The sequence below is a fragment of the Nymphaea colorata genome, chromosome 13 (genome assembly GCF_008831285.2).
Source record: "Nymphaea colorata isolate Beijing-Zhang1983 chromosome 13, ASM883128v2, whole genome shotgun sequence".
Taxonomy (NCBI): domain Eukaryota; kingdom Viridiplantae; phylum Streptophyta; class Magnoliopsida; order Nymphaeales; family Nymphaeaceae; genus Nymphaea; species Nymphaea colorata.
Genome location: NC_045150.1, coordinates 12,922,873 through 12,994,961, shown reverse-complemented (window position 1 = coordinate 12,994,961; position 72,089 = coordinate 12,922,873). Strand labels below are relative to the sequence as shown.

The 72,089-nt window shown below is 42.3% G+C and overlaps 2 protein-coding genes and 1 pseudogene across 2 annotated transcripts; 2 read left to right on the top strand and 1 right to left on the bottom strand.

The window, feature by feature from the left end:
• Positions 1 to 20,626: 20,626 nt before the first annotated feature.
• On the top strand, positions 20,627 to 29,089 carry LOC116266692 (ras-related protein Rab11D-like; annotated as a pseudogene).
• A 2,937-nt stretch (positions 29,090 to 32,026) lies between these two features.
• Positions 32,027 to 33,046, bottom strand: LOC126410701 (uncharacterized). The gene is made up of 2 exons (XM_050081309.1): positions 32,607 to 33,046; positions 32,027 to 32,195 (listed from the first exon to the last, which is right to left on the bottom strand). Exons 1-2 carry the CDS (start codon positions 32,979 to 32,981, stop codon positions 32,175 to 32,177), a joined length of 396 nt encoding a protein of 131 aa, XP_049937266.1. The 5' UTR covers positions 32,982 to 33,046; the 3' UTR covers positions 32,027 to 32,174.
• Positions 33,047 to 59,848: 26,802 nt separating this feature from the next.
• LOC126410699 (uncharacterized) lies at positions 59,849 to 64,838 on the top strand. Its single transcript, XM_050081283.1, has 2 exons — positions 59,849 to 60,829; positions 64,699 to 64,838. Exons 1-2 carry the CDS (start codon positions 60,454 to 60,456, stop codon positions 64,710 to 64,712), a joined length of 390 nt encoding a protein of 129 aa, XP_049937240.1. The 5' UTR covers positions 59,849 to 60,453; the 3' UTR covers positions 64,713 to 64,838.
• Positions 64,839 to 72,089: the final 7,251 nt, after the last annotated feature.

Here is a 72,089-nt window from a genome sequence, read left to right as displayed (position 1 = left end):
GGTTGCGAATATCAGATCTGAGCCAAACCTCTCCATATCCAAGGTAGAATTGAAGATCAACCATGTCGAAATTCAAAAAATCTGCTGCAAAGTTTCCATAGATCCCATATTCAAGAGCCTTTCTTTCGAAGAACAAGTTCTTGGATAGGCACATCCATTGAGTCCAAGTAGGTCCAAAACAAATGGAAATGTAAGTCCAAAAGCAAAAGATGTAGAGGCCCCGAGCCACTTTGCTGGAGACTTGGGAGAGAACGAACGAGCTTGTTTGCATCAGAGTGAGCGGAGAAGTACTATTTCGTTTCACTGTCCATGTGAAAGCCGAAACTCCCCTGCCCCCAAGGTCTAAGGCTGTGTCGCGACCTATCAAGGTATTCGTTGATTTAAAGATCTACCAGAGGTCGCGATCTCAGTTTCTTCTATTCAAAACCTTGGGTCTAAGGGGAATGAATGGGAGGGACAGATCATAAGTTATGTAGTGGTGGTGCCTTACACTTCAAGCTTAGCTCTGAACCTTTTGGGAATTGCATCTAAGTGAAAGTTGAGGGTGACCAGTCCCATAGTTACAGAAAATGCATTTTTTTGAAAAAAATGTGAGAAAATTAAATGACCATTTAAACCTTTAAAAAATGTGTTTTTTGAAAAAAAAATGTTAAAAATGGTTTTTTCGCTTTTTTAATTTTTCAGTTTTTTTAATGCCAAACAGTTTTTTTATTTTTTATTTTAATTTGTTGCAAATCTACTTACCTTGTGATGTTTGTGTTATTAGATTTTCACTTTTTTATTTTTGTATTTTTAGTTTTTTTAAATTTTTAAAAATTTTCTGTGTTTTTCTCTTTTTTTTTTTCAAACGCACCGTATTATACCCAAGAAAAACCTAGTCGTTCGAAACGTTATTTGTAACTATGATTTGGTTTCCTTCTGTAATAATCTAAACTAAATTAACTCAAGCCTTAGGTCTGATAGTATTAAGAGGTGCACCATAGGTAGTCGGGCTAGTGGAGAATGGAATTAATTATACTCTCTTCTATCCTACGGAGGTAGAGAATGGAATTCAAGAGTTCAAGATATGTGTTTGTTCCTAGGCATTGATGTAGGAAAAGCACCACTCCGGGTAACCTCAAGCAGCATTGGGCTGGCTTCCCGGTACTCGACGATACCTTATTTTATTTTTAAATATTATATTTTATTATAATTAATTATATTTATATATTATATTATTTTTTATTTTAATTGAGCTGGAATGGACGGAGTTCAAAGCCAGGCTGTGGGCACAACTTGCGGTCCAGTTTGAGTCTGACTTCTTACCGAGCTGGGCCAGCCGACCCAATGCCCAACCATACCTCCAGCACATCTTTTTTTTTTCAATCTTGACATTAATACTTTCTATATCACATAGTGCACCGTTTGAAAGATAGTTCAAATCATCAACGTTTACAAACCTATTACTTTAAAGATTTAAACCACTGATATTTGGTACGGTTAAAACTCACTAGTAATAATTAATATAAGTATTAGGAAATATTGATACGTTTCTAATAGTTTTATGCTGTTTTGTCATTTATCCTTTAATTTTCTTTTTTTTGGTTTTGGATAGATATATTGTATACTTTGTATGATTCAACATGTTTTAAGTTTTCTAATTTTAACAGCTAACCTAAATAGTTGAATTATTAATTTTAATATCAAATAAAAAGTTTTTTTTTAAATACATAACAATATTTAATACAAATATTGTTTAAAACTTTTTCCTTTAAGTGGTTTACACGAGCCAATATAAGTCGATGCATATCAGGTGACCGATCCATGCTTCACGTCTGATATTTGTTTTATAAATATTTTAAAATATTTATTGATTGAATTCAACAAGAAAAATAAGGCTGATATTGAGACACATATTGTTCTTAATTTACACCCACTTCATCAAACAGCAAACCAGTCATCAAAAGTTGGCACGGATACAGGTGACATATGTAATATTAGAGGCTGATGGAGGGGTCCCAGCCTAGGCCATAGCTCGATTCCAAATTAACTGAAAAAACAAAAATTGTTATTTGCCTAAGGTACTTTTTGAATTCAGATTTAGTTTGGTTATATACCTTAAGACATGCGTCTGCCCCATCCATACCAAACGGTAGTCACTTGTACAAGACTATACGGAAACGGGTACCTTGGAAGGTGACGTCGATCCTTCGGTAAGGGTACCCCTTCCCATCTCTTACCATGACTCATTTCCCTTTATCATCCTCCAACTTCAGAGAGATGAAAGCTTCACTGCGGAACCTGAGGTCGATCCATATCACCTCTTCTGGTTCAGTCTGTGCCTCACCACTTTCTGCCCCTTCAAAGATTGTCGTAGAACTATCATGCCTCTCAGGATAATAAAGAACCACTTGACTCGTATCATGCCTCATCACTTTCTGCCCCTTCAAAGATTATCAATATTGTTTCTCTTAATGTTTCATCAATAATATTATTTCAACTTATATAGTGAAAATTTCATCTTACATTTTGCTTTTTCTTTGAGTGAGTATTGCAAAAGGGAAAAAGAGAATCAACATGGGCAATCTTATATAAAGAGTGAAAGAAAAAAAGAAATAAGGTAGAGAAAGTGGTTCCCACTCCAAAAGAAAAGCTTGGCAAGGGAAAAGACAAATGAATCAATTGAGTCCAATGTTGCTCGTATCGGAATTCTCACCGCACAATGCATTTGGCCGATACATCATAAACAATAATAATAATAATAAGTTTACATGCACTGGAGCTTGCACGGAAATTTGGTGCACAAGGGTCGAAATGACCAAAATACATCTATTAAAATAATAAAAAGAAAATTTTGAAAGGGTAAAAAAGGATTTAAAAGGTGAAAATGTCTAAAATATCAACTTCTTTTATAAAAAATTTCAAAAATGCCTTTACCCATGTTTATTGCCTCCACACAATTCAATCTGGTCTTAATCATCGCATGACAGAATATGGTGTCATTGTCTTCCTTATTTAAACGTTTTATTTGAGATTTTTTATGAATGATAGAGAAACACAGAATGGTCACAACTAGCTTGGGTCTTGAATTTAACATATATTTATGAAGCACCAATCTAGCTTATATTGAACTGAGTTCGCTTATTTTCTATTATTGGACCACATTTAGACAAAACCAGGTTTTGTGAAAGGAAATACAAAACATAACCTCTTGAGGTTATTCTAAAAAACCAGGTTTTAAGTATGCTGCCCAAATAAACAAATCAAGTTCTCAAAATTCATTAAAAATTTGGTTTTAATAGATTAAAGCCTTCACAAAACGACGAGGTTGTCATCGAAACATACCCTTTGGAGGTATTTGGGTGACACTTCAAAACCAACCAGGTTTTGAGTGTGTCACTTAAACAAACCAACCAAGTTTTAAAAACTCATTAAAAAAAGCTTAATTTTCATAAAACCAAGTTTTACAAAATTGGGTTAGATGAGGATGTCATCTAAACACACCCTAACTTATTGTTCCTTATTCATTGAAAAGTAAGAACATATTTTTTTTTATATATATTAATTACTTTCTAATAATTGACGTGCATGTGATGAATAAGATGGTCACTAATTTCCGGGAGGATGCTGGGAACTGGGAAGGACGGCCAATGATATAAAGAACCGGTGGAACTCTCATTTGAACAAACAAATTAAGGTGGACCGTCAGCGCGAAAAAGAAGGGCCACCAATCCCTTCCGTCGTCGTTGTCAAGCCACAAGTTCACCGGCCAACTGTGAAAACACCCTACTGGTTCTTCAAGGCACACGAGGCGCAGACAGCAGAAGCGCCAGCAGACAGTTTTATAGAAGAACAGTTCTGCTTTTCGAGCTGGTTCGACCCAAAGGGCATTCAAGGAGGGGGAGGAGGAGGAGAACTCGAGGTATCCCATCAAACTCGAGAAGAATCAATATTGCTTCCTGAAAGATTGCTCGATTCAGATGGCACGCGGCCCTCAACAACAACTCCAGTGCTGCCTGGACGGCGCACATTGGAGTGGGAATAATCAATCGACTGTCCAGAAAGGCTGACAGCTCTGCAATGTTCGAACTTGGCCTCTTGGCCTCCTGTTTACGTGCACATTTAAAAGAAGATCAGAACTTTTCACTCTACTTTATTGTGAACGATAAAACAGAATGCAGGCCGACTAGAAGTATATGAAAACGATACTGATATATATATGTGTAAAGAAGTTACCTTGATCATGTCATTCATGTCTAGTGCTTCACAGGCGTCCAGTTTCAGGGACTCTAGGCATCTCAGTTTGCTAAGGCCAGGAACATCCATCAGCCGGTAGCAATTGCTCAGACGTAAACGCCGCAGGGCTTGCAAATTTGAAATGTCTGGGATGGTCTTCAAATCCGCGCAAAGGATCTCTTTCAGCTCCTGCAGGTTTGTCAACCGGCCAACAGACTCCGGAATCTTTTGCATATGCCCTTCGGCTAATTGGAGCACCCTTAAAGACGTCAACCTGCCAATCTCTTCTGGGAGTTCCCGTAGTGACCCAAGGACGACCTTCTCCAAAGAACTTAGGCGACATGCTATTAGGTATTTTCTTTAGAGAACGAGAGTCCCAAGTTCAAGCACACCAACTTCTTGTGGAGATCGCCAATCGATTCATGGACTCGACCCAACTTGGTGCACCCTTCAAATACCAATTTGGTTGCATTTGGAATCAGCCTAAAATCGGGTGCTCTTGAGGTTCTTGCAATACATGAGAAAAAGGACTTTCAAATGGCTGAACGTCCGCGAGTAGTTCACATCCTGGGGGTGAAAGCAACGAAAAGGCCTCATGCTAGTCACGCTTGGATGTAGAAACTCCTCTATGATTATCCCTGTCAGGTCGAGCACTACAATGTTCATAACATCAAAGTCGATGATCGGCAATGATTTCAATCGACACTGCCACCACCTCAGGAACTTCAACGATTTAGGTAGATCCTGATACAAGCCCTCCATCCTGACGAAGATTGTATCAAGTATTCTCAGCTCATCCATGTTTCTAAAAGACATCGTGTTCAAAGGTGGAATATTATGCTGCAGTCACGGTGGAAAATAATGGCTTCAACCTCATCTGTTCCCTGGGATAGGAAAGATCACCAGAAAGAAAGAAAAAAAATGAGCTCCTTGATAAAATGAAAACGTGGAAGCACTGCAAGTGATGTCGTATTATTTCTGCAAAAGCTTTCCACCAAAAGAAGACACAATTTAGATTTAGAGCTTTATGCAAACTATCATAAGAAATAGGAGATCAGCTATTGGACTCTACAATTTTTCAGTTCCACATGGTTATGCTCAAGAAAAAGTAAAATTAGAAGTTGGAGGTTTGAGCCTTCTAAAATCAAGTTTTGAGAGGATAATTTTCAGAAAGCAAAGGCAACATAATTATAAGATTAGAAGTTGCTCCAGATTCGACTTCCATTCTTCAATGGATTCAAAGTCAGAGAAGAGTCTCCCACATACTAGGAGGCAAGAGGTATCCCACCAGCAATTGACACAACTTTCTTCGACTCTGATTTTGGTTTGGGTTGCTCAAACGCATGCTGACTGAAAAGTTCAAGCGATTGGGTAGGATCCAATTCCGGAACCTTATATATGACCTTCTGTCGTGCATTAAAGATGCTTTCATCTCTAGAAGTGACAATGATTATGCTTTGGCCTCTAAACCAACCTGACCGGATGCTGACCTTCATCACCAACATCATCGAGAACTACAAGCACTTTCATGTTTTGAATTTTTTTTCTGATCTTGGTGATGATGTCGTCCTTTGCGTTTATTATCACTTCTCTTCAAAAGACATAACGAAGCAGCTGCTTTTGCAAGCCAACGATTCCATTGTACTGCTTCGATACTTCGCGAACATTTGCAAGGAAGCTGCAGTTCTCGAAGCTGGAACAGTTCTTGAGGACATTGTGTTGCTTTAATAATCTGTTGTAGACTGCTTTGGCAAGGGTTGTCTTCCCGATGCCACCCATCCTACATATGCCAACCATTCTAACTTTCCCATCCAACTGTTTGATCACCTCATTTACGCAAGAATCAAGATCTGTAGGATAGTCGCAGATGAACCGGTATTTAGGGTTCACTTCCTGCATAATCCTTTTCAAAATGCGAGCTTTAAGATCTGCTTCGTCCCTACAATGAATTAATAAGCCACCAATAATTAGTGAAAGAAAGCTTCATCCATACAAGACCCATTTGAATGAAGCTAAATATTGAAATAATTTAGCAAGGAAAGAACAACATCATAAGGGAGAGAGAAAGAGAGTATTTCCAGCTTTATTACAATCCACAAGGGATAAATCAACCCAAATCAGAATTAATATCACAAGTAGAGACAGAGTAGGTGCAAAAGTTAGATGTGAGATACATCTGAAACAATCATAGCCATTGATCTGTCTAGACAAATGGTTGAGCAAAATTCAATATGCATTTTTCTCCATCTTTTTCTTAATTCCATGATTGAATTATCCAACACCAACTTGTCTAGCACATGCTTCTCTCTCTCTCTCTCTATATATATATATATATATATATATATATATATATGTATTATATATATATATATATATATATATATATATATATACAGAGAGAGGGAGAGAGAGAGAGAGAGCTTGAATAAGCAGTGCATGGGTTTATGAAAAAGTTAAGAACATAAACAACATTTTGAGAAAATTAATTAGATTCTTAATTTTCCGGTGCATCCCTCGCGTCATTTACACATGGATTGCTTACTAAATTTATTCCGATGCTTCCTTACATAACAAGTCCTATACACAAACCCACCTACGCACAGCAATTAAAGGTGATCAATTTAATTCAATGTGAAAAAGTTGGCCCTCTCTTTTCATTTTTTACCATTTCAACAAGGACATAAATATCAATTTAACATGACTCCATGATTGTTTAGAATGTTGGGGTGTGCCGAGCACTAAATCTGCGTTGAGGAAAAATGTGTCTATATGAATCAAACACCATAACAACACTGCCTTTAGCCCATTGTGAGATCTGACTGTAAAACCTACATTAAATCATTGGCAAAAGTTTTGTCCACCATGCAAGCTCTCAATTCAAGAAGATCATTGGTCAGACAAATCGTTCAAGCCCCATCGAGAAATAGAACTGACTAATCCTAAGTCAAAGTCTTTTTAGCAACAAGTAGGAGATTCTCTGGAAGAAATATGGAGTTCTCAGAGTGGCTCAGTCATCAAGAGGCCTCTCCTTATTCATTCTATAGGGCGGGCCTTCCATTTCCATTCAATCAGTTCCTTTCCTTGAAGTCAGGGTCCTTCCTTACCATTTTGTTGATGGAAAATGGCATCCATTGCATTTATCTATCTCAGAAGCCATTTATCGAGTTGACCCTCCCTTCCTTTTCTTCCACTGAATTTCCTATTCCTAATGATTTTGATGGCTCTCATCTTGAATAGCTACCTGGCCTCTCGACCCTCAAAAACAAGTACGGATAAGGCATCAAAAGGGAGCCTCAGAGGTCAACGTTATCTATGAAAGTAGAGATGCCCCTCGTTACCAAGGCATCATAAAGATGGGCAATGAATCCCTTGCAAGTGTCGGGACCTCTTAAAACTTAAGAAAACATCATATTTCTGCACATCGTCTCCTTGGGAAGTCTTTCAAGGATGCCTCAGTTCCATCGACACCACAACAAGGAGAGCAGACGCCCTTCTCCTCGATAGGTCCTTCCATTGCATCCAATTGGACAATAGATTAGAATGTTCCCAAAGAAACAATGAGACCGCCTCAAAGGGTTTTCCGCCCAGCAATGGTTACGACTAGAGAGATTTGGTTAGTTTTCATATTTAATCTAATAACTGCAAGTGGGCCCTCTTGCAGTTACAGAATGTAAATACGGGGCTCAAGGCCACTATCCAACAACCTCCACTGGGTCATGAAACTGTGAGATTGTTTCCACTATTTGTGGGTTTCCTTGATATTTAGTTACGCAGCTTTCCATATTGGTTTGTCCATCGTAACTTGAATTTTGTTCAAAGTTTGTAGCGAAGTTTTCCTTTCATTTCATCACAACCTTTCAAATATTCAATATATTTCACATTTGTTACGAGGTTTTCTTCATGCACAAGTATTTCCATCGTAACATGTTAAAACTTAGTCTCATGTGAACCACAAGCTTTACATAAAAATCAACAAGAATTCTCTTGATAATAATACTAGCAATCATATAAGCATTTAAAACTTAGTCTCATGTGAACACAAGCTAAACCATCTTCTTATTCAATGATGAGGTCTGCTTAGATATTTTTCAATGACCTCACAAAGAGGCAAACCCAGATGTTCTTAGCCTCATACGGGCTACATGCTTGGCTAATAAATCATTAGCAATTCTTTTTGCTAAAAATGCTAGCAATTAGATGAATATATTTTTTTTTATTTTTGTCACTGTGGAAAATCAAATAACAGTTGTAGAATCGGCTGCCTCTGCTCCGTGTGGGAGAAGGTAGCTGAGCCTTCTCCTCTCAGGCAAAAAGAGGAAAAATTAAAAGAAAACAAAATGTGGAACAAGGAGGCCGCATGTTGATGAAACAACTTTGGGATGAAGATATCCTTCTTTTTTTTTGACATATTTTTCAATAAAATTATATAATGGCAAAGAGAAAATATTGCTTCTACAATATGATTATTTCTAGCAGAATGTGAGATTTTAGAAGATTATTCTATCTATAAAAGATGCCAAATGTTGATATTTAAGGACATAGTAGATGTGACAATTTAATTTGAATACCAATCTACAACGGGATACAACATGAGAGGATACTTTTAAGACAACACCACGCACATGAGATTGTAAACAATTAGAGACATTATCATATATCCATATATTTTTTTAGAATAATTTTTTTTAAGTATCCTAATACACATATAAAAATATTATAATATATATATATATATATATATATATATATATATATATTCAATGACAAGAGGAAACCAACTCTAACTATTAGGCAACTTATTGAAACTCCAAATTTTTTCCAACTTAAAGAAGCAACCCACAAAGTATGGAGTCGCTGTGACCATAAATGTTTGAGAATTTGTCCTTCAACAATTAAAACTATTCAAGACTAGATATCTCATAGGCCAACACATATGTAGACTCACACTAATGGTCAATCACCAGTTAGGGTCGAAAATATGTATGTATGTGGATTCACACTATGCACTATGTAACATAAACAAGAGGGTTGTTGCACAGTGGAATTGGAGTTCAGGTAGGGGCTAGGGTTAGGGTTGGGAAGGAGCCAATGCATGAGAGGAAGAGAGAGAGAAGGAGAGAACGGTCTGATCGGCAGAGGAAGGAGAGAGATGAAGGGGGCAGTGCCAACAAACCCTCGCTGATGAACCTCCTTACCATATACTCCGCATGGGTGCCCACGCGGAGTACATGGTAAGGAGGTTCATCGGCGAGGGTTTGTTGGCACGTCGCTTTTCATCTCTCTCCTTCCTCTGCCGATAAGACCATTCTCGCCTTCTCTCTCTCTTCCCTCTCATGCATTGGCTCCTTCCCAACCCTAACCCCTACCGAACTCCAATTCCACTGCGCAACAACCCTCCTGTTTATGTTACATAGTGTGAAGGCAAGCAAAAGTCCTCTTCTCTCCATAGAAGCACCAAACTGAGTCACAATACTTTTAAGATCATCACCGCACATTAACACGACGAACCAAGTGGTAGTATTCTGTAGATCATCACATTAGCATGAAAAGAGATCCTAGAGTTAAACAATCGAGTGCATTTTTTGCCTTAAAGGCAAGAAAGCAAGGTGTCAGCCTTATTAAAGCAACAAGATACCTCCTAATAACTTCGACCAATACACAGAGAGGGAGAGGGAGAGAGAGAAAAGAGGGAGAGAGTCTATTCTGCATGAAAACCTAGCCACAACAACCACAAGAGCGAAAACTCTGCACTGCCACAGATCATAGCAGCACAACATGAGGGCTGGTGTTGGTAGTTGCCTACCCAGCCACTCAAATTTTCTTCATTTTAATATTAATGCTTTCAATTATTTTGTTGTCCATATGTATTGGTGCCCGTAAAAGTATGAGAGCTTTTGAATTAGATCTTCAATCCAAAGTTTTTCAGCTCTGCCACTATCACCACAAACTTTCCTGTAGTATCAACCTTCTGAGCTTTTTTTTTCTGTTTTTCTTGATACTTTAACATTTAACAGAAACTGATCAATTCTTTTTGTTAGCTTGTTTTTGTCTGTAAGCGTTTGTGTGCGTGCCTACATAAATCAGCTAGACATGTACCCATATAAATCAAAACTCCGCATTCAACAGAAACCAAAAAAAAAACATTTTATCGGCACAGACACATAGATTTCTTTCATTAGAGAAGTCAAACTATGACTTCAAAATTTTAATATGAACAAAATATAAATTTTCCAAATTTTTATGTCGGTGAAATAAACAAAATTTAAAAATTACTTATGATTTTAAAAAAATGAAGGGAAGACCAGGGCATGGCCCCTACCAGCCCCCTTTAGTTCCGCAAAAATTAAAGTAGTGTCAAGATCGTGTGTGACTCTCTATTGCATGCACATCTCTCATAAGGGCTTGTGTATAAAATACAGCATGAATGTCATAAAAGGCTGCCCTTTTCTTACTTTAACAATGTAAACTGTCGCTAATACCATTCATTTTTAGCCTTTTTTAAAAAAAATGTTTAGTGAAACCACCTTTGGCATGAATCCCCAAAGCTCATTTTTAGTTTATTATATACAATAACAATAAGGCATATAAATTTTGCTCTCATGTATTAGTTATTGTTGGACCAAATGCGGGACCATCTTTTTGCTTTCTTATCTTTGTCTTCAGTGAAAATGTTAGAAATCTAAACCGACGTTTCTTCTACAACATTGAAGAAAACACTTATTCCTGACATCAATATGAATCCTGTTCTTCAAAAGGGTCTGCAGAATTTGGAGATTATGTTTGGTCCAAAATGCAGAGGGCTCTTTGACAGGCAGAACAAAAAACCCAAATTAATCGAAAACCCCATGAGAACCCGGTCATCGGAAAACAAAATTTAAATTTCTTTATAAAAAAAGCATATTAGAAAGGGAAAAAAAGGACTATCAAATAAGGGTCATCCATCTCACTTGATGTCTCCAGATGTATCGATTTAAATATGCAGACAACATAGCTCAGAAACAAAAACAAACAAAAAAAAATAATAAAAATGTGCTTTAGTAAATAATCCCCTGAGAGCTACAAAAGACATCGTAAAAGAAAGCACACCAAGAAAGAAAAGAGGAATGATATAGAGAGGTTCGGTGAAAAAATCACAGGCTTCTTCTTACTCTCCCGATGTCATCTATCACATTATTTATACATAGTGGACGGCTGCCTTATATAAAAATATATGTCAGTTTTATGGAAGGAGGGCTCAATCCCAATACAAACATTTGAATATGGTACCACCTGCACACCACTAGATTTGGTATTGATAATTTTTATTAGTGCTTGCCTATTTTGGTCTTCATTTTTCATTTTCTTTGATTTGCTGTTGATTTCTCTCCTTACAACTTGTTCTATTTTGCGACCTACAGCTATTACTTTCCTTTTCTTTAGGCAGCCGAAACTGCCACATATCTTGTTTTTTTTTTCTTTCATCAAATATTATTTGTGCATCCTCTCCCCTATAGCCTCATAATCTTAAATTCAAGGCTGCATGAAAAGATGTGTTTTGGAACATCTTCGGCATGAACTTCAAATGATGCTACATGTTAAAAAAACCATGGATTTAAAATCAGATGGAGGGGAGATCCAATCTTAAATTCATGGATTTGAGATCCTATGAATCTCAGATCACCACGAATCTTAAATCTATGGTGAAACAAACACAACCTTAAGGACGTTGAGTTGGATTTCAACACTTCAAGTGGGCCCTCTTGAAAGTGATTTGGTAAGTACATCAGAAGCTGTTGAGGTGAGGATAAATGCCAAACTTGAAGTTGATTTGTAGTTATCCTATCTCTCTAAACATAATGAACATCAAGTTCCATGTGCTTACTTCTTTTGAATATGGGCAAAAATTATCTCACCTTAACATAAGAAGTAGTTTATTTGGATATCGAGTTCATTTAAGAAATATTGAATCTAACCAGTTCAACAGAAGAATTGGCAATGGATATGTACTTTGTTTCTAAACTGGACCGGTTATAGTGCATTGTTTTTGGAGCTCCAAGACATTATGTTGGGTCCAAGGTAGACGACTGCTGGGTACAAGGGTTCAGAAGAAAGCCCGATAGACTTGATATTGCACAAAGCAAACTACACAAAACCACCAAAGCGGTGGAACTCCGTAGTAGCTTTTGGGGTGGTGAGGAATTTCTCCCAAGAGTGAAGGGTGGCTCAAAAAGAAAATTAAAATTCAAAAGCAAAAGCGAGTATGTGAAAAACTAAGTAAAAGGAGAGAAAAAAGCACTTGCCAATGGTCTAGAAGGCATCAAGAGCTAAGTTCTCCAAGCATCAAATGCAAAAACTTTCACAATTGCAAATTTTTTCAACCAACATTAATTCCTCTACAAAGTCTCCAGTGAGATAGAGGAAAATTTTCTTATTTCAGGTCTGCGCCTATCATTTCCCTAGAGTGAGGATGGTTCAACATCACTTGAAAAATGGATTTGTCAATTTCAATTTGCAAAAATTTGGTGCGTAAATCTTTGCTATTAAGCAAATTCTTCAACTTGCTTAACAGCAAAGAGTTAACACCCCAAATTTTTCCACATCAACATTGAAGCAATGTGAAAATTTCATAAAAGAATTGTGAAATTTTGCAATTGCAAAGCCAATTTCGAACCTAAACGCAATTTAGATTCGAATCACAAATTTTACCCGTGACACGAATCTCAATGCAAGATTACGAGTCCAAACTATGTTCAAATTAAGATTTGACATCCAAATCCAATTACAGATGTCATTTGACATCCAAATCCAATTACAGATGTCATTTGACATCCAAATCCAATTATAGATGTCATTTGAAATCCAAATCCAATTGCAAAATTCAAATTTTGAGTTAGATCCAAGAATTGGATCTAATTCAATCTAGAATGCTACGTGGGACCCACTTGCGGGCCCCACCTAGCCTGTGTGGTCAAGAGCCCCCCGGGGTCACACCCCCATTTAAATAAATAAATAAATAAATGTTTTCTTCCAATTAAATGAAAAAAATCATTTTCAAGGAGAAATGAATGATATTATAACTAAAAACCTAGGAAAAGAGAAACATTTATGCATCTCTCTCTTCTTTAACTAGGTCCTCTTTAAAGAATTTTCAATTTTCGAAAAGCAATAACTAGGCTGGTCAAACCCACTTAATCCAAGTAGGTTCGACCCTAGTGCACCCAAATCTTAGCTAGGCTCAGTCAATATGAGCTCAGCTTGGTCAAAAAGTTGGTCTGTCTCACGATTCTATTAATGGACGAAAATAGAATTTGACCGAACCAAACCCACTTTGACTAAACTCAGTCAAAGTACAATTCAGCTCCATTAAGAGCTTTCTTAGCTCAAATTTATCAAATTACCTCACACAAAGTCAAACTACCGCAATTAAGCTTTGACTTTGGTCAATTTGTCGAAATAGACCAATGTGGACAATTTTGCCCCTTTATGATCAAATTGAGATTACAGGGCCTAAATTGGCTTATGAAAGGCAAATAAATATTTGGATTTGTCAAATAGATAAATCAAATACCAAATTAAAATTCAATTTTTTAAACGAAAGTTTGATTCAGTTGAAATCCATCTCCAATCAAATTATGGATGAAAATACCCTTTTCGATCCAAATTTGATAGAATTTTCAAATTTTATTCAAATTTAAATTAAATTATCATAATTCAATGGCATTTGGAGCTTAGGAACTAGGTTTTAACTTAACAAGCTCGATTCCAAACAAAAAAAAATAAACAAAGAGCACAAAATAAGGAAAAACCTATGCAAGGGCATTTTCATCCAAATTTTTGGTCAAAGTTGATCAGGTAGGTCTGAACCAAGTTGACCAAACCTAACCCAGCTCACCTAGCTTGTGTAATTGAGATAAGGATGAGTAAATAGAGTCATTAAAACTCATTTAATCCATTTTTCATCCCCCTAAGCCTTGATTAATCTTCCAAGGCAAATTTAAGGAGGTGGTTGAACCCACCTCCTCCTCTATATAAACCTCCCTTGGCCACAAGGGGGGGGGGGGACGAATTTTGGAGCATTCTATCAAGTTGCTGCAGCCAAGGAGCTAGGAGGGAGAAGCCAAGGAAGAGATGAGAGATTCGTCCATGTACTCTTCCCCCTTTTCTCTTACTTTCTTCTTCATTTTCTTCTATTCTCTCTATTGATTTTGCTAAGTTAGGGTGTTTAAGTGAACCCTTACTTAGGATTTTCGTGGTGAGAAGCCTTCTTTCCTACTACAAATTCCAGCAAGCAAGCTATTCTACTTCTAACTTTGTTAAGCTCGAATCCAAGCTTGGATTCTTGCTTAGGATTGCTCGATTTAAAAAACAAGTGAAGGCGAAGATCAAGTACAAGACCGACCGCAAGGTAGGAGATTTTAACAATTTCTCATCTATTTTGGCTTCTCATTAGTTCATTTTAATTCCAGCAATTCGTGGGAGGGTTTATTTTCATTTGTTTCATGGCTGGAATGATGTCCAGCTAGGGGAAACCTATGATTAAATGTACATGTTAATGCATAATGCATGCAACGTCAGTTTTCTTAAAGATAAAACCCATGTATCAAATTTTGAAAAGGGCCCCAAGGCCACGTCCCTTTCAAAACAACCAGCTTAAAACCATTTGAACTCCCCACCATGAGAGAATCCCATGGTGAAAGAGTGATTTTGTTGCAATATATATATGACGAAAAAAGCCTATTAAGGATGGATGCATTCTCATGAATGTAATCCACCTTTGCATGGCGAAATTAAGGATGAACTAGCTTGAGCATTCATTTATCCCTTTCTATTTAAAGTTATTTTGTTTCATGCTTTATTAATTGATCAAGGGTAGTAGGGGAGATTTGAAACAAGTTTTCAATCTTCCCACGTAAAAGAACCCAGCCATGAATCTTCATGATTCGTGAGTTATGTGGTCCCTCATGAAATTTTAGTTTGAAGGGTAAAGTATGTATATGTATACATTGTTATATATATACATATATGTGTTCAATCTCTTGTTAAAAATTGTTTTCCTCTCTTAAAATCAGATTGGAACACGTTTTCAAACTGGTTTTAAGAAGATAGTTCATTTTGATTTTCATAGTATCAAGTTATGAAATCATTTTCATTTCATTTTAAAATTTACTTAATTTCAGCAATCCATACGTAAGATGTATGTATGTTGTTGAAATCAGACCATGTTTATAGGAATTGGTTTAAGAATGTCAAATTTGAAATGCCAACTATCCTAGAACTATCTAAAGAAATTGACGATTTCATGAGTACGAAATCTGAAATTTGATGGACTTCTCATTTCTATCTAAGAAACAAGCCCTTTATTGGAATCAATGTCCATAATTTTCAGCTATCTAAATAAATCAACATAAGGTCTGATTTTTTAGCTATCTTGAGACAAAAGTGGATGTCATCCACGTCTCCCATCTATTTCAAAAAAAAAAAATTGATTTTGACATCATTTGCATATTTTTCATCATTTTGATAGTTTTATGTCAAGTCTCAAGCTTATGGACTACATCTCTAATTCATGTGCTTAATCATATAATAAGCATATTTAGAGAAAGTCCTACATGTTAATTAAAATCAATCTTTATGTATAGATTGTATGATATGTAATTACAATGAATGGACTTTGAGAGATTATGAAAGAGTAAAGAATGTATGTTTCATATGAATAAATCTTGAGAGATTATGAGAGAGAGAAGAATGAATGTTCCATATAGTTTCCCTTCTCGTTTCATGCATTCACTGTCACCCAAAATCAATAGCACCACATGCACATTCTCAAGAAGTTAAGTGATTCGAATTTGAGTTGCAAAAATGACCAAGTCATATTGCAACAAGAATTTGTAAACTTCTCTTAACTTCAAAAGAAAACACAAGCAATGCATTCTTAATCTTGGCCAAAGTGTGTTTGGAAAACAACATGTTTTCTAACAATTTGGAACCTATGTTTCATAAAGAGAATGAACCCTACCATACCAAATCACATGATTTGGCAAAAGAAGCATTCAAAAATCAATTTCCTTTGCTAAGGAAACTTAGCTATTTTCTAAAGTTGATCATAATTTCAACTCATGAATAATCTAGAGTTCACAACAAAGAACTCAATTTCAATCTTCAAAATCCTCAAGATTATGTATTTCAAATCGAATGGCACAAAAACAAAGGTTTTGAACCAATTTGAAAATCCTCCAATCTTCAAAATGAGTTCAAATCACTTATTCAAAATGAATTTTGGTCCTTGAATCCAAAACCTCAATGCACAAGCATATAGGATTTGCATCAATAACTTGTACATGATCCAAATGATCCTAGTCCTTGGTCCAATTACCCCTGTTAAAGGTGGCAGGAACGGTTGGACCTCGTACCGATGGGCGGATCCCTTTCTCTTGAAAATTTTTCCTCAAAACCTCAAATTTAAAAGAATTTTGCTGACTTGCATTTTGACCCCCTTTGAAAGAGGGGTGGTGTGCGAACAACAACACATGCCAATAGAGATCAGACTGCATTGACACAAAAAACATGTACGGGTATTATACGGCGAGGAAAAAGATGGGTATAATACGACAAACTTGTATATCTCAGGAATAACACGAAAACTCTCAACAAATTTTTAAAAAATTAAAACATTTAATAAATCCTAAAAATTATAAAAAAATAAAAAATCATAAAAAATATGAAAAAACAAAAAATACGGGTATAATATGTGTTTTTTCACGTTTTTTACTTTTAATGTTTATCTAAAAAAGACACGTTTTGTATAGGTATTTTACCTTTGACTACGTTTTGTTGTCTTTTTCAATAAGACATGTTTTCTGTGACAGTGGATCGAAGAAAGCATTGACAATGAAGTGCGATTAAGTGTGTATTTGAAGTCTAAAATTTACATTGATTTGTGTACTTAAGCATGCAACCCTGGCTATTGAATTTGTATCTCCAAAGGGACACATAATTTAGTTATGTAAAAGTAAGAAAAAATATTTTAAGGTTGCCTATATAAGGAGTGAAAAATCTTTACCATAGAGCAGGAATCCAATGTTTCATTTCATTTGGGAAATGCATAGTCACAAATAACGTTTTGAAGTTTTAAACAGCGAGTTTTTTCTCTGGTACAATACAGCGGGCTTAAAAAATACGGAAAAAAAATGAAGAAAAAGTGGTATTTAAAGAAAAATAAAAAAAAAACTAAAAATGGGGGGAAGTAAAATAATTGAGAAAATAATAACACAAACTGTAAATTTGCAATAAATAAAAAATAGAAGATGAAAAAAGAAACTGTTTAGCATTAAAAAAAAAAAAAAAAACACGTTAAAACACGGTTTTTTGTTTTAAACGTTTTTTTAAAAAAAAAAGTGCTTTTTTAAGTTTTAAATGACATTTCATTTTCTCACATTTTTTTCGCATTTTTTTCAAAAATGACACGATTTTTGTGACGATGGGGAAATGTCATCTCTGTCTCAACAATGCTTTTATCGTTTGATTCAACAGCATTCCATTATTAGACAGAAATTGACAGTGATCTCAATAAATTTCCAATAAAAAGTGGACTTTGTCAAGAAATAGAATTTGAAAAAAATTAAAAACAAAATATCCACTAAAACGGGAATCAATCTCTCATAGTTGCTGTGAGCACACATTTAATGTAACAGACCATTTTGCACCGATATCAGATTCATACTTATCTCCCCTAAAAATTGGAAGCAGATTCATGTAACACTATGTTGCATGGTTCTATGAATCCAAACGGTCTCTAAATGAAATAAAGTCAGTACTCCCATGTAGGCACAGGATTTATGTTTGGATTTGAGTCCAAATCAAGTTTGGGTGGCGTAAAAATCTGATATTTAATTACATTCAGTTTTGCTTTCTAGTCAGATCTGAGATCCGGCTAGGAATACACAATCAGACCGATCATCGAAGGTAGAGTCATATATTTTCACTTGGGATCCAAATTTGTGATGCATGGTAAATGTGGTCCACTGACATGTTAATTATAATCAGTGTCTTCACTAATGATCAAAGATGTGTTGCGTATCCACATGTCTATATATATAAAAAGAAATATAGTGAATTTGAAGTCAGGCAGCCAATATCTATTGCCATAGGAGTTTTTTTTTAAGAATTTGCAATGCTAAAAATGCATTCCGTGGTTAGAAACTAGGGCCAATGATATACCATTTTTAAATAGACCTTTTGCGATAGTTTTTAGCAATGGGCATTGGAATTCGAAATAAGGATCTGATTATATGAAAACGGGTTTGAGTCGGATCCACTAATGCCGAGCCTTATGACCCAAATCTGTAAAAATTGATGCTTGAGCACTTTGAAAGAGACAAAGTCGAACAAAGGAAACATTTTATTTCCAAGCAAATTTGGAAGTTCAAATGCTATGGTGATGCATAAGAGAGCAGTTCCCATGAACCGTCATAGATATATGGAATTTGATTGCGGATCTGATTATCTAAACCTCTGGGACTGCACAATTTCTTATAGCCAAGCAAGGATGTCAATTGGTTTGCAATTGATCAGACCCGGTTTCGATGTAGAATGGACTGGTAAGAAAATGAGATCACACGATCACTAACTGGGTCAAGGTTTCTATACAATCTGTACCAAAGCCGGATCATGACTCAAAGATCTGAAATGTTTACCATATTTCACATGTAAATCCAGGATATTAGTGTACATGGACATGATTTGGTTTCAGAAAATGCAACAGAGTCTGAACAATGCCCACCCGGACCTGATTATCATGGACTCAGGAAGCCTGTTTCTAATCCTGAATCTGGTTCATATAGTGAAAATCTGGATCCCCAAGTGGACCAAATCTCATTTGGTCAAGAAATTTGTGTCCACCGGGGTCTCACTGGATATGGTTAGATCTGGATGTAAAATGGATATCATAACAATGACAGTCATTTATCAAATGAATAGAAGTAGAATTTGTAGATCTATCTAAACATGAGAGTTGGTAGGCTAAGATCTAGATCCAGTGACACCAAACTCCATGGCTGGATTTTGATGCAGCTTGGTTGTGAATATCAGATCTGAGCCAAAGCACTCCAGATCCAAGGAAGAATTGAAGATCAACCATGTCCAAATTCAAAAAGTCTGCAGCAAAGTTTTCATAGATCCCATATTCAAGAGCCTTTCTTTCGAAGAACAAGTTCTTGGATAGGCACATCCATTGAGTCCAAGCTCACTGTAGGTCCAAAACAAATGGAAATGTAGGTCCAAAAACAAAAGATGTAGAGGCCCCCGGCCACTTTGCAGGAGACTTGGGAGAGAACAAACAAGCTTGTTTGCATCAGAGTAAGCGAAGAAGTACTATTTCATTTCACCGCCCATGTGAGAGTCGAAACTCCCCTGCCCCAAGGTCTAAGGCTGCGTCGCGACCTATCAAGGTATTTGTTGATCCAAAAATCTACCAGAAGTCGCGATCTCAGTTTCCCTATTCAAACCAGGGGGTCTAAGGGGAATGAATGGGAGGAACAGATCATGCAGTTATGTAGTGGTGGTGCCTTACACTTCAAGCTTAGCTCCGAACCTTTTGGGAATTGAATCTAAGTGAAGTTGAGGGTGACCAGTCCACCCCCATAGTTACAGAAAATGCATTTTTTTTGAAAAAAAATGTGAAAAAATGTGATAAATTAAATGACCATTTAAACCTTTAAAAAATGTGTTTTTTGAAAAATCTACTTTCCTTGAAGTCAAGGTCTTCCTACCATTTTGTTGATGGAAAATGGCATCCATTGCATTTATCTATCTCAGAACCCGTTTATCGAGTTGACCTTCCTTTTCTTCAACTGAATTTCCTATTCCAAATGATTTTGATGGCTCTCATCTTGAAAAGCTACCTGGCCTCTCGACCCTCAAACACAAGTATGGATAAGGCATGGAAAGGGGGGTTTTGTGGGAAGAAGATTGTAACATGAGAATCAAGGAGGTCAACATGTTTCAAATATACAAGCTTTCTATGTACCCAGACAAGTTATTCACCCTCTCACCCTTCTCCAAATTCACATTATCTGTGAAAGTAGAGGTGCCCTTCATTACGAAGGCGTCATAAAGATGGGCAACGAATCCCTTGCGGGTGTCGGTGCTCTTAAAACTTAAGAAAACATCATATTTCTGCACATCGTCTCCTTGGGAAGTTTGCGAGGATGCCTCAGTTCCGTGACACCACAACTATGAGAGCAGACGCCCATCTCCTTGGTAGCTCCTTCCATTGCGTCCAATTGGACAATAGATTAGAATGTTCCCAAAGAAACAGTGAGACCGCCTCCTAGGGTTTTTCGCCTACCAACAGTTAGATTGGAGAGATTTGGTTAGTTTACATATTTAATCTCATAACTGCAATTGGGCCCTCTTGCAGTTATTAAATGTAAATATGGGGCTCAAGGCCACTATTCAACATCTCCCACGTGGTCATGAAACTGTGAGATTGTTTCCACTGTTTGTGGGTTTCCTTGATCTTTAGTTACGTAGTTTTTCATATTAGTTTGTCCATCGTAACTTGAATTTTGTTCAAAGTTTGTAGTGAGGTTTTCCTGTCAATTGTTTTTCATTACAACTTTTCAAATATTCGATATATTTCACATTAGTTATGAGGTTTTCTTCATGCACAAGTATTTCCATCGTAACATGTTAAAACTTAGTCTTATGTGAACCACAAGCTTTACATAAAAATCAACAAGAATTCTCTTGATAATAATACTTGCTATCATATAAGCATTTGAAACGTACATGTATATTCTCTTCTTATTCAATGACGAAGTGAGCTTAGATATTTTTCAACCACCTTACAAAGAGGCTAACCAGTGTGTTCTTAGCCTCATACGGGCTACATGTTTGGCTAATAAATCATTAGGAATTCTTTTTGTTAAAAATGCTAGCAATTATATGAATATATATTTTTTTTTTGTCACTGTGGAAAATCAAATAACAGTTGTAGAATCGGCTGCCTCTGCTCCATGTGGGAGAGGTTAGCTGAGCCTTCTCTTCTCAGGCAAAAAGAGGAAAAATTAAAAGAAAAGAAAAAAGGGAACGAGGGGGCCGCTTGTTGATCAAACAGCTTTGGGGTGAAGATATCCTTCTTTTTTGGACATATTTTTCAATAAAATTATATAATGGCAAAGAGAAAATATTGCTTCTATAATATGATTATTTCTAGGAGAATGTGAGATTTTAGAAGATTATTCTATCTATAAAAGTTGCCAAATGTTGATACTTAAGGACGTAATAGATGTGACAATTCAATTTGAATACCAATCTACAACGGGATACAACATGAGAGGATACTTTTAAGACAACACCACGCACATGAGATTGTAAATAATTAGAGACATTAACATATATCCATATATTTTTTTAGAATCATTTTTTTCTTTTTCTTTTGTCAAAATTATTTTGTCTTTGTTGACCATATTGCAAAATAGTTCTTACTTTGTATATTTACCACAGTATCACCTAGTTTCCAGCATGACATGGTGGCCCATATGATCCAATATTCAGGTCCAACTTTAAAAAAAGTTAATATTTATTTATTATCAAAACTTTAAAAAATGGAAAGATATTCATGTGAACCTACAAGGCATTAATGCTCAAATTGTAAGCAAAAGGCCGGCCAACGTCTTCCCTACAAGGCATTAATGATCAAATTTGAGTTGAGGGTTCCCCATACCATTTAGAGGCGGCTCAAATTAGAATTGTGTGTGTGTGTATATATTGGTCGAAGCTTTTAGGAGGTATCTTGTTGCTTTAATAAGGTCGGCACCTTGCTTTCTTGCCTTTTGGGCAAAAAACTCTCCACTCTATTATTAAACTCTAGGATCTCTTTTCATGCTAATGTGATGATCTGCAAAATACTGCCTCTTGATTTGTCTTGGTGTTAATGTGAGGTGATGATCTGGAAAGTATTGTGACTCATGTTGGTGCCTATATGGAGAGAAGAGAACTTTTGCTGCCTTCACATATGTGGATTCACACTGCAGTTAGGGTCGAAAATATGAGTGTATGTGGATTCACACTATGCACTATGTAACATAAACAGGAGGGTTGTTGCGCAGTGGAATTCGAGTTCAGGTAGGGGCTAGGGTTAGGGTTGGGAAGCAGCCAATGCATTAGAGGGAAGAGAGAGAGAAGGATAGAGTGGTCTGATCGGTAGAGGAAGGAGAGAGATGAAGGGGGCAGTGCCAACAAACCCTCGCCGATGGACCTCCTTACCATATACTCCGCATGGGCGCCCACGCGGAGTATCTGGATTGCATATTCTAGGGGGCAGTTGGATCCTTAGATTTCTCTTTCGACTCTTATCCCCTTCACAGAAACATGTCTGGAAGTGTCTGGACACATAAACACACACACCTCAACAAAATAAGCTATTAGATGCAGAGATCTATTCATTGCTTTTGTTTCAAGGATTTTAGATCCTTGTTTGGGCCTGTTACAGGGGGGCCATGCCACATCATCCAGCTCCATGCTAGGTTGGAAGTTGGATCCATTGAAAGCTGAATTATAGATTTAATATCTTCTAAAAAATTAATGATTATAGAATATTTAAGAATTTATCTAGTACTTTAATTTTTAACATAATAACCTCGTGTTTCTAATGTGAAATGCATATTATAAGAAAAACCAATATACTTTCCATACTCGGCTGTGCATGCAAGAATTGCCTTCCTACCTTCAGGCTAAAAACAGGGATATGCTCTCTTTATCATATGCTCAGCAACACCGTGATTCTTTTCCATGAGGGAGCACATACTTCTGTTTGACTACAAGTTACAGCAGCTTGGTAGCTAAAACTTGTTATATTCAAATATAAGTCACTTTTTTTATTTTGACGTGCAGTGGCCACGCAATCGTAATATTCTTACATTAGATAGGTCGTGGTGAAGTATGTTCGTCATCTCTAAGAATTGAGTCTCTTTCTGTCTTTTAGATACCGTGCCGTCACAAGTGCCTATTACAGAGGTGCTGTCGGGTGCTAGTTTACTACATGACCAAGCGCCAAACTTTCGATCACATACCAAGGTGGCTAGTGTTATAGTCGTGTCCCCCAAAAGAATGCTCAACAACAATAAAAGAGGGCAATCCACCACAAAACTGCTAAAAACGGAATCACAGGACAGCAAGCAAAAGAACGAGTTTCCAACACCACTATTGCAGCAATATACGTCAAAATATATGCTAAATAATGCAGAAAAATAGGAGACCAATTTACGTGGAAAAACCCCCAATAATGGAGTAAAAAACCATGGGCAAGAGAGACTTTCTATATATCAAGAAAGGGAGCCAAATACACGAGCAACAATATCCCTACTGTTTTAAGAAAAACAGTGAACTCAAGAGAACAATAACACTCTCTTATGCGAATGAAAGAAAGAGCCCCAAAGATTCAAGAAAGAAATCACCCAATGAAGACTCCCTTCATTTTTCCTTCTTTGTCTTTCCTCTTTCTTCTTGGCGTGCCAATCGACCCACACGCCTTGCTTCTCCTCTTCTCTTCCTTGCCTTCCTCTTCTTCTTCTCCTTCTCCTTCTCCTTCTCCTCCCGTATGCAGCCACAAGAGGTCCCTTCTCTTTTTCCCCAAAAGAGAAGCCACAAAAGATATAGGCGTAAAGCCGTAAGAGAGAAGGGCACCATCGGGTGCCCTCCCTTTCACCAGCCCATCACTTAAGTGACGGGCCGGGTCGGGTCTTGAGGCTGGACCCGACCCAACAAACTCCCCTCCAGCCTCAAGAGAGGGAACATACCTACAAAAAGAACAAAATTAATACACTGCCTTAAAGGCAGTCATCCCAACTAGGTCTCTACACATGTCATGTTTCTCCTTAGGTAGAGACTTCGTCATTATATCTGCAGGATTCTTCTCTGTCTGTATCTTCTCTAACTGAATCAATTTCTGCTCAAGCACATCACAAATCCAATGATATATGATATCAATGTGCTTAGTCCTTGAGTGGAACGCTGAATTCTTCGCCAAGTGTATAGCGCTTTGGCTATCACAATGCAACATATAGGTCTTCTGACTAAGGCTTATATCATGAAGAAAACTCTTCATCCACAACAACTCTTTACAAGCTTCAGTTGCTGCAATATATTTTGCCTCTGTAGTGGAAAGAGCAACACACTTCTGCAACCTGGACTGCCATGATACAGCTCCCCCTGCAAAAGTAAAAACATAACCAGAAAGAGACTTCCTAGAGTTCAAATCACCTGTCATGTCTGCATCAACAAATCTTGTATCTTGGATTAGATTCACCAAAACATAAACAGTAAGTGGAAGTACTTTTCAGATACCTTAGGATCCACTTCACTACTGCCCAATGCTCATTGCCTGGATTTGACAAGAACCTGCTAACTACACCAACTGCATAAGCCAAGTCTGGGCATGTGCAAACCATAGCATACATGAGACTCCCTACTGGGAGTCATATGGAACATTCTCCATTCTTTCTTTCTTATCTGCTGAAGAAGGACATTGCTCATTTCCCAATTTAAAATGTGTTGCTAAAGGTGTACTTACAGTTTTGGCATCTTTCATGTTGAACTTGCTAAGTACCTTCTCAATGTATTTATCTTGTGATAACCACAACTTCTTTGTTTCCTATCACGAACAATCCTCATGCCTAACAATTGTTGTGCTGGCTTCAAGTCTTTCATATCAAAGAACTTGCCCATATCGATCTTCAATTGGCTAATCAATTGACAATCCTGTCCAATAATAAGCATGTCATCTACATATAACAACAAGATAATGAAGCTACCTGATGAGAACTCTCTGATGTAGACACAATGATCTACGGCTGACCTGCGATACTTTTGATTTATCATAAATGCATCAAATTTCTTGTACCACTGTCTAGGTGTTTGTTTAAGTCCATACAAGCTCTTCTTCAACTTACAAACCATGTGTTTCTTCCTGGCAACCAAAAAACCTTCTGGTTGTGTCATGTAGATTTCTTCTTCTAGATCTCCATGAAGAAAAGTAGTTTTTACATCTAACTGCTCCAACTCCAAGTCTAGACAAGCCACCAAACCAAGTATTACCCTGATAGATGACATTTTAACAACAGGAGAAAAAATTTCATCAAAATCAATACCTCTTTCCTGCTTGAAACCTTTACCACTAACCGAGCTTTGTATCTCAACTTGCCTTGACCTTCATTTTTAAGCTTGTAGACCCACTTGTTCTGCAACACTTTCTTACCTTTTGGTAGCTCTACCAAATCAAAAGTGTGATTCTTGTATAAAGAATTCATCTCATCCTTCATAGCTTTAATCCATTCATCTTTATGCACATCATCTAGCACCTCTGCATAGCATTCTGGCTCTCCACTATCTGTAAACATAATATATTCATCAGTAGAATATCTAGTAGATGGTATACGTGTTCTTTTACCTCTACCCAATTGCTCCTCAATTGGCTCTGAATGCGAAGGAAGCTCCCCCTCCAACTCATGCTCATAATCAGTTTGAGTCTCCATAGGCTGCCATCTATATACTGCTCATCTGTCTCTCTTTCCTCTTCCTCTACATCTTCATCAGTCTCACCATGCTCAGATGAAAGTTCTTCAAGTTCTGCATAGGTTGGCTCATGAACACCACTAGCATTCACACCTGACTTCGTGTCTCCCATGACATCTTCAATAGTCTGTTCCTCTTTGAAGACAACATCACGACTCCTATAGATGTTGTCATTCTTTGGATCTCATAACCTGTAACCAAATTCATTATCTGCATAACCAAGAAATATTAGAGGAATAGCTTTATCATCTAATTTGGTCCTATGTTCTTTAGGTACATGCATAAATGCTTTGCAACCAAAAACTCTAAGGTGATCATACTTAACCTCTTCATCTGACCAAACTCTCTGTGGAATGTCTCCATCTAGAGGCACTGAAGGAGACCTGTTTATTAAATAAACTGCAGTACGTATTGCCTCTGCCCAAAAATACTTAGGCAACTTAGAGCTAGATAACAAACTTCTAACTCTCTCGATTATTGTTCTATTCATCTTTCTGCAACTCCATTATGCTGTGGAGTATAAGGAACTGTCTTTTCATGTCTAATACCATGCTTTAGACAATAATCTCGTAAGAAGATGCTATGTACTCACCACCATTATCTGTACGCAGTCTCTTCATCTTCTTACCAGTCTCGCGCTCAACCGCTGCATGAAAAGTCATGAAGATACTACTTACTTCACTTTTGCTTTTCATTGTAAAGGCCCACACCTTCCTAGATGCATCATCAATAAATGTAACAAAATATGATGCTCCACCTTTAGATGTCACATTTATAGGTCCACAAACATCTGAATAAACTAAATCTAAAACATGTTTAGTTTTTAAGAGCGCTTTTTCTGAAAGGAAACTCGATGCAACTTACCAACCAAACAATGATCACATGGAGATATCTGTGCACCATCTGCCTTTGGTAACAAATTCTTATTGGTGAGCAAGTCGATTCCTCTTTGACTCATGTGACCTAACCTCTTATGCCACAAATCTGACGAAGTACCACCAGTAACTGCATTGACATCCACACTACTGATTCGAGACTTCATCCCATACAAAAGCCAAATCTGTCACCTCTAGCCAACACTAGTGCCCCCTTGGTAAGTTTCCAACCTGTCTGACTAAACGAAGTACAATATCCATCTTCACTTAGTCTTCCTGCAGAAATCAAATTCATTCTCAAGTCTGGAACATGTCTCACATCTCTCAAAGTCAACTTGCATCATGTGCTCGTCTGAATGCAAACATCTCCTATCCCAACAATCTTCGAAGTGTCACTGTTGCCCATGTGAACTACTCCAAAATCACCTGCTCTGTAGGATAAGAATAACTCTCTACATGGTGTGGCATGATATGATGCCTTTGTATCTAAAATCCATGTAGAATCACCATTTTGAACTGTAAGACAATCATTTTCTTCAGATAAAAATAACACTACCTCATCATCTGAAGCAACTGCAGTGTACTCTTTTGGCTTCACATTCTCTTGAGTCTTCTTTTTCTGCTCTTTTTCTTCTTTCAATTTCCTGCAATCAATCTTCTTGTGCCCTGGAATACCAAGTGAAAACATTTACTGTTATCTTGGGTCTTGATTTGGACTAGAGTTTGACCTATCATGCCATTTGTTACGGTTCTTCTGTCTGCCCCTGTCTCCCATCACTAGCACTTGCGAGCTACCAGTACCAAGAGACTTTCTCCTTGTTTCTTCATTTAGAATGTGCTGGTTACATGCTTCATCATAAGCACACCATCTGGAGCGGAGTTGCTCAAAGAAACAACTAAAGTTCCCAACTGTCGGGAAGAGAACTAAGCAACAAGAGTGCCTGTAACTCATCATCTAATATCATTTTCATGGCTGACAACTGATTGATTATGCTCTGCACTTCATTCAAATGCTCTGACACTAGTTTTCCCTCTCTAAGTTTCAGATTTCCAATTGCCTAATCAAGAAAGCCTTGTTCCCAGCTGTTTTCCTCTCGTAAAGATCATGCAACTTCTGCCATAACGACTTCGCGCTCGTCTCTACGGATACCAAAGAAAAACACAGTCATCTAACCATTGTCTGATGGTGCCAATGGTTTTCCTATCCAATAACTTCCATTTTTCATCTGTCATATTCGTGGCTTCTGGTTCTCAATGGGTGCATATAAGTCTTTACAATACAGCAAATCTTCCATTTTTGCTTTCCATATAGTCCAATTGTTCCCATTTAAAGAGACCATTTTAGTAGGGGTCGACTCCATCCTTTAATAAAATGCACACAACCACCCTAACGCTAACCTGGCGCTAACTTGGTGCTAACCTGTCTCTGATACCACTTGTTATAGTCGTGTCCCCCAAAAGAATGCTCAACAACAATAAAAGAGGGCAATCCACCACAAAACTGCTAAAAACGGAATCATAGGGCAGCGAGCAAAAGAATGAGTTTTCAACACCACTATTGCAGCAATATACGTCAAAATATATGCTAAATAATGCAGAAAAATGGGAGACCAATTTACGTGGAAAAACCCCCAATAATGGAGTAAAAAACCACGGCAAGAGAGACTTTCTATATATCAAGAAAGGGAGCCAAATACACGAGCAACAATATCCCTACTGTTTTAAGAAAAACAGTGAACTCAAGAGAACAATAACACTCTCTTATGCGAATGAAAGAAAGAGCCTCAAAGATTCAAGAAAGAAATCACCCAATGAAAACTCCCTTCATTTTTCCTTCTTTGTCTTTCCTCTTTCTTCTTGGCATGCCAATCGACCCACGCGCCTTGCTTCTCCTCTTCTCTTTCTTGCCTTCCTCTTCTTCTTCTCCTTCTCCTCCCGTATGCAGCCACAAGAGGTCCCTTCTCTTTTTTCGGGAAAAAAGCCACAAAAGAAAGAGGCGTAAAGCCGTAAGAGAGACGGCACCATTGGGTGCCCTCCCTTTCACCCGCCCGTCACTTAAGTGACGGGCCGGGTCGGGTCTTGAGGCTGGACCCGACCCAACAACTAGAAGAGCTGCGAAGCCACGCTGACAAGAACATCGTCATCATATGGCAGGAAATAAATGTGATCTGGAAGATCAAATAGTTGTGCCTGCAGAAGATGCACAAGAATTTGCACAGAGGGAAGGCCTGTTCTTTTTGGAAACCTCTGCACTCAATGCAACAAATGTGGAATCTGCCTTCTTAACTGTACTAACTGAGATTTTCAATATTGTCAACAAGAAAAACTTGGTTGCAGGAGAAAATCAAGCAAATGGTCATCCTTCACCCCTTGCAAGGAAGAAGATCGTTATCCCTTGGCCAGCACAAGAAATCCCTGCCAAGGGCAAGATGTGCTGTAGTTCATAATTCGTCTCTATTTTCCTTTTAGGCGGTGTGGTTTCGCTTCAGTTTTGTGGTAAGGATTATTAGAGGATTCCAGTGATCCTTGCGTCTATTGTAAATCTCTATTTGTTTTACTTTTATGGTCCGTTGAGGCATTTTTTCTGAACCTGGAGGAGAATTTGTTGGTTGAAGAACTCGCTGCCTGACTAGGAAGCCATGTGAAAAGATTTCATGGTTAATTGGTTTGTTCTGCAAATCGTCTGCGTGGTTATCTGTTTGCCATCTCAATTTCGCAGTGATGAGTTAAAGTTTTCCCTCGACGAAAGTGAAAGAACTACTGCAGTTCAAAATGGCCTCATTTCGAACTGTGGAACGGAAAGAAAGAAGGACCAAATAGGTGGTGAAACGTGCATCGTACGGTGAATGAAACGACAGAGGCGGCAACTTATCAGCACATATTCGATCTGTCAACTCAATTATTGCTAAAATCTTGGTGAGAGTATTTGCCTAACAAAAATGGAGCATGACGGGTGCAAATGGCGAGTAAAAGCTCTTTCACAGAACTCATTCTATATGAAAGAAATTTACAAATTTGTCTTAAATTGTAAATTCACCATTTTGGGGAAGAAACACCCATTACTCAAACTTTAACATGCAGAACCCTACCAGCTCACAAAGCCATTCCAACTTGCTAGAAGTGTTTTAAGAGTTGTGTAACTGACGTCGGAAGATCCTTGTGCGCTTTCCATAATGTCTCTACAACTTTGAGACTTCTTTGGAGGAGCAAGTCAACAAAACAGGGTGCAAACTCACAGGAAAAACATCTGTAATTGATCATAAATTTTCAAATTCACGTGCTGGTTTACCATAACATGGTTAATTTTCAGTGATAAAACGTGAGGTGAGATCTTAAGAAATTAAAGCAAGGGCTTTCTCAAACTCACGTGATGGTTTACTATAACATGGTTAATTGACAATAAGAAAACGTGAGCTGCAACCTTAAGAAATCAACGCAGGGTTTTATCAAACCGCAAATGAATCCACATCAAACCTAGTAAACCATGCCTAGGCTCCACAGTAAATCACAAAGGCAATAAGGTAATCAACACACAAACAGATTGCTATAAACTAATTGATTTTTCAAGGTTACATTGAACAAGCTGGCCATAAATGGGGGATATGCAAAGCATGAACTTGCCACTGAAAAACAGTTGAAACATGAGAGAGCGTACACAAGGGGCTTCATCATGAAAAAGGTTAGCTGACACAGCCCTTGTGGTTCTCATCCTCGGTCTTTTGCAATGACGAAGACTGCCCACTAAGCCTATCAAGCAATTCCTGATATTCTACTTGTGATACCATGATACTCAGATTTGTTCTTCCTTTCCAACATCCGATAGCAATTGTTGACCCATCAACATCAATCGTATCAGGAACAGGACCCTCCCCTAGAACAAAAAAAAGTGGAAGTACATGAAGAAATGTGACATAGCATCAAGAAAGTCCCTCGTCAAACCGAGACTTAAGGCTTTCGATAACTCCAACTGTTAATTAGAAGAAAAAGATAATTGGATAAAAGACACGTAATTTACCTTTATGCAACACAACAACCTGCAGACAACTCTGAAGCCTTTTCACCAAACTCAGCATCACAAAAGTCTGCAAACTTAACTGTACGATATTTTAAGAGATGCACAAAGTCTTTTAGTGATGCGTGGATCTGCTGTTTGGTCATATATGGCAGCAAGAGGGGTAAACCTTCAGAAGATATCCTAAAGGCACATGAAGTAGACGAATCCTTTGATGTCTGCCTTTTCCTGACAAAAGAAGGCACCCAGTCTAACAGGCAAGAAAGGAATATACCTAAAGTTCCAAACTACAGGCAATTTATTCCTCAAAATGTCACTCTGTCTAACCATACTTCAGCAAATAGATGACTTGCAGACGAGTGAGAGAGAGAGAGCTACTGGGAAAGCTATAATTTAGCAGAGCAGGAGCACAAAAATTTAGAAGGCACTCCTCTTTTTAGGATTTTTCTCATCAGAATATCAAATTGATGACCTAAAACCCATCAATCAAGCTCCCAGCATATTGCAAACATATATTACTACAGTGTACATAATAACATTTCATTTCTTATGACCAAGCTAAACCATGAAGTACTTACAATAATATTTGAGAAGGAACTACCAAACAAACATGCACTATCATTAACATGAATAGCAAATAACTACATGATCGTCCAATGTATTGAACACAAGAAATGCCATATACAGTCAATGTGAAAATATTGTTCTTCAATATGGTGACATCTGGAGGCAATAAAATCAAGTCGAGTAAGAACTGCATCTATTTCATGAGAACAGGAAACCAGTTTTTGCAACCACCTGTAATTTTAGCAAGTTCAGATACAAACTAAAGAAAGGAATAAATTGATTTCAATCCTAAAGTTCCTCTACAAGGTCACTTGGAGAAATGACTAGGACAAACAACAGTTACTTCTATACAGGCAAAAACGAAAAAAAAAATGATGAAAAGGGAGGAACTTACAAAAGTTTTCAATCCAAGAGATCTTATCTTTAGCTGCTGACCAACACAAAAATTCAACCTGATGACGTCATGAACGGACTTTGATATATAGTATATCCTTTTCACATGGTGGACATCATCATTTCGAGTTACAAGATGTCCATGAAGGGGCAATGATTCATCAATGCCATAAAAGTTTCTTAAATTATTAATTATGTTATCATCCATGAAGAATACAACAGGATCGACTCCTCTCCATTTTCCCTGGATCTGCAACTTTCCTCTCCCAACTCCCTCCCTGTTCAAGTCAGTCATGCCATCCTCACATTCTTCAGCCTTCTCCATCTCATTGCCTTCTGGACAGAGCTCAGAGTGGTCTGCTTCTGAACCAAATTCTAAAGTGGTCTGCTTCTGAACCAAATTCCCTGTTCATCCAAAGAATCTGAGGCCACACTTCCCTCAGCTAAATCACCATTATCATCACTTGGTGCATTAACAATTATGCTTGTATTACCCGTGCATGATGCCTCATTGACCTCCTTTGCTGGCCCTCCAGTCTTGCCACTTTCATCCGTATAACCTACTTGCTTACTTGGCCTGTCTGTAGCAGAAATTAAAGATAAACAGGCATTTAGATTATATCTTCAATTAGTAGCAAGTAAGCACTTAGTGAAGCATTTACTTCTAATGAAGTTGATAAAAAACTAAGGTGTATTACTTGGTAATTTAATGTTGATAATGACATACAGTACAGAAAATCCAACAGGAAAATGCTAAAGTCAGAACAGTATGTTAAAAAAGAAATGAACAAAGATAAATGCTGATGTCAAACAAGAAAGGATCTCATGAAGCAGGATAATTCTATTTCTAACATATGATGTAGTCTTTTGTTGGGTCCTATTCATCCATGGTCTACAACTTAAGCTAACTCGACATAACAAGAGGAAGAAGAAAAAGGAAAAACTTCAGTAAAAAAAGGAAATACAGCAAGCAATTAAACAGTCTAGGATACCTCTTGAATGAGAAATTTTTGGAGGACAGCAATTGAAAAGGCTCCTCCATTTTGGTCATGTGGCAAAATCCTCATACATCGTTCCAAAGGAAAGTTCGAAACTTCTTTTGCTTTAGGTTTTGGATTTCTTGGAGTTATGGATTGAGAGCAAAACTTTTCTGTCTCATTTTCCTCACAAGTCTTACTCGAAGCAATGCCGTCACCCACATCACAGTTACCTCTTTCAAGAGGGAAGTTTTCATCGAAATTTTCATCAATTTGACATTGCTTCTGCAAAGAGGTATCAGTTTGTAGCTCATTCACATTGACTGATATCTCTTCTTCACCAAAAGCAGATGCTTCCCTTGGCTCCCCAGCTTGACCTGAAGGGAACATGCTGGGCACTATCACTGCCTTTCTGTTAGAAGGAACTTCTTCGTAAGAAGTCAGCCAGCAACCCTTATCCCACACCTGCATTGTTAGTATCAGCATTCATAAATTAATTGATGTTTTGACATTTCCAAGTAAAGCTACCATAAGAATACAAATTAAGAAATGCTTGAAGCTGGGTACAATCATAAAACATGATTCAATAATGTTTATGTCAGAGACAGACAATGAGACATGGTAAGCTCAGGAATCATTAAAAAGGAAAGTGGCCGATCCTTGTCAAAGGCAAACCAAATAGCTTTGTCCTCACTCCTGAGTCTATTACATAAAAGTATTACGACAGAACATTCCCTTTTCTAGATGGCAACACCAATTATTACCAGATTATACACCCAACAAATGGAAATCTACACATGATAAAAGAACACTATTAAGACAAATTCCAAAGTGCAATTATTTTGTTTTTGAATGAACAGTGAACCATTCACCTGTACAGGGTAGCAGCTTACATTTTGATAAAATACTTACTTCTTTAGGTGTGGTGTTGGTGAAAGTAATGAAGTTATTCATGAAGTTAGCAAATGGAGTCCTAAAGTGCATGGTGCTCGTGAGGTGTTGAAAGAGATTGAATTCAAATTTGAAGCAATGGATGTCTTGTAATTCAGTCATTCAGGGAGAGAAAGCTTCTATGTGTAGAAAATCTGCTTCTAAATGATTGGCAATATATTTGCTGAAATACTTGAAGCCTCTAAATTAGCAAAGCATGCTTTCTAAGGGGACACACACACTGGGTCCTGGACATACATTGCCTAGTTGCAAATGCATTTCAAATTACTACATGCTCTTTCCAGGCATTATAAAATAAATTCAGCACCTTCTTAAAAATATGTTTTGAATAAATAATCAATTAACAGCGGCTACAGTCTTGTTTACTGTATCTTTTCCACCCAACAAAGAATATCTTGTTCATTTTGTCAAAACAAAAACTTTGTGTTGACAAACGCTAGCAGAAACTAAACTAAGTTCAGTTAATGAAAAAATAACTGCAGTAAATTTGGGTTTCAGCTGTACAGAAGTAGAAGAACATTTTTGTTGCTCATAAAAGGACAATTATGTGGTGCACATGAAGGCAGAGATTCTAACCTTCCATGTCTTAAGACCAGGACGCCTGATCAACTGGGGAAGCTCGGCAGAGACATCCAAAAGCCCCAGGGTGAGGCGCCTAGGCAATCCAAACACAAAATAGTACTCTTTTTGGTCTTAATGGGTAAGAAGTAAATCTCTCTTGGTTCATTTATCTTCTAAAATATTGATTCCAGTGGAGTTTTTTCAAAATTCCCACTTTCATTCTTTTCTCTGTCTTTTCCTCCTTTTTCTGGTGATTACGCCCTACCTAGGCCCTTTTATGATGTCTGCCACCTAGGCCCATGTAGCACTTTTAACTGCATATGTTACAACAAAGAGATTCATGACTAACTAATCTGATACTCTACATTCAACTGAAAAAACAAAAAGTCTGTGTTCCATAATGAATCATCAGACAGCCAGAGTACAAAGACAGCTTTAGGGGAAATGGTGATACAAGCAGCCAGAACATCCGAATTCATCCAGCCACACAATATGTTTATCATATCTATGATGTAATGAGTAAATCTCTCTTGTAGAAAACACCTGCAAATAATAAATGAATGCAGGTGTCAAACCCTCTACGAGGAGACATTTGGATCGAGTGCTAAGGTCGTATTCCTCCCACAAAAGGCAGCCATCTTTTTCACGGGTGTTGGACCTATCAGTTCTTACCATCCCGTAGGATGCTTGGTGTTTACTTAAGAAGCGAGTTCCTGTAGTCGGGCATTAGGCCTGAATAGTGCGACTTATGATCTTGAAAGCATGTAGTTCCCTTCCGTGTGTTTGTATCGGTAGATTATGATTTGTGTGCCTTTTTCCGCAAACATAGGATTCCAGAAAGGTTATGATAACTAGCTCTCTTGGCTCCTAAAGTCCAATGTAGTAACATAAAATTCATGCCCTAACCCAATGCAATTTGGACCCAATTGTTATTGGAACTTGATATGGTTTATGATTGTATAGTCCTTGAAACGTGGACAATCTTAAGATTTCATACGGTGAGAAGAAGAAAATGGTCATCTTGACCAGACTGCCACAATCCGGCCCCTTTTCTAATCTTGATGACTATGGAATCAAAGAGGTAGAATAGATAGATGGATGTACATAAAGATATGTACACGTTCAGCATTCGATGCATCACGCACAGAGGCCAGAAGCAGACAAGAAGAAGAAGAAGGAGAAAACATGGTTCGCGGATCCTGGAATTGTTATTGGTCGATGCAAAGGGCATCCACAACACCGAATTCCTTGGTGACCATCATTTCCTTTTCTGTCTTCTTTGTAGTGTCTTTCTCTCTATCTCACATAGAGGGGACGAAGGGACTTCACATGCATATTTTACTGCTTCACAAGAAATGAAGGAGACAACAATCTCATTTCACCTGTTCCCCTTTGTTATTCACTCCATGTGCACTGCTTTTATCTGACCCCCTTTTTTCTGGATAATGGTACTCTCTCTCTTTCTTTGTATTTGGATTTTCTTTTCTTTCTTGGGTTTCTGATTTGTAGATTTGGATGTTAAAAGATTAATTAATTGGTTAATCAGGGAAGATGGATCCATACGTGGTGATTCAATGCAGGAACTATGAATGCAAGAGCAGTATCTTTGGTGACACTACGTAAGCTTTATTTTTCTTTCAGTTTTCCTTTCAATTGATATGATAGATATATAAGCACGTGTCTCCAATTGAACAGTTATAAATCAAACAACAACTAATTAATCAGTCTTTTACTCCTAATCTCAAAAACCGATTGAAGACTCTCAAATATGGACTCAAGTTAAGAAGATCATCACTAATAAGGTGTATAATAAACAAACTGGAATCTTGTCCTTAATTTGCCGTTGGACTTCGATCCATTTTCATTAATTTTTAATGAAAAAACAAATGAGAAGAGTGGTTAAATCGTTGCAGGCACGCTAATGTTATAATACATATGGGAGCCTTTCCTTTCTTTTTGTAGTTTTTTCCATTAATTGCTGAATTAAATTTGGAAACCAAAAAAAAAAGTATCGCAACGGTCATCTTTTGAAGAGATACTTTTCATCGCTTTCTTTTCTCATTTCCAATGTCAATTTCTCTCTCACATCTCGGTCTTTCGAGGCCTCTCTGATCTCTCACAGACTGAGTTAACTACTGTCTGGGGCGGCTCCGGCAACCAGCGACTCACCGGAGCATCGCCGGAGCGAATAGCCGGCGACCACCCACCATGGTAACTGTAGGAGGTCTCTCTCTCTTTCTCTCTCTTAACGCTACCAACCTTCTGCTTCGAGGCGGAGGGATTCTGGAAACAGAGGAAACCCTCTCAAGCGGAGGGTTTCAGAGTTCAGAGAAAACCCTCTGCCTTGAGGCAAAGGGTTTCCTCTGCAAATCCTATGCCTCAAGGCGGAGGGGTTCAAAGAGTTTCTTTGAGACTTTCTCTTCGAGGTGGAGGATTTTTTTGAAGACCCTCCGCCTTGTGGCGGAGAGTTTCTGCGTCGAGGTACGTCGCCTTGAGGAGGAGGGTTTCAGAAAAACCTTCTTTAGAGAAATGCTTTCCCGTCCCAGCTCTCTCTCGACGAAGCACTCGCCCACCGCTACTGTCTCTCCCTTTCCTTCTCGACGTGTCGCTTCCCTCTTCTTCTTCTTCTCCTGCAATGCAAACTGTTTCATTCGAGCTCCCCTCTTCTTCATAGGTACTCATTCGCCTTTCTTCCCGCGAACCAGAGCTCCAAGCGAAGGTCCAATTTCATAGGCACCATCACCACGAGGCTCAGTTTCAGCATGACGCAGTTCAGCATCATCTCGAACCGGCGCTATTCGGCCGGCAGCTGGTAATCTATTGAGCAATCTAGCAATCTATGGTCGAGAGCTTTTTTATGCTTTTGTAATGGACTCTTGAATTGTTTTGGCACTGATTTGTGTAAACATTGACTGCTAATCGTGGTAACTTGTATTTCAATGGTTATATTAGGCTGGTTGATTGATTTACCGGTCTTGTTTTTGGGTGCTTGCTTTCCAATTATCTCAAAGTTATTTTTTGGTTTGTAAGACAGGTAGAATTTAGATTCTATATGGTTTATAACTAATGCTGCATCTGTACCTTCTTGCGCATTGATTACAGACTGAATGCTTAGGTATTATAATTTGAACTGCAGACTTGTATGATGATTTTGCTTTGATTTATGCATATCTTTTTTTCGTCTTATTGCTTAAAGGGTTATTTTTTAGCAAATATTATTTGTGCTATCTAGCAAGGTGCATGGTCTGTAGTTTGGCATACCATTCGGAGTTTTACCAAAAATCCAAATCTATAGTTGTCATTATTCTTTAACTGATGTTTTAGAAAATTCACCGTATAGGATTGGTTTTGTAGAAATATGCAACGTAAGAGAGAAATAGAGAAGAAACACACGATGTACGTGGAAAACCTCAAGAAGAGGTGAAAAACCACGGAGAAGCTCTAACCTAGGGGCAAAACCGCAACCCTAGGAGAGAGAAAATTATATCCACTTAAACAACAAATTTACAATAGGTGGAGATTATAAGAGAGAGAGGTAGAGAGCTTGCCTAGGGTACCGAGCCAGCCTCGGTATCCATGCCCATGGGACTGGGTCCATATCCGGACCCGGTTCCCTATTACAAGTTATTCTAACAGGTTTATTTTGTTCTTTCTTGAAGAAAGTGAAGAGCTTAACCCAAACCATTTGCCAAACTTGCAATCAGTTGAGGACCCGACATTTATGGGAACTTGTCGCCCTTAATCTAACCTTTTTGTGTATAGAAGACACTACTCTTATGGGAGTATTGGTGAAGTTTGTTTTTCTACCCAGCCAACCTATCTTGTTATTCAATTTGCCGTGTCTTTAGGGAGTATAGTTCCTTCCTCCTTTTGATATACCATTTGATGTCATGAATTTTTATAAAGAGAAAATTTTAAATTTTGCTTAAAAGCATTTTTAAAATTGTTTTCTCACACAATGGTATATGCCTTTGGTTTTTCTTAGTACCCTCTCAAGTAAAAGGAGAAAATTTTAAGTTTTTGTTGTCAATCAATGGAAGAGGAAAGCTGAAAAATTCTTTTATATGAGCAGTAAGGAAAAATCTTATGAAGTTGAGAAAGTCAAGACTAGAAAATGCTATCGACTTTGATGATCAAGCATCTACAAGGATTCAACAGGAAAATATCTTGAGAGAAAAGCCATAATGCTTCGTAAGATCTTGGTAGGTAGCAAAATGAGAGTTGAGAGATGGGCTCGTGGCTTGTGTCCTCGTTCCTCTGAGTCGTTAATCGAGAGTACCGGGTAGGCATATAGGTGATTTATGTCTGTCCCGCGAAGATGACGACTTATGAACCTTTGGCTCATCGAAGCCCGTAAGCTGAAACGGGTGGGACATGTGACAAAGCTACACATTACCACCAAAGCGGTGGAGCTTCGTAGTAGCCTTTGGGGTGGTGAGGTATACCCTCAAAGGTGAAGGTCGGCCTTGAAAAAAAAGAAAAAGAAAAAAATCCAAAATCCAAAAAGGCAAATGCAAAGGAAAGAAAGAAAGAAAAGAAGAAAAAACATAAAAAAAAAGTGCTTGCCAAGAGATGAAAAACATGAAGGTTGAACTCGCTGGAATTGAATGTGACAATCTTTCATAGATGTGCAATGCTGGGGTCAATATCTGCTTCTTTTTTTATTACCTAAGATGCCAAGGATGATTCCTTTATGTTCACATTTTTGAAATTGAATGACATTCCTTCTATAGATTTGACGACATTGATGCAAAATGAATCTTGATGCTTGTATGGTACTATGGGTAAATGAAGGCCATATTATTTGCACAACACGAGCACTCTTGTTTATGAATTAATTTATCGTTTTTGAACTATTTCAAAGTGAAAACTTGACATCTCTTGTTATATTTGTAGGCTTCCTAGGCATAGGATGAACTAACAATTCCCGGTGGTCTTGAAAGATATTTGCCATTTTATTACCAAACCGTTTGTGCACTCATGCTGAGTGTGATGAATTTTCCATCATATCCTCTGCCTCAAGAGAGGTAAGTGTATTCAACATAACCCAGATGGTTGAGTCTGTCATGGAAGGCCTCTTATCTCTTTTCAAAAGAATTAGTCATTTTGAATTTTTATATTTTTGAAAAGTTCCATCCTTCGAAGCAGCATGAGATTTATGTCCCTGGGTCCTTCATGGTTTTAGACCAGGTTTGTACTCAGTTTCTTCGTGTCTTGTTAGTCGAATAGATGCTTTAGTAAGGTACATGTCCACCATAGGTCAAGGTCATTGGTTTGATTTGTTTTCAGGAGGATCACATTCTAGCTTAGATAGAGTATTTTAGTTTTGTTGAGTTGACCCATTGTTGGTTTGATTTTATGGTAGTTCAATTTTTCTTTTTATTGCCTGCTTTATTGGTTTTCCAGCGTAGTGCTTGACATGTTTATTTTTCACTTTCATTGTGAAATGGGTTTGTTTAGGAGCTTTGTTGACTTAGTTATTTGGTACTTTGGTTTTCATTTTTCAATGTATTTACTTGATTCTTTTAATAAATAAAATCTGATCAAGTTCATGAGTATGTTGGTTGTGTCGCATTCTCATATAGTCTTTTGAATTGCATATCATACATTGCTTAAGTTGTAGGTTGCTTGGCTGAATATCTATGATGACAGCTTCATCGCATCTAAGGGGCATGTCAACTGCGAGTTTAAGTCATGCTGTTTTGTTTCAAAAGTGCATATCTATTTTCAATAGTTTTAGGTTTCTGGAGGTAGGAACTGGAACTAGTGATGGTGCACTACATTAAGAGTTGAAAGTGGTGTCTCTCGCTTTCTCAGGTTCTTTCGTACGATACACATTCATGGGTTTAGGATGTGGGGAAACTGTAGAGCCATGTTATATTTTCCCATGCAAGTCAGCTTAACCTAGCAAGAAATCTGTTGTTTTCAATTATGGGATCTTTTTCTTCACATTTTTATCTTAGCAAAGTTTTGATTAGCCTTATGAACTTTATGTTTGGAAGAATGCTTCATTAACAGAGGGGGCACTTGAGCATGTTGGATTCCAAGATTGGTAAATAAGTAGCTGAGTTTGTGTTTCATTTTTGTGCAGTCCCTACTTATTTCTCTTCTTGCTAAGTGTTGGAGACCGCGGCCGGGAGGGATGCCGGAGGCAGCCGACCGCGGTCCTGATCGCCCAGAATCTCGCTCGGAGGGGGAGAACACCAATGGAACAGTAACCGGCCTCTCTGGAAACGGTGATGGCAGGGAGGATGCGCAGGAACAGGGAGGCTAACGGAGGGTCTTGCAGGCAGTGTGGGCGTCGGATGGGTGAAGGGAAACGGCGGAGGATGCGTGGGCAGCGATCGGTGGAGTCTCCTCAACCCGGGATGGGCTTCAGGCGAAGGAGAGCTCGTTGAAGGCAGCCATAGAAGCTGGAACGGAGCATACACAGGAAGAAGAAGGGGAAGAAGAAAACATCATTCTCATTGATGAAATGAGATGGAATCCAAGGGGGCTGCCGCCGGGAATGGCGTCCGGCGACCTTCTAGGTAGAACCTCCAGGAACGACCCTCTTGGGAATCCTCTCTCAAAGCATACCTCAACAATGGCTGCCTCCCCCCTTATGAAGGAGGAGGACGAAGGCCCAACGGCCTCCCACGGCTCGCGTGGGAGGTGGCCGACCAGCGTCTCGGTTCGACAGCCTTGTCGAACCGGGTCGGGGCGGCGAGTCGCCCCGGGTCTTTAAGAGACCGGGTCCCAAATCCGATACAATAAACTCGGATCCGAACTCCAGTCCGGATCCCCCAAAAAGTTCGCGCCCGGATCCATAAGACTGCGCATGGATCCGGGTCTACAAAAGTGACGGGCCAACCCGCCTCACAAATTCGGACCCGTGTCCGTTAATTCCCTGAGTGTCCCCCTATACAGTGTCAGCACCCCCCTCGTCGTGTCAGGCATCACAGCAAGGACGTGTCCCGTCAAAATGACACCCGTGTCCCACTGGAACTCCTCCCGACTGGGGTGCGCCCGTCGCTACCGAGCCTTCTCGCCCGAGTGTTGCCGCGTCGCCTAGTAGGTCGCGCGCAGGGGCGTCGGCCAGCCAGCCTAGCACTCGGACGTCGCTCGGCCCTGGCCGCTGGTCGGCCAGGCGGCAGTCGTCAGTGCTGCCGTCTCCCTGAGTCCCTTCTGCACCTGCCCTGGCCCGAGCGAGGGAGGCTAAACCTCCCGTGGTGGTTGCCTCAGCTGCATGCACCTCCTGGCGGCCCGTGGGGTTAACCTCCCGTGTAGGTTTCCGGGCTGTGCCCGGCTCTTGCCTATGGTCTGAAACCTCCCTCTGATCTGCTCCGGGGTCATCACCCCCGCCTCCTGGCGCGTGGCCCATCTTGTCCGTGGGCTGTTCGTGGCCTTCCGCCCTATCGGTTCCGGCTGCGGCCCTCATCCTGGACGCCGACGGATGGGCCGTATCAGATCCATCCCCCTTAGATGGAGCCTGTCCGCAGGCTCCTACCATAAGTAACCTCCCTGTCATACGGCCCGCCTTCTCTCTTTCTCGTCCATGTCCACGGCGTTGCCTATTACGGACGCGCGGAAAGTCCCTTGAGCATTGCCCTTCCCCGCCGGGATCCCAAGCAGTATGTGATTGACCCATAAATGAACGGTCGGGGCTGAAACTACTGTCCTTGTCTGATGGCTGATTTGTGACCCTATGAGGCAGAAGTGGTGGTTGGGAGATGGGCGGAAGTGGTGCCCAACCTTGCGCGTTGGGTGGTGCCATTTGGAAGTAATGGTCGGTCGTCCCTTCACCCAAGGCACCCTTAGAAGTGCTGCCATGTCCAAAGGCAAAAAGGGTTACTTCATCCCCCTTTTCCTTGGTGAACCGTATTGTCAAGCCACTTGGGTTTAGGACAACATCCCTTAGTGTTCGCAGCCAAGGGCTACCTAGGACCACATCGGGTCCACACCCCACAAATACATATAGATCTGCCCGGAACTTATAACTTTGGATCTGGATTTCCATGTCCTTACATTCAGCACAAAGGGGCTCCCTTATGTCACCTCCATCTTCCCTATTGCTAGTGAAGTGTCCTCTTGCCCCTCCCCAAATCCATCGAGCAACTTGGTGGTTTATGAGGTTACAAGAGAGATTGCCATCCACAAGCAACACCACGCCCATGGTACGTATGTATCCTCGTAGCATTAGGCCCCCATCTCCATTGCTGGGATGCCTACTTCGGTCCTCACTCTCATCACCCCGGTTGTGTATATCTTTATCGTCTCCCTTGGGAAATCCGGTTGGAGTCTCGGAGGAAACCTCTCCCCTTGATCTGTCCTTGAGGCTAGGGGAATGTCCACATGGGCGTCTTGGTCCCCATTTCGCTCCAGCATGGGAGCTTGGTCCTCTCTCGTCAGGATTTAACGGTTCTAGGGGAGTCAAGCACCGATGATGGAATGGAGAATAGCTTGGTTGCTGCCTGCCCTTGTCGGCCTGCGGAAAACCATTCCTCTTGCTTGCCTTGTCCCACGTAAGTGACTGGGGTCCCTCTCGAATGGCAGGCGGTATGAGCCCCACCTTGGGCTCGGTCCTCTCTTTCACTAGGTGGTGGTGGGCAGTCCTGAGTTCGGCCCTAGCCTCTTGGTCCAACTCATCTCCACCTTTCTCTTGTGAGGCCAAGAATCCCACCTTACATGGAAAACCTCGTGACGATGAAGCCTTCGGGCTGCTCTTAGTAATGTTAGGCCCCTTGGTGCACGCGGGAGGAAGTCTCCTACAATGTGGAGGCAACTCTCGGTTTAGCTCCCCCCTAGGTGGCTGTTGGGAGGGATTTTCAGGCCTCCTAAACCCGGTCCATCTGTGTCGGTCATAAAAGGTGGCAACCGAAGAGTAACTCTTACCATTTCGGGCTGCCCAACATGGGATTTGTATCCTTCCGACGTGCCCGGCTTTATGGTGATGGGCTGCCTTCTCGTTAATGGGTTGGACCATTCCGGGAGGTCCCCTTCCCAAGATGCCTGCGTGTTTATGCCAAGGTAGGAGGGCTACTGGTTTGGTGGAAGGGGCATCAGTCCTTGACATCTCTTCAGCCCAACGCCCCTTGCTTGGGGAAGATCTTCTAATACCCGTTGGTTTGTCGCTGACATAAGTCCTGCCCGCTCTCCTCATAGCTTTGGGAGCATTTGTCCCTCCCATCTCGGCCGACTTCAACCATTCCGGTCCAAGATAGACTTGGCTGAATGTAGCCGGCTTCTCATTCTGTTTTAGCGCAACTCTGCTGTGCACGGACAGCAAGGGCTCACGGCTCTGGCTGAAAGCCCGTGTCTTATGGTCCTCCTTGGTTGGAGGTCTGGTTGGCTTGGTGCCGCCCTTTTTGACATACATGCTTGGCGTCTCTAGAATCTTCAGGCTGATACAACTCGAGTTGGGTACTGAAGATTGATCCCAAATAGTTTCCGGACCAGCTAGGATGCTCCTACAATGAGTTCTCCCATACTCGGTGGGTGGGCACTGATCGAGCGTCGCCGATGGGTGTCTCTCCGGGCACCCCGTCCCCCTTTTATCACGCTGTCCTTGCCAGGTAGGGTCAGGGAACGGATGTGGCCCTCTTGGGTGGCGGTCACCTCGGGTGGGAGCCGGAGTTGGATCCATAGGAAGGGCTGAATCTACTCTAGGAAGTAGCTCACCAAATTTTAGCTGATCGCTGGAATCCCGTGCTTCTGCCAGTGGTTTAGCCGCTCGGGATTCCCCCTCTTCTAGACCCATCTCATATACGTTTTCACTTCCCTTGTCTCCAGCCATTTCTTGCCATTTCAGCCCGAGATAGATGTGATTATAGGCAGTGTATGGACCTATAGAACTCCGCTGGTTTGACTCTCGCTGAACCCCATGCGGTTTACCTTGTAAGCGAGGAACCCATCTACCCTTCAGTCTGGTTTTCCGTCTCAGCTTATATCTAAGACTTAGACCCTGTTTGGAGCCTCCCTTCCTTCCCCGGTCAGAACCCTCTTCATTCTTTCCACCCTCAAGATGACAATGTTGGACCTGTCCACAACCGGATGAGGGCGAGTTGTGGGCGACCCAATGGTTCGGGGTTTCCCGCGGGCTTACCATAGGCGGAAACAAGTCTGGTTCCCTTACGGGGTTGACCGTGAGCTGAGAGGGTCGTGCGGGTTCAGCTATGAACATGTCCGGGAGTGGGTTGGCGTCTCTACCTAGGAGGGGGAAGTTCCGAAAACCCCAACCTAGTTGGAATTTACCATCGGTCGGCGGTGGGGTGGCAGTGCCGCCATACCCCAAGCCCTCTTTTTGAAGAACCTCAATGCTGTCCATCCCCTCACGGACCTGCGTTGTGGCAGTCCCTAATTCTGCTCTAAACCGTTCGAGAGTGTTGCTCAAGCCTTCCATGACCACTGCGCCAAGCTCATCAACCTGCTGGGTAAGTTCGGAAGTCGGGGTCCAGTAGGTTTCCATCTTGCTTTTGATGGGATCATGCCTACAGTATCGCTGGATGGGCTGTTGAGTTCTCAACTCTATTTCGACGCTACCTTGGCTGCTAGGGAGCTCTCCTCCACTCGGCACCGCTCCGCTCCCATCTTCTTTGGCGTCCAAGGGAGGTGTGGCTTGAACTTTCTCAGCCCCGTCAGTCCCTAATCTGCCCTTTCCAGAACTGGTTTGATGGGCGAGAGCTGGGTTGCTATCAGCCCTCCCCTCTCCGTGTTCGGGCCTCGGTGGGGGAAAGTCAAGGACTGCCAAGTCTCCCGGGTATCCTGGTATGGGATCGGGTGGAGCTCCTATCCCAAAGCGTGGAGGCGGCTCCTCAAACTGTCTCGCCCCCTGTCTCCCACGTTCTGCCCGAACCTGGCCGTGACCTCTGAAAATCCTCCTACCAGCCTGCTGCCCGAAACGTGGTGGCTGTCGCTCGGGTGGAACCGGCTCATACTGCCCCGGGTCTCGCTGTACATAGACTCCTCTATCGAACGGTCTAGCTGAAATACCGCCGGTTCGATACGCTTCACTGCTCCTTGCACCCGGCGATTTCCCCCTTTCTTCTTTATCCGCGGGGGTACCCGTGTTGGCCCAACTCTTGGGGTCGGGCGGAGTCAAGTGGTGGCTCCCCCGGCTCTCGTGGCCACCCAAGAGAGTAGTCCACCGGTCGATCTCGGGCTCGAGAGGGGATGTGAGGTCCCCTTGATCCCAGATTTGGGTCCCTTTGGGAGGGTTCCCCAAAATCGTAATGGCCTCTCCGTAACCCTCTTCCGTCGGGGTTAGGGTCGTCTCTAGCCCTTTGGCCGGTTGCCTCAAGACGGTCCTCCCTATTCCTTACTTGCCTTAGGGCTGCTCCCAGGTCGGCCCATAAACGGTTCATCATTTGGTTCATATTGTCTTGGAACATCAACCCGAGTGCTTCAAACTGTTGGTTGAGTTCCGACCTCCATATGCTCAGATCTTGGTTAGGCACTCGGGCGGAGTAAGTCTCCCCCATGGTGCTCGCTCCGCTCCACCTTGAACAGTCGTGCACTCTTCTTGCGCCTCGGTGTCCTCGGCAACCATCGGCGCCCTGTCCTTGGTGCCCTTAGCCATGGCGCGCGCTGCTCAATGTCACGGTGTGGCTAGACTGTCTGCCCGCACTGCACTGCCTGGGCTGGCGTCAACCCGCTGTCCGACTGCTATAACCTGGCCGCACGTCGCCCACAACTGCCACTGCCAGCTGAGCTAAGACTGAAGCCTGCCCACTGCCGGGTATCACAAGGATGCTGCTCCTACCTCTCGTGGACGGCTGTACAAGGTTTCCCCGGCCTTTCAAAGGCCCTAGCTTGCCCGGAGGAGTACAAATCCCAGCCCCAACCTCGCGGACGCGTATTCTCCTTGAAGCTCTGGTGAATCTGGAATCAGGCAGAAGGTGACTTCAGAGACCTCTGCCCACTCAAAATTCCGTATCTCCCTGGTCCGATGCCCAAAAATCGTCAAAATGGTGCCAACAATTTCTTAAGATCTGTGGCTTTCCAACGGTACCAAGAGCTCCAGCATCCTCCCAGCACAGAGAAAATCGGAGCAGAAGAAAGTGACGCCTCAACCCTGTTTTTCAGTCGGTCGACAGGCTCAGGGCTGGTTTCAGGCGGCTTCTCAGACCAGTCTCCAGTTAAAAATCCATATCTCTCAGCTCCGAGGTCCAAAAATCCTCAAACCAAAACTGAAAAATTCTAGAGATCCGTAGCTTTCCAAAGGTACCAAGATCTCCAGATACCTCAAAACATAGAAGGATTCGTAGCTGACGAAAGTCACGCCTCAGCCGCTCGGTTCAGATTGGTTCCAGGGTGATATCAGTCCAGAAAATGAGCTCCGACCAGTCTCCACTTAAAATGCTGCTCCGGACTGATCTTAAGTCGAAAACTTCTGAAATTTGGCTGCCAGAAAATAGAGACGTAGACAGATCCAACGCACCTAAGACCACTGAAATCCGAGCTCGGAGCTGGCAGCGCCGATCGCTGGAAGTTAGGGTAGTTTCTGGAAAAACTGATAATTGAGAACAGCAGAGAACAGCTTTCGGGTGGTGTCCGGGGCTCTGATTCGTGTGATGGAGTCCGGGACACGACGGACACCTCGTCGCCTCAGTTCCAATCGTCAGGACACGTGCTGTGCGGGACACCGTGTCCTCGGAGTCGGAGGTAAGGCGGGAGTCGTGGCGGGACACGGTCGAGATGTGATGCTGGACTCGACGGGACTCGCGTGTCGCTGCGTACCGCCTTCGTTCGGGACACGAAACACTGATTCGTCGCCGGGGACTGAAGAACACGGCGGAATCTCGGCGAAATATTCCGCCGAGATCGTCGTTTTCACCGGAAAAGTCCGTCCACGCCGGAAAACTTCGAAAACTCGCCGGTGAACTTCAAATCAAGATTCCAACGTCGTTTCTTGACCAAATTCGACGATCCAAAGCTCGATCTGCTCGGAAATGAGTCAAGAATCCTCGTGTATACTCATCCACACAAATTAATCTTTTCGGGATTGATCGGCCGCTGGACAGTGAGAAATGCCCCTTCAAATCGCCTGGAATCCATCGGAACCCGCTGGAGAGGGTAAAGACGCTGGAAATTACAGGATGCCTTCAAAAATCCGTAACTCGCTCCAGCGTGCTCCAAAAATCGTCCGAAAAATCCACAGGACTCCCAAGACGTAGACGAAGAAAATGGGTGGTGTGCTCGACAGCTAGAACTCGTCCAGAAAATAACGCCGATGATCTGAAGAGCATTCTTCCTCTCAGTTTTCTGTCTCAAGCGTCCAGCGTCAGTATGCTTCACGAATCAGTCTCCCCTGGCCGTGCGATAGCTCTGATACCAGTTTGTTGGAGACCGCGGCCGGGAGGGATGCCGGAGGCAGCCGACCGCGGTCCTGATCGCCCAGAATCTCGCTCGGAGGGGGAGAACACCAATGGAACAGTAACCGGCCTCTCTGGAAACGGTGATGGCAGGGAGGATGCGCAGGAAACAGGGAGGCTAACGGAGGGTCTTGCAGGCGGTGTGGGCGTCGGATGGGTGAAGGGAAACGGCGGAGGATGCGTGGGCAGCGATCGGTGATGTCTCCTCAACCCGGGATGGGCTTCAGGCGAAGGAGAGCTCGTTGAAGGCAGCCATAGAAGCTGGAACGGAGCATACACAGGAAGAAGAAGGGGAAGAAGAAAACATCATTCTCATTGATGAAATGAGATGGAATCCAAGGGGGCTGCCGCCGGGAATGGCGTCCGGCGACCTTCTAGGTAGAACCTCCAGGAACGACCCTCTTGGGAATCCTCTCTCAAAGCATACCTCAACAATGGCTGCCTCCCCCCTTATGAAGGAGGAGGACGAAGGCCCAACGGCCTCCCACGGCTCGCGTGGGAGGTGGCCGACCAGCGTCTCGGTTCGACAGCCTTGTCGAACCGGGTCGGGGCGGCGAGTCGCCCCGGGTCTTTAAGAGACCCGGGTCCCAAATCCGATACAATAAACTCGGATCCGAACTCCAGTCCGGATCCCCCAAAAAGTTCACGCCCGGATCCATAAGACTGCGCATGGATCCGGGTCTACAAAAGTGACGGGCCAACCCGCCTCACAAATTCGGACCCGTGTCCGTTAATTCCCTGAGTGTCCCCCCTATACAGTGTCAGCACCCCCCCTCGTCGTGTCAGGCATCACAGCAAGGACGTGTCCCGTCAAAATGACACCCGTGTCCCACTGGAACTCCTCCCGACTGGGGTGCGCCCGTCGCTACCGAGCCTTCTCGCCCGAGTGTTGCCGCGTCGCCTAGTAGGTCGCGCGCAGGGGCGTCGGCCAGCCAGCCTAGCACTCGGACGTCGCTCGGCCCTGGCCGCTGGTCGGCCAGGCGGCAGTCGTCAGTGCTGCCGTCTCCCTGAGTCCCTTCTGCACCTGCCCTGGCCCGAGCGAGGGAGGCTAAACCTCCCGTGGTGGTTGCCTCAGCTGCATGCACCTCCTGGCGGCCCGTGGGGTTAACCTCCCGTGTAGGTTTCCGGGCTGTGCCCGGCTCTTGCCTATGGTCTGAAACCTCCCTCTGATCTGCTCCGGGGTCATCACCCCCGCCTCCTGGCGCGTGGCCCATCTTGTCCGTGGGCTGTGCGTGGCCTTCCGCCCTATCGGTTCCGGCTGCGGCCCTCATCCTGGACGCCGACGGATGGGCCGTATCAGATCCATCCCCCTTAGATGGAGCCTGTCCGCAGGCTCCTACCATAAGTAACCTCCCTGTCATACGGCCCGCCTTCTCTCTTTCTCGTCCATGTCCACGGCGTTGCCTATTACGGACGCGCGGAAAGTCCCTTGAGCATTGCCCTTCCCCGCCGGGATCCCAAGCAGTATGTGATTGACCCATAAATGAACGGTCGGGGCTGAAACTACTGTCCTTGTCTGATGGCTGATTTGTGACCCTATGAGGCAGAAGTGGTGGTTGGGAGATGGGCGGAAGTGGTGCCCAACCTTGCGCGTTGGGTGGTGCCATTTGGAAGTAATGGTCGGTCGTCCCTTCACCCAAGGCACCCTTAGAAGTGCTGCCATGTCCAAAGGCAAAAAGGGTTACTTCATCCCCCTTTTCCTTGGTGAACCGTATTGTCAAGCCACTTGGGTTTAGGACAACATCCCTTAGTGTTCGCAGCCAAGGGCTACCTAGGACCACATCGGGTCCACACCCCACAAATACATATAGATCTGCCCGGAACTTATAACTTTGGATCTGGATTTCCATGTCCTTACATTCAGCACAAAGGGGCTCCCTTATGTCACCTCCATCTTCCCTATTGCTAGTGAAGTGTCCTCTTGCCCCTCCCCAAATCCATCGAGCAACTTGGTGGTTTATGAGGTTACAAGAGAGATTGCCATCCACAAGCAACACCACGCCCATGGTACGTATGTATCCTCGTAGCATTAGGCCCCCATCTCCATTGCTGGGATGCCTACTTCGGTCCTCACTCTCATCACCCCGGTTGTGTATATCTTTATCGTCTCCCTTGGGAAATCCGGTTGGAGTCTCGGAGGAAACCTCTCCCCTTGATCTGTCCTTGAGGCTAGGGGAATGTCCACATGGGCGTCTTGGTCCCCATTTCGCTCCAGCATGGGAGCTTGGTCCTCTCTCGTCAGGATTTAACGGTTCTAGGGGAGTCAAGCACCGATGATGGAATGGAGAATAGCTTGGTTGCTGCCTGCCCTTGTCGGCCTGCGGAAAACCATTCCTCTTGCTTGCCTTGTCCCACGTAAGTGACTGGGGTCCCTCTCGAATGGCAGGCGGTATGAGCCCCACCTTGGGCTCGGTCCTCTCTTTCACTAGGTGGTGGTGGGCAGTCCTGAGTTCGGCCCTAGCCTCTTGGTCCAACTCATCTCCACCTTTCTCTTGTGAGGCCAAGAATCCCACCTTACATGGAAAACCTCGTGACGATGAAGCCTTCGGGCTGCTCTTAGTAATGTTAGGCCCCTTGGTGCACGCGGGAGGAAGTCTCCTACAATGTGGAGGCAACTCTCGGTTTAGCTCCCCCCTAGGTGGCTGTTGGGAGGGATTTTCAGGCCTCCTAAACCCGGTCCATCTGTGTCGGTCATAAAAGGTGGCAACCGAAGAGTAACTCTTACCATTTCGGGCTGCCCAACATGGGATTTGTATCCTTCCGACGTGCCCGGCTTTATGGTGATGGGCTGCCTTCTCGTTAATGGGTTGGACCATTCCGGGAGGTCCCCTTCCCAAGATGCCTGCGTGTTTATGCCAAGGTAGGAGGGCTACTGGTTTGGTGGAAGGGGCATCAGTCCTTGACATCTCTTCAGCCCAACGCCCCTTGCTTGGGGAAGATCTTCTAATACCCGTTGGTTTGTCGCTGACATAAGTCCTGCCCGCTCTCCTCATAGCTTTGGGAGCATTTGTCCCTCCCATCTCGGCCGACTTCAACCATTCCGGTCCAAGATAGACTTGGCTGAATGCAGCCGGCTTCTCATTCTGTTTTAGCGCAACTCTGCTGTGCACGGACAGCAAGGGCTCACGGCTCTGGCTGAAAGCCCGTGTCTTATGGTCCTCCTTGGTTGGAGGTCTGGTTGGCTTGGTGCCGCCCTTTTTGACATACATGCTTGGCGTCTCTAGAATCTTCAGGCTGATACAACTCGAGTTGGGTACTGAAGATTGATCCCAAATAGTTTCCGGACCAGCTAGGATGCTCCTACAATGAGTTCTCCCATACTCGGTGGGTGGGCACTGATCGAGCGTCGCCGATGGGTGTCTCTCCGGGCACCCCGTCCCCCTTTTATCACGCTGTCCTTGCCAGGTAGGGTCAGGGAACGGATGTGGCCCTCTTGGGTGGCGGTCACCTCGGGTGGGAGCCGGAGTTGGATCCATAGGAAGGGCTGAATCTACTCTAGGAAGTAGCTCACCAAATTTTAGCTGATCGCTGGAATCCCGTGCTTCTGCCAGTGGTTTAGCCGCTCGGGATTCCCCCTCTTCTAGACCCATCTCATATACGTTTTCACTTCCCTTGTCTCCAGCCATTTCTTGCCATTTCAGCCCGAGATAGATGTGATTATAGGCAGTGTATGGACCTATAGAACTCCGCTGGTTTGACTCTCGCTGAACCCCATGCGGTTTACCTTGTAAGCGAGGAACCCATCTACCCTTCAGTCTGGTTTTCCGTCTCAGCTTATATCTAAGACTTAGACCCTGTTTGGAGCCTCCCTTCCTTCCCCGGTCAGAACCCTCTTCATTCTTTCCACCCTCAAGATGACAATGTTGGACCTGTCCACAACCGGATGAGGGCGAGTTGTGGGCGACCCAATGGTTCGGGGTTTCCCGCGGGCTTACCATAGGCGGAAACAAGTCTGGTTCCCTTACGGGGTTGACCGTGAGCTGAGAGGGTCGTGCGGGTTCAGCTATGAACATGTCCGGGAGTGGGTTGGCGTCTCTACCTAGGAGGGGGAAGTTCCGAAAACCCCAACCTAGTTGGAATTTACCATCGGTCGGCGGTGGGGTGGCAGTGCCGCCATACCCCAAGCCCTCTTTTTGAAGAACCTCAATGCTGTCCATCCCCTCACGGACCTGCGTTGTGGCAGTCCCTAATTCTGCTCTAAACCGTTCGAGAGTGTTGCTCAAGCCTTCCATGACCACTGCGCCAAGCTCATCAACCTGCTGGGTAAGTTCGGAAGTCGGGGTCCAGTAGGTTTCCATCTTGCTTTTGATGGGATCATGCCTACAGTATCGCTGGATGGGCTGTTGAGTTCTCAACTCTATTTCGACGCTACCTTGGCTGCTAGGGAGCTCTCCTCCACTCGGCACCGCTCCGCTCCCATCTTCTTTGGCGTCCAAGGGAGGTGTGGCTTGAACTTTCTCAGCCCCGTCAGTCCCTAATCTGCCCTTTCCAGAACTGGTTTGATGGGCGAGAGCTGGGTTGCTATCAGCCCTCCCCTCTCCGTGTTCGGGCCTCGGTGGGGGAAAGTCAAGGACTGCCAAGTCTCCCGGGTATCCTGGTATGGGATCGGGTGGAGCTCCTATCCCAAAGCGTGGAGGCGGCTCCTCAAACTGTCTCGCCCCCTGTCTCCCACGTTCTGCCCGAACCTGGCCGTGACCTCTGAAAATCCTCCTACCAGCCTGCTGCCCGAAACGTGGTGGCTGTCGCTCGGGTGGAACCGGCTCATACTGCCCCGGGTCTCGCTGTACATAGACTCCTCTATCGAACGGTCTAGCTGAAATACCGCCGGTTCGATACGCTTCACTGCTCCTTGCACCCGGCGATTTCCCCCTTTCTTCTTTATCCGCGGGGGTACCCGTGTTGGCCCAACTCTTGGGGTCGGGCGGAGTCAAGTGGTGGCTCCCCCGGCTCTCGTGGCCACCCAAGAGAGTAGTCCACCGGTCGATCTCGGGCTCGAGAGGGGATGTGAGGTCCCCTTGATCCCAGATTTGGGTCCCTTTGGGAGGGTTCCCCAAAATCGTAATGGCCTCTCCGTAACCCTCTTCCGTCGGGGTTAGGGTCGTCTCTAGCCCTTTGGCCGGTTGCCTCAAGACGGTCCTCCCTATTCCTTACTTGCCTTAGGGCTGCTCCCAGGTCGGCCCATAAACGGTTCATCATTTGGTTCATATTGTCTTGGAACATCAACCCGAGTGCTTCAAACTGTTGGTTGAGTTCCGACCTCCATATGCTCAGATCTTGGTTAGGCACTCGGGCGGAGTAAGTCTCCCCCCATGGTGCTCGCTCCGCTCCACCTTGAACAGTCGTGCACTCTTCTTGCGCCTCGGTGTCCTCGGCAACCATCGGCGCCCTATCCATGGTGCCCTTAGCCATGGCGCGCGCTGCTCAATGTCACGGTGTGGCTAGACTGTCTGCCCGCACTGCACTGCCTGGGCTGGCGTCAACCCGCTGTCCGACTGCTATAACCTGGCCGCACGTCGCCCACAACTGCCACTGCCGGCTGAGCTAAGACTGAAGCCTGCCCACTGCCGGGTATCACAAGGATGCTGCTCCTACCTCTCGTGGACGGCTGTACAAGGTTTCCCCGGCCTTTCAAAGGCCCTAGCTTGCCCGGAGGAGTACAAATCCCAGCCCCAACCTCGCGGACGCGTATTCTCCTTGAAGCTCTGGTGAATCTGGAATCAGGCAGAAGGTGACTTCAGAGACCTCTGCCCACTCAAAATTCCGTATCTCCCTGGTCCGATGCCCAAAAATCGTCAAAATGGTGCCAACAATTTCTTAAGATCTGTGGCTTTCCAACGGTACCAAGAGCTCCAGCATCCTCCCAGCACAGAGAAAATCGGAGCAGAAGAAAGTGACGCCTCAACCCTGTTTTTCAGTCGGTCGACAGGCTCAGGGCTGGTTTCAGGCGGCTTCTCAGACCAGTCTCCAGTTAAAAATCCATATCTCTCAGCTCCGAGGTCCAAAAATCCTCAAACCAAAACTGAAAACTTCTAGAGATCCGTAGCTTTCCAAAGGTACCAAGATCTCCAGATACCTCAAAACATAGAAGGATTCGTAGCTGACGAAAGTCACGCCTCAGCCGCTCGGTTCAGATTGGTTCCAGGGTGATATCAGTCCAGAAAATGAGCTCCGACCAGTCTCCACTTAAAATGCTGCTCCGGACTGATCTTAAGTCGAAAACTTCTGAAATTTGGCTGCCAGAAAATAGAGACGTAGACAGATCCAACGCACCTAAGACCACTGAAATCCGAGCTCGGAGCTGGCAGCGCCGATCGCTGGAAGTTAGGGTAGTTTCTGGAAAAACTGATAATTGAGAACAGCAGAGAACAGCTTTCGGGTGGTGTCCGGGGCTCTGATTCGTGTGATGGAGTCCGGGACACGACGGACACCTCGTCGCCTCAGTTCCAATCGTCAGGACACGTGCTGTGCGGGACACCGTGTCCTCGGAGTCGGAGGTAAGGCGGGAGTCGTGGCGGGACACGGTCGAGATGTGATGCTGGACTCGACGGGACTCGCGTGTCGCTGCGTACCGCCTTCGTTCGGGACACGAAACACTGATTCGTCGCCGGGGACTGAAGAACACGGCGGAATCTCGGCGAAATATTCCGCCGAGATCGTCGTTTTCACCGGAAAAGTCCGTCCACGCCGGAAAACTTCGAAAACTCGCCGGTGAACTTCAAATCAAGATTCCAACGTCGTTTCTTGACCAAATTCGACGATCCAAAGCTCGATCTGCTCGGAAATGAGTCAAGAATCCTCGTGTATACTCATCCACACAAATTAATCTTTTCGGGATTGATCGGCCGCTGGACAGTGAGAAATGCCCCTTCAAATCGCCTGGAATCCATCGGAACCCGCTGGAGAGGGTAAAGACGCTGGAAATTACAGGATGCCTTCAAAAATCCGTAACTCGCTCCAGCGTGCTCCAAAAATCGTCCGAAAAATCCACAGGACTCCCAAGACGTAGACGAAGAAAATGGGTGGTGTGCTCGACAGCTAGAACTCGTCCAGAAAATAACGCCGATGATCTGAAGAGCATTCTTCCTCTCAGTTTTCTGTCTCAAGCGTCCAGCGTCAGTATGCTTCACGAATCAGTCTCCCCTGGCCGTGCGATAGCTCTGATACCAGTTTGTTGGAGACCGCGGCCGGGAGGGATGCCGGAGGCAGCCGACCGCGGTCCTGATCGCCCAGAATCTCGCTCGGAGGGGGAGAACACCAATGGAACAGTAACCGGCCTCTCTGGAAACGGTGATGGCAGGGAGGATGCGCAGGAAACAGGGAGGCTAACGGAGGGTCTTGCAGGCGGTGTGGGCGTCGGATGGGTGAAGGGAAACGGCGGAGGATGCGTGGGCAGCGATCGGTGATGTCTCCTCAACCCGGGATGGGCTTCAGGCGAAGGAGAGCTCGTTGAAGGCAGCCATAGAAGCTGGAACGGAGCATACACAGGAAGAAGAAGGGGAAGAAGAAAACATCATTCTCATTGATGAAATGAGATGGAATCCAAGGGGGCTGCCGCCGGGAATGGCGTCCGGCGACCTTCTAGGTAGAACCTCCAGGAACGACCCTCTTGGGAATCCTCTCTCAAAGCATACCTCAACAATGGCTGCCTCCCCCCTTATGAAGGAGGAGGACGAAGGCCCAACGGCCTCCCACGGCTCGCGTGGGAGGTGGCCGACCAGCGTCTCGGTTCGACAGCCTTGTCGAACCGGGTCGGGGCGGCGAGTCGCCCCGGGTCTTTAAGAGACCCGGGTCCCAAATCCGATACAAGAAACTCGGATCCGGACCCCAGTCCGGATCCCCCAAAAAGTCCGCGCCCGGATCCATAAGACTGTGCATGGATCCGGGTCTACAAAAGTGATGGGCCAACCCGCCTCACAAATCCGGACCCGTGTTCGTTTATTCCCTGAGTGTCCCACCTATATTGTGTCAGCACCCCCTTGTCGTGTCAGGCATCACAGCAGGGACGTGTCCCGTCAAAATGACACCCGTGTCCCGCTGGAACTCCTCCCGGCTGGGGTGCGCCCGTCACTACCGAGCCTTCTCGCCCGAGTGTTGCCGCGTCGCCTGGTAGGTCGCGCGCAGGGGCGTCGGCCAGCCCGCCTAGCGCTCGGACGTCGCTGGGCCCTGGCCGCTGGTCGGCCAGGCGGCAGTCGTCAGTGCTGCCGTCTCCCTGAGTCCCTTCTGCACCTGCCCTGGCCCGAGCGAGGGAGGCTAAACCTCCCGTGGTGGTTGCCTCAGCCGCATGCACCTCCTGGCGGCCCGCGGGGTTAACCTCCCATGTAGGTTTCCGGGCTGTGCCCGGCTCTTGTCTATGGTCTGAAACCTCCCTCTGATCTGCTCCGGGGTCATCACCCCCGCCTCCTGGCACGTGGCCCATCTCGTCCGTGGGCTGTGCGTGGCCTTCTGCCCTATCGGTGCCGGCTGCGGCCCTCATCCTGGACGCCGACGGATGGGCCGTATCACTAAGCAATCAACATTCCTTTTTTGCTAAATGTCTAAGTTTGAGTTAGCAATAGACTGTGGCCTCACATATTCTGAATTTGGGAACTATCTAATCAATCTTTTTCTTGAAGCTTGAAATTTTGAAGATGTAACATCTTCTAGCATGCTTGAAAATTTTGGTATTTCCCTCATCCTTATTGTTTTCTGATGTTGTCTTTGAATTCCATACCTTACGTTGCATAAGTTTGTAGGTTTATTGGCTGAATATCTGTGGCAGCAGCATCGCATCTAAGGGGTTAGCATGTCAACCGTGAGTTATGGTTTAATCTTCACAAGTCATGCTGTTATGGTTAGTACTGGGTACTTGTTTTCATTAGTTTTAGGTTTCAGACCTGTGCTTTATTAGAGAGTGCATCAATGAGACATCTCTTATGTTTGCATGAACCAAATGTTCAAGGCCATATTTTTTGAGACAACTTGAATGACTAAAAGAGAACTGGGGACTGGAAAATTTGCCAACTCATGATGTTACAGAGATATTTCATTAGCTGCTTCTTGGCTGTTAATTGCTTGACTTCATTGAGTTGAAATTATGCTGGAATGTTCTTATATGGAGGGTCATATTTTTTGTGTTTTGCAATTCATTAGATGATTTGAAAGTTCAAATGATGAGTGATCTTCACCACCATATTCATGGGGAGTTGGACATGCTGCATTTTTCCTCTGGTCCCACTTCTCTCGTACGATACACATTCATGGGTTTAGGATGTAGGGAAACTGTAGAGCCATGTTATATTTTCCATGCAGGTCAGCTTAACCTAACAAGAAATCTGTTGTTTTTTATTATGGGATCTTTTTTCTTAACACTTTTACCTTAGCAAAGTTTTGATTAGCCTTATGAACTTTATGTTTAGAAGAATGCTTCATTAACAGAGGGGGCACTTGAGCATGTTGGATTCCAAGATTTGGTAAATAGGTAGCAGAGTTTGTGTTTCATGTTTGTGCAGTCCCTACTTATTTCTCTTCTTGCTAAGTAATCAACATCCCTTTTTTGCTAAATGTTTAAGTTAAGTTTGAGTTAGCAATAGACTGTAGCCTTGCATATTCTGAATTTGGGAACTATCTAATCAATCTTTTTCTTGAAGCTTGAAATTTTGAAGATATAACATCTTCTAGCATGCTTGAAAATTTTGGTATTTCCCTCATCCTTTATTGTTTTCTGATGTTGTCTTTATCATAAGTTGCTTAAGTTTGTAGGTTTCTTGGCAAAATATCTGTGACAGCAGCATCGCATCTAAGGGGTTAGCATGTCAACCGTGAGTTTAATCTGCATGAACCAAATGTTCAAGGCCTTATTTTTTTATATAACCTGAAAGACTAACAGAGAACTGGGGGCTGGAGAATTTGCCAACTCATGATGTTACCGAGATATTTCATTAGCTGCTTCTTGGTGGTGTTAAATGGCTTGGCTTCTTTGAGTTGAAATTATTCTGGAAATATTCTTTTATGCAGAGTCTTATTTTTGTGTTTTGCAGTTCATTAGATGATTTGAAAGTTCAAATGATGAGTGATCTTCGCCACCATATTCATGGAGAGTTGGACATGCTGCATTTTTCTTCTGGTCCCCTGATATAGCTCTCACAATTTCTCCTGCAATTGAACACTTGGCAGTCCAAATAGCCTTGGACATCTTTAAACATCTTGGCCATGCTAGTTGTTTTTTCGACACCACTGGGATACATCCTGATCTGGGGTTGTACCTTTGGCTTTTATCGGACTGGAAGGAGTCCAAGGAGATAGCAGAATTATCTGGACAAGCTTAGGACTCACAAAGGGTTTGAGAAATGAGTGGAGGCACAATGATTTTTGAGAAATGACAGGCTTGACAAGTGGGTATGGTAAATTCTCACAGTCGGTCTCTTGTTGGCAAGCTTTAAGAGGTGTGAACACTCTCTAGAGAAGTCAAGTTTTATGAGATGCTACACTCTCTAGATAAATTTTTTACCCTAATTAGAGCCTGAATGACGAAACATTGTAGAACCAAGCCATTGACTAGCCCCTTTGTCAAGTGAGAGGCGATCGAGCACATGTTAGGCCTCTTAGGAAGTATTTTGAGCTTAAATAACTCCTGCAGTTGGATGAAAGATGGATGAAAGATTCATGCAGTGCAGTGAAGTATGTGTGATGCATTGGAACGCAGCCACCATGGAGATGTTGTCGACCCCAGAAATCTTTACGCTCCATCGATACCCTTAAAGAAATTAGGGTTACACAAAAACTTAATGAGGCTTACCTCTCCGTGAGTGGCCTACTTAGAGTTGGGAGGGTGCATTGGTTAATCACTTGATTGCAAGTGAACCAGAATCGGTGCTAACATTGGTAGGCACTCATAGCGCTGACTTTTTCCAAATTTTATCTTTCTGCTCGGTTCTTTTGTAGGGTTTGCTTTGAAATACTGGCAGCTAAGCCACAATCGTTGTTGGATGGTTTTCAACATTGCTTGAGAATTTTGAACTACCTGGAATGGTGGAGGAGAAATGTAAGAGTGAGCTTGACATAAAACTATGCAGCATAAGGAGGCAGTAGATGTTTCATGTCAACCACTTGTGGGGCTCTATAAAATGCAAAATCTTATGTTCAGCTTTAATGGATCTAAGATCATTTTCTATCTTTCCTTCATTTTGCATCTTACATGTTTTCCATGAATCTTCAGAATCTTAGGGCCTTGTGTTATCTCCTCTCTGTTCTTTTCCGGTGCTTGTCTTCATGTATCTTCTACTGACATTTATTGTGGATGGTACCACTAATAGAATTTTATTGTACAGACTGGTGTCAACCTTTATTGGAAATGCTGAAGAACTTTCAGGTTTGATTTTTAGTGACATTTTAATGACATTTTGTATGCATTTTGCTCCTGGACAAGAGCTATGTGGACTACTGGTGATGCTTGCAGGATGGTGGTGATGATGGTGTTAGTTGAGGTAGCGATGGCTCTCTGGTTACGCCTCTTCTCTTTGTTGTGGTTGAAGAAAACAGGAGGGTTCAATTCGAAACTTAATATGATTAAGCATGGAAAATGCTAATTGTTGCTGGTTTCTCTTCCTAGATATATAATTTCTTCTAATTCCGCCAGGCCCAAAGTGGGAAATATTGAGGTGGGCACATCTTGTTTGATTTCATCGATCGCTGGTACTTCTTTGGAGATCCGACGGCTTACATACAACAACAATTTTAATTTGCTTTGGCATATTTTTATACCGAGAATGTTAGCAATTTTATATCAGTTTACAAACCCTGCCAAGAGATAAAATGCGGTTAATGTGATACTCGCCCATCCCTGTAGTCAATGGGGCTCAGTTGGCAGGCGTTGCTGTTTATGGGTGCACCGACTACGGACAACTGCCCTCATGTCAAAGACCATCCATCTTCAAGATGGCAGGTACGTTAACTTGTGCCGTCTTTTCTACATGATTCTAATGGTTCTACTTATGTGGCGTCCACTACAATTGGTATTTTGCTGCAGAGGAAATGAGAAAAATGGAATGAAGTAAATAGTTTAACGAAAACATCAACACGATGAGGGTGCGACTTTATTCATTTCTATTTTTGTAACACAAGGTAGGTAAAGAAAAAGGGTCTGGTATTTTATATCATGCGTTGAAAATGATCTACATTAGGGGAATGTGTGCTCCTAATTCAAGTAATACTGCCGCTAACCAGACCAAATTTTTCTATCTTGTTGGATACAAAAAGTTAATGTTTTGCCATAATGAAGTTTTTTATGTTCTAAATGCTTTTGCTAAATTTGCCGCCGGGGTTTGCGATAATTTGGTAGGCCATCCTGGCATTACCGGGAGGTATATCTCTTGCTGCAAGTTTTAAGCTGAATGTACCGTCAGAAGCTTCAAACGCTTAACCGACCGGCGATAGCTAAACTGCTGAAGTGCCCTTGCTTCAAACGCTTAACCGACCGGCGATAGCTAAACTGCTGAAGTGCCCTTGCTTTCACACAGACACACCCACAGACACATAAAGAAGGAAGAAAAAGGTTACGTTTTGTTTCCTCGCGGCTACCAGTCAAATTGAAAGGATGCTTGGGGTTCACATGAAGGCGAGGAACTGTATCTGCTGCGCGTGTCCAGACTTCTCCCTTACCTTCTTAATTGGAGTGAAGAGCTCCCCAGTTTGCAGTCCAAGGATTGATGCTTACAAAGATCGAACTGATGATCCAACTTTGCCGACCGGCCAGACCAACCAGCGGCACTCTGCAGCCTTGGCTCCATCGATGAAATGCCATTTCTGAAAGAACATCGCGGCCTTTCCTTGATTGCATCCGAAAGTTTGAGACTTTTCGTCTTTCCGTTAATATCGACCAGCTCTTTGACTTTCAGAAACACCGGCCGAATCATTCAATTCTTCAAGTTGGTGAGCTGCCTCTTCCCAGCGGCAGTGGCGCCATTAAAGGCCGTTGGTCCTTAAATTCGCGATTCATCATTGGTTCCTGGTCAACTCTATTAATGAGGCTGCTGGATGAGGCTACCGTTGTGTCTGTGCTCAAAAGCAGAAGGCAAAGCCATATGAAAAGCAATGTCCGTGATCTTCAATTTCGTCGCCGGTTCTTGCCCCTGCTGTTGCTTCTCTCCCCGATTGGTAAGGGTCAAAAGAAAAGGAGTGGGGAACTGAAGGAGATGATGGCACCAGCGTTCTTCCCTTGTATGTTCTTCTTTCTCTCGTCTTTCTTTGCTCTGCGTTGCTTTGGTGGACCCATTTTCACAGAGTTTATCCGGCCGAATTTCACTGCTACCAACCTTGGATTCGTTGACAACAATGATGTTTTCCTGGCTTTCAAATCTAACATCTTCCGAGCTTCCATCTGCAACCCTGCTGGTAATGGTGAGTTCTACCTCTGCGTCCTGCATGTTGAATCCAATCAGGTTGTCTGGTCAGCTAATCATGACGAACGGTGATCGGATTGTCTTCTTAACGGCACGGTGATCGGATTGTCTTCTTAACGGCTGGGATACTCATTTACGGCGCCAATGGCAGCTTGGTATTGGACAAAGTTTAGGGTCTATTTGGTAGGAGGAAAAGGGAGGTAGGAGGAAAAGGGGGGGATTGAGCAATCTCTCCTTTGTTTGGTTAGCTAATTAGAAAGGAGGGAAAGTGATGGAAAGGGGTAAAGTATCCTCCCAAATCCGTCTTGGGAAGGAAAGAAAAAAAAGTAAGTGGAAGAGTTTTTTATTCTCACACTACTCTTCATTTTCTTTCACTCATTTTTAAAATCCATTAGTCTTTTTTTTCATTCCATTCATTTCTCTTCCCTTTCTATCCAAACATTTTTAATCAACTCTTTCCATTCCATCTCTTCCACTTTCTCTTCCCTTCCCTTTCCTTTCCCTCCCTTTTCATCCCTCCCTTTCCCTCCTACCAAACATGCCCTTAGGTCACAAGCCGATGCGGTGTCTTTGGTTCACTTAGAGGACACAGGGAATCTGTGGCTTTTGGATGGAAATAGCATATGAAAACGGGTTTGAGTCGGATCCACTAATGCCGAGCCTTATGACCCAAATCTGTAAAAGTTGATGCTTGAGCACTTTGAAAGAGACAAAGTGGAACAAAGGTAAACATTTTATTTCCACGCAAATTTGGAAGTTCAAATGCTATACATGGTGATGCATAAGAAAGCAGTTCCCATGAACCGTCATAGATATATGGAATTGGATTGCGGATCTGATTATCTAAACCTCTGGGACTGCACAATTTCTTATAGCCAAGCAAGGATGTCAATTGGTCCAATTTGCGATTGATCAGACCCTGTTTCGATGTAGAATGGACTGGTAAAGAAAATGAGGTCACACAATCAGACCCGGTTTCGATGTAGAATGGACTGGTAAAGAAAATGAGGTCACACAATAAAGGTTTCTATATAATTTGTACCAAAGCCGGATCATGACTCCAAGATCTGAAATGTTTACCATATTTCACATGTAAATCCAGGATATTAGACTAGTACATGGACATGATTTGGTTTCAGAAAATGCAACAAGAGTCTGAACAATGCCCACCCGGACTTGATTATCATGGACTCAGGAAGCCTGTTTCTAAACCTGAATCTGGTTCATATAGTGAAAATCTGGATCCCCAAATGGACCAAATCTAATTTGGTCAAGAAATTTGTGTCCAACGGATCTCACTGGATACGGCTAGACCTGGATGTAAAACGGATATCATAACAATTACAGTCATTTATCAAATGAAATAGAAGTAGAATTTGTAGATCTATCTAAACATGAGAGTTGGCAGGCTAAGATCTAGATCCAGTGACGCCAAACTCCATGGCTGCATTTTGATGCAGCTTAGTTGTGAATATCAGCTCTGGACCAAAGCTCTCCAGATCCAAGGAAGAATTGAAGATCAACCATGTCGAAATTAAAAAAAAATCTGCTGCAAAGTTTCCATACATCCCATATTCAAGAGCCTTTCTTTTGGAGAACAAGTTCTTGGATAGCACATCGATTGAGTCCAAGCTCACTGTAGGTCTAAAACAAATGGAAATGTAGGTCCAAAAGCAAAAGATGTAGAGGCCCCCTGCCACTTTGCAGGAGACTCTTAGGGGAGAACGAACAAGCTTGTTTGGATCAGAGTGAGCGAAGAAGTCCTATTTCATTTCACCACCCTTGTGAGAGCCGAAGCTCCCCTGCCCCCAAGGTCTAAGGCTGTGTCGCGAGTATTTGTTGATCCAAAAATCTACCAGATGTCGTGATCTCAGTTTCTCCTATTCAAAACCAGGGGGTCTAAGGGGAATGAATGGGAGGGACAGATGATGAAGTTATGTAGTGATGGTGCCTCACACTTCAAGCTTAGCTCCGAACCTTTTGGGAATTGCGTCTAAGTGGAAGTTGAGGGCGACCAGTCCACCCCATAGTTACAGAAAATGCTTTGGGTACGGGTCTTCTGGATCAAATCCTGTTTTAACTGTGTGAAATAGGAGCATTTCAGATTTAAAATCCAATGATGGCGTTTGGATCTAAATCCTGTCTAACTCCAATTTTGTCATAAAAAGGTTCGATTTGGTAAAGAATTAGATCCGACCCATTTTCGAAAGAAGCTTCCCACCAATGGTAAGAAGTACCGATGAAAAGGGTGAAGGTCAAAATGGGAATTAATGTTTTCCGAACAGCTACTCGCCACACAAGATGCCATGTTCGTGACCATGACAGAGTCGGACGTCACATGACTTGAAACATTTTTCTATTTTTTCTCATAATTTATTTTCACTCTCTGTATATCCCCCTCTCTCTTCAAATATATTTTATATATTTGTACAAACAAATGAGATTTAATTTTCAAGAGAGCACAAAGAGATTTCTAAACTATTTTGACCATAATGATGATTCAATTGTTGAGTTTGATGAGACTCAACACTTGGATCATAGAAGCCAACACGCATATGCACACACACACATATATATATATAATATAAAAGATTTTACAACATTTCAAAAAATCAATATTTTTTGTTTTTACATCATAAGAGTGCACCTGCATAAGACTTGGTTCCATTTGTAATCATCTAAACCTAATTAACTCAAGCCTTAGGTCTGACAGTTTTAAGAGGATCAACGTAACTAGTCGGGCTAGTGGATACTCATATTACATTGCCAATTTGATTTCCATGAGTTATACTCTCATGCATTCTATGGAGGTAAACTCAAGCAGCATCGAGCTCGCTACCCAATAACTTATTTTACTTTTAAATATACATTTTATTATAATTAATTATATTTATATATTACATTATATTTTTATATATTTTATGTTCTTGTCGTAGCATAAGAAGTTGACACCTTAGGAGCTCCAAATAGTGACTATTCACCTACCAGCCGCTGCCCCCTTCCCTCTGGGATGGACAGTAGGTGGCTTCAATTATAACACAAAAAGGCTAGGAGACCAATCCTGAAATTTTCTGCAGAAAATCTTCAACATAAATTATGCACCGAGAAAAACGCTAGTTGCAATCGATCGAGCCATGGCCATTTCATTCATCCACATATTTTGTTTGTCAAATCTAACAATACAGATACCCGATACAAAATAATATTTAAATTTCATCAAAATTAGACTTTTTTTTTTCTCAAGGGCACTAACACATAGTCAAACTTAGACACTTCAAAAAATATTGGACCTTTTAACTATATCTGCAATAAAATTATATGAAGCACTATTAAATAATATGAAGCACTAATATACAATAAATCAAATCATGTCAGTCTGTGTGGGCAACTACCACTTTATTTTAAGCTATTGTAAAAGTTTGATGTGTGAGAGGAAGGAAGAAGGTTGGTGGGAATTCAGTAATGTCACACCCGTGAACCTCCCATTAGGCAGCCGTGGAAACCCAACAGGTCCGATCGACTGGGTCAATTATTGTCCGCATAATCCGATGCACCTTATATGGATCCCGAATTATCAGGACCAAGCTTTGGATTTGGAGTCACATTGAATTATTTGGATCCAATGTGGATTACTGGGCCAGTGGAACTGGATATGGGTTATCAGACGTTGGTCACAACCCGATCCTACTCACAGATCCAAATGGAGGACAGATTGGTTTACTTTTATAAACTTGTGCTAAAGGTCCAGACATGGCCGACCGGGAATCATTTGGTCATTAATTACAGTAGTCACCGTTTTTATCCTTTTTTCTAGTTTTCAATTAGAAAAGTTTTACATTAATTTTTTCACTTTTTCTTACTTTCCAGGTTTTTCTTACTAAGACAACTCATGAGCAGCCAAAAGTTTGTCTGCTGAATTATGTAATCCAAAATAAAGGGGATCCAGCAAACCAAAGTAAAAAAGGGAGCAGAAGAAGGAGGTAAAAGCCCTTTTATATTGTGTTGTCTAAATAAGGCACTAATAAAGAAAAAAATACACAGGAAACAAACAGAAAATTCACCATTCCAGTCTAGATTATGAAATTTGTGCAACAAAACGTTTGACATTGACCACATTACATTTTCCATAGATGTCATTAACATTCTTAAGGTCCTTCAAATCAGCTAACCTGCCAAGCAGATTGTTCAAATTTAAATTTGAATTTTATATTCCTAATTAACAAATAATGTATGCATAATGCACATGATTGTATATCGACATCAAAGCCTGAATAATGCCTTAATACATTCAACTGCTATCAGCGCTGTAATATTAGATTCCATTAATGAGTTTGTTGCCGATGATTCACCTACAACGCTTGATTCAATGCTATCTGATCCAATCCCTACCCCCTCTCTCTCGCCCTCTCCCTCTTCATGTCTTTTGCTCTCTCAAGAGGAAAGCAAGGAACGAAGGAAAGGGTGAGGTGAAGGAAGTTAAGTCTTACCAACGTTTTTAAAATACTAGTATAAACTTTTACCGATGTTTCAGAAATGCCAGAAAAAGTTTTTACAGACAGTTTTTAGACGCCTTGAAAAGTTTTTTTAGGATGCCAGTGAATTTTTTTCAACATCTTCAGAATGTCTGTAAAAGTATCTTTGTATAGAATTTTGTATAGACTACAGTAAAAACTTACAGTGGTGTCCTTTTTATCAATGTTTTTTCATCCCACTTGATCGAGCTAGCCTTGACCGATTCCGGTGAGTCATGCGTTCCATTTTATACTTGTTCAACAGATGAAATTGGCAACTTGACCTCTCGAATGTGTACAACAAGACAAATTGGCAATTCCTGTGCAAGGCGCTAAGATAGGTAAGATTTGATCACTGGTGCGTTGAATTGATTTATACTTACATCTCCATTGCTTCTCAAGGGGGTCATTGATGGTAGAGAAAGAAAATTCTTCAATTGCCATAGAGGTTTTGGTCATGGTGATGTACTATTATCACCTTACTTGTTCATAAACAAAGATGTGCTGCATCCCCAATCTATCATAAACAAATCAAAGTAGAAGGTTGGCATCACGATCAACTCAGCAAAGTCCAGAATCACAGCATTCAAGCCGTAGGGATGTCCCTCGTGGAGATTCAAACTTGCTTGGGATTGGAACTTGAAAGTGAACACATTCCGTTGGACGCGGGGCTATGCATGCGTCCAGAAGAGAAAGTCAAGTGCAAACTTATCAGTTGGAAGGCTAAATGCCTGTCATATACCGCCGGCCAATAACAACCAAAAATATCGCGTGTATCTTAAAAAATCGGCAAAATAAGCAAGACGCCTCTTGCTATAATCAGCCTATCAGGCCCTGATGAAGTGTACTATTATACAGAAAATAAATTGAAAAAAATATGTTATAGAAGATTGAAGAAAGTGTATGATGCATAGAGCAAATTGAAGGCAGCACCTCAAATGCCATTTGTTTTCCCTCAAAATCGAAACCCTAAACTGTGTTTCTCCTTTCCAAACTAAAAAAAAAAAGGATGCCTTCTAAATTGTCTCCCTGTCGCCTGCTCCACGACACAATTATCTTCTCTCTCCGTCCCTCATCTTCTCACTCACTCGCTTCTCGTTCTCTCTCTGTTCTTCATTGGTTTCTTACACACACAAGAAGATAGGAGGTGGCAGTAGGGATGAAAAGCCCTTTTCGACAGGAATAACAAAACCGACCGACCTTAAAATGAATTTTTTTCAAAAACAATGCCTAGTCCACCATTTTTAAAGAGTTTCTCTCTCTTGTCATTAAAATTTTTCTATACACATAGTGCTCCGTTTGAAGGATAGTTTAAATCATCAACGTTTACAAGTCCTATTACTTTAAAGATTTATATCACTGACATTTGCTACGGTTAAAACCCATTAGTTATAATTAATATGAGTATTGGGAAATATTGATATGTTTCTAATAGTTTTATGTTGTTTTGTTATTTATCCTCTTTTTTTTTTGTTTTAGATAGATATATTGTATACTTTCTATGATTCAATATGTTTTAAATTTTCTAATTTTAACAACTAAGATATATAGTTAAGTTATTAATTTAATAGCAAATAAAATGTTTTTTTCAATACATAACAATATTTAATACAAATATTGTTTAAAACTTTTTCCTTAAAGTGGTTTACACAAGCCAATATAAGTCGATGCGTATCAGGTGACCGATCCACGCTTCAGGTCCGATATTTATTTTATAAATATTAAAAATATTGATTGGATACTATATGAAAAATAAGGCTGAATATTGTCCTTAATTTACCCCCACCCCCATCAACAGTAAACCAGTCAAAGGTTGTCACCGATATATAACCAAAAGCAAACCGCATGGATCTCATGGTCGTCGCCTTCTGTGCAAATCGATACGGAAATGGGTACCTTGGAAGTCGCTTTCTGCTTCGAACGTGACGTCGATCCTTCGGTATCCTTTCCCATCTCTTTGGGGTGAATAAGAGGTATTAATTCCACCACCCAGAAAAGGGTCAAAGGTCCCCCAATTCTCTCTGTATTTGGGATTCTGAGTTGTGTCGGTGTCAGCGATAGCAACGGTGCACCCTTCAACTTGAATGTCACGCCCTACCACTTTATGACACAAAAACATAACGTCCTTCCCACCTCTTACCATGACTCCTTTCCCTTTATCATCCTCCAACTTCCGAGGGATGAAAGCTCCACTAGCGGAGATCCGTATAATCTCTTTCGGTTCAGTCATTGCCTCATCACTTTCTGCTTGTTTAAAGATTATCCAAGAATTATCATGCCCCTCGGCCTTAACCTGGGTTACTCTATAAGACCGTGGCACGCGTCCCTCAACACTAACAGTAGTGTAAGTGTTGCCTCGGCGAGGCACATTGGGGAGAGAAAAACATACCGTCACCGACGATGTCCATAACGACCATGACCATGTCCATACCAACCATGTCCATGTCCATAGTCTGTGTGGAGATTTGGAGTGGAAAGAGTCAATCGGCTGTCCAGGAACGATGAGATATTCACAATGTTCGAATTTGGCCTCCTGGTACGTGCACATTTAAAATAAGATTAGATGTAGACTATATACATGCACATTTAATATGATATATATATTTGATATGAGCACATATAAACGACAATCAGCCATGGTACATGTACACAATCGAAGCGAACCTACCTACAAAGCAGTTTAAGCGGTTGGGCCTAAAGATGAAAACTTTTGTGCAGGACACTTACTAAATATAGCGGCCGAGCTATTACCTGGCTTAGGGCCACTCAAGCTGATAAGATGGTCGCCAATCTTGGCCTAACTAACAGGTATGTAAAGGCAAAATAGGGTAAGGTTGGACAACGGATAAGATGGTCGCCAATCTTGGCCTAACTGACAGGTATGTAAAGGCAAAATAGGGTACGGTTAGACAACGGATAAGATGGTCGCCAATCTTGGCCTAACTGACAGGTGTGTAAAGGCAAAATAGGGTAATGTTGGACAATGGATAAGATGGTCGCCAATCTTGGCCTAACTGACAGGTATGTAAAGGCAAAATAGGGTAAGGTTAGACAACGGATAAGATGGTCGTCAATCTTGGCCTAACTAACAGGTATGTAAAGGCAAAATAGGGTAAGGTTGGACAACAGGCCTGGGCTACCACTGGGTACCCAGTACCCAGCCTGATTCAAACTCGGCCCAAGCAGAAAAAAGAGCACCAGGCCGGCCCGATGCCCAGGCTTATTGAACACCCTACTCTTGTTAAGAAGCTGGCAGGTCACACCCTTGATTATGGGCCACACGGCCCCAATAATTTCGGGGTTCTGTTTACATGGATTGAGTTAGATTCAACTTATTTAGAAAAAAAAAAGGAACTTTAGTCCAGAAACCAACTCCATGCTCAGCGCTTCTACGCCATCAAAAGAGGCACGCAAGCGATAGCATATGAAAGGTCACCTAAACAACGCACCCGAGTGAACACTCATATTGCTCCACTTTGTAAGGTATTAATAAGACTACCAAGAGAAAAAGATTTTTACTTTTTACTCTATTGTATTGTGATCGATAAAACAGAATGCAGGCTAACAAGAAGTTTATGAAAACGATATTGATATATAAATGTGTAAAGAAATTACCTTCATCATGTCATTCATGTTCCTTAGTGCTTTACAGTAGTGGAGTGCCAGGGACTCTAGACATCTCAGTTTGCTAAGGCCAGGAGCATCTATAAGATGGCTGCATCCGCTCAGACATAAATGTCGCAGGGCTTGCAAATCTGAAATGTCTGGGATGGTCTTTAAATCCGCGCAATTGCTGATTTCCAGCTCTTGCAGGTTTGTCAACAGGCCAACAGACTCCGGAAGTCTTTGCATATACCCTTGGCTTAATTGGAGCACCTTTAAAGACGTCAACCTGCCAATCTCTTCTGGGAGTTCCTCTAGCGACCAACACGAGCGAAGGACGAGCTTCTCCAAAGAACTTAGGCGACAGATGCTATCAGGTATGTTCTTTAGAGAACCACAGTCTCCCAAGTTCAAGCACACCAACTTGTCGAGATCGCCAATCGATTCATGGACTCGACCCAGCTTGGCGCACCCTTCAAATACCAATTTTGTTGCATTTGCAATCAGCCTAAAATGGGGGGTGCTCTTGAGGTTCTTGCAATTCTTGAGAATAAGGACTTTCAATTGGCTGAAGGTCCGCGAGTAGTTCGCCTCCTGGGGCAAACTACTAGTCACACTTGGACCTAGAAACTCCTCTATGATGCTCTCTGTCAGGTCAAGCACTACAATGTTCACAACATCAAAGTCGATGGTTGGCAATGATTTCAACGGACATTGCCACCACCTCAGGAACTGTAACGATTTGGGTAGATCCTGATACAAGCCCTCCATCCTTACCAAGCTTGTATAAAGTATTCTCAGGTTCTCCATGTTTCTAAATGACGTCGTTTTTAAAGGTGGAATGTGCTGCCGGCCGTGACGGTGGAAAATAATGGCTTCAACCTTCTTTGTTCCCTAGGATAGGAAAGATCACGAGAAAGAAAGAAAAAAAATGAGCTCCTTGATAAAATGAAAACGTCGAAGCACTGCAAGTGATGTTGTATGATTTCTGCTAAAGCTTTCTGCCAAAAGAAGTCAGAATTTAAATTTAGAGCTTTATGCAAACTATCAGCAGGAATAGGAGATCAGCTATCGAAGTCTACAATTTTTCAGCTCCACATGGTTATGCTCAAGAAAAAGTAAAATTAGAAGTTGGAGGTTTGAGCCTTCCAGTATCAAGTTTTGACAGGATAATTTCAGAAAGCTATGACAACATAATTATAAGGTTGAGGAGGATTCTAGAGAAGCACCCCCACACCCCTTTTTTCCTACCCTCCAAGGGTTGCTTCAATGTTTGAATTGTGGAGATGTGGAATAGCAACCACACAAACAATGAACTAATCAGTTAGAAACTCGATCAGCCATACTATACTATGCTCCAAAAAGGAGAATAACAAAATTTTGGCCAGATGCCAAATAAAGCAACAATCGATAGTAGGCACTGCTGATCAACTATGTTCCATTTGTCCACCATACATGCGACTTCCAAGCACGAGTATTCATCATAAATAAAGAGAAAGAAGAGAAAATGAAGAACGTGTAGAAAGCTCATACTTACGTTTCCTGGTTGTAGCATTTGTAATGTTTTGTTATTTTCCCAAAACCTGCTTGCGTGCTTCTTCTTTTGGACAATATTTCTCCTCATGTCTCGTATTTGATCATGCATTTCAAATGTGCCATGCTCATTCATTCTGATTAGAAATTTACGCTGCAACTCTGCAATTGCATTAGTTGGGTAAAGTTCGGAACCTTCCGACATGTGCATTGCGTATTGTTTCTTCTTTTTCCTTTCATCACATCTCTTGAACTCCCCTGGGTAAGCATCCTCCCAACAATAATAAAACATGTTATGTCCAAGAATATGCGTCGTCTTTTCTTATCAAGGCTTTTATAGCTTATCTCTAACCTCTTATGGACGTCTTTATGTTGATCTTGTTTTAATTGCTCCAGATTTGACTCCCATTCTTTAATGGATTTAAAGTCAGAGAAAAGGCTCCCAAATACTTGGAGGCACAGAGGTATCCCACCAGCAACTCCACCAGCAACTGACACAACTTCCTTCGACAATTCACCTCTCCAATCTGATTTTGGCTCGGGTTGCTCAAACGCATGCTGACTGAAAAGTTTAAGCGATTGGGCATGATCCAATTTCGGAACCTCATATATGATCTTCTATCGTCCCTTAAAGACGTCTTCATCTCTATAAGTGACATTGATTATGCTTTCGCCACTGAACCAACCTGACCGGCTGCCGACTAGGGCATCGAACTGGTCTTTATGATCAACATCGTCGAGAACTACAAGCACTTTCATGCCTCCAAGTCGTTCTTGGATCTTGGTGATGCCCTCGTCCTTGTTGTTTATTCTCACTTCTCCTCCAAGGACATCATCAAGCATCTGCTTCTGCAAAACAACTATTCCATTTCCATTCTTCTGCTTTGATACTTCGTGGACATTTGCAAGGAAGCTGCGGTTCTCGAAGCTGGAACAGTTCTCGCTGACATTGTGTTGATTTAATAATCTGTTGTAGACTGCTTTGGCAAGGGTTGTCTTCCCAATGCCGCCTATCCCACATATCCCAACCATTCTAACTTTCCTGTCCAACCGTTTGATCGCCTCTTTCAAGCGAGAATTAAGATCTGTAGGATAGTCACACGTGAACAGGTATTTAGGGATCACTTCCTTAATCCTTTCCAAAATGCACATTATAAGATCTCCTTCGTCGTGCCTATAATGAATTAATAAGCCACCAATAATTAGTGAAAGAAAGCTTCTTCCATACATGTCCCATTTGAATAAAGTTCCAGCTTTATCACAATCCACAAGGAATAGATCAACCCAAATCAGATATAATATCACAAGTAAAGACAGAGTAGGTGCAAAAGTTAGATGTGAGATACATCTGAAACAATCTTAGTCATTTGGTCTTTTCTAGACAAATGGTTGAGCAAAATTGAATGGGAAAAAGTTAGAAAAAATATACTTTTTTCTCCATCTTTTTCTTAATTCCATGATTGAATTATCCAGCACCAACTTGTTGCTTCTCTCTCTCTCTTTCTCAATGATAAGATGAGATGCATAGGCGTGGATACTTGCTGTAATGAAAATTAAACCTTCTTCAAATTAGGAGACCCCATGGAGAGGTGGCGATGTACAACATTGTTG

Excerpts from the sequence above, each read along its gene's own strand:
- LOC126410701 (XM_050081309.1), bottom strand. The coding sequence starts at position 32,981 with ATGTTCCCTTCAGGTCAAGCTGGGGAGCCAAGGGAAGCATCTGCTTTT. Across the intron at positions 32,196-32,606 it reads AAAAATTTCTCATTCAAGAG|ACAGGCCAAGTAAGCAAGTA; the intron begins GTATCCTAGACT and ends TTTCTGCTACAG.
- LOC126410699 (XM_050081283.1), top strand. The coding sequence starts at position 60,454 with ATGAGGCTGCTGGATGAGGCTACCGTTGTGTCTGTGCTCAAAAGCAGA.